Source organism: Candoia aspera, chromosome 2 (assembly GCF_035149785.1).
Source record: "Candoia aspera isolate rCanAsp1 chromosome 2, rCanAsp1.hap2, whole genome shotgun sequence".
Taxonomy (NCBI): Eukaryota; Metazoa; Chordata; class Lepidosauria; order Squamata; family Boidae; genus Candoia; species Candoia aspera.
The window spans coordinates 5,724,093-5,793,931 of NC_086154.1; the positions used below are offsets into that span (position 1 = coordinate 5,724,093).

The 69,839-nt window shown below is 44.8% G+C and overlaps 5 protein-coding genes across 9 annotated transcripts in view; 2 read left to right on the forward strand and 3 right to left on the reverse strand.

Moving 5' to 3' along the window:
* Positions 1 to 489: 489 nt before the first annotated feature.
* LOC134491976 (zinc finger protein with KRAB and SCAN domains 1-like) lies at positions 490 to 5,298 on the reverse strand. Its single transcript, XM_063296082.1, has 5 exons — positions 4,600 to 5,298; positions 4,020 to 4,152; positions 2,779 to 2,861; positions 2,345 to 2,471; positions 490 to 1,079 (listed from the first exon to the last, which is right to left on the reverse strand). Exons 1-5 carry the CDS (start codon positions 5,041 to 5,043, stop codon positions 514 to 516), a joined length of 1,353 nt encoding a protein of 450 aa, XP_063152152.1. The 5' UTR covers positions 5,044 to 5,298; the 3' UTR covers positions 490 to 513.
* A 3,762-nt stretch (positions 5,299 to 9,060) lies between these two features.
* On the reverse strand, positions 9,061 to 13,816 carry LOC134491983 (zinc finger protein 239-like). 2 transcript variants are annotated; one of them, XM_063296094.1, is made up of 3 exons: positions 13,623 to 13,816; positions 12,949 to 13,075; positions 9,061 to 10,222 (listed from the first exon to the last, which is right to left on the reverse strand). In XM_063296094.1, exons 1-3 carry the CDS (start codon positions 13,752 to 13,754, stop codon positions 9,339 to 9,341), a joined length of 1,143 nt encoding a protein of 380 aa, XP_063152164.1. In that variant the 5' UTR covers positions 13,755 to 13,816; the 3' UTR covers positions 9,061 to 9,338. The 2 variants fall into 2 exon arrangements, with proteins under 2 accessions (XP_063152164.1, XP_063152165.1); XM_063296095.1 differs by having other exon boundaries at positions 9,061 to 10,219; positions 13,623 to 13,815.
* Positions 13,817 to 16,554: 2,738 nt separating this feature from the next.
* On the reverse strand, positions 16,555 to 17,050 carry LOC134489765 (zinc finger and SCAN domain-containing protein 31-like). Its single transcript, XM_063292630.1, has one exon. It carries the CDS (start codon positions 16,975 to 16,977, stop codon positions 16,555 to 16,557), a length of 423 nt encoding a protein of 140 aa, XP_063148700.1. The 5' UTR covers positions 16,978 to 17,050.
* Positions 17,051 to 22,884: 5,834 nt separating this feature from the next.
* LOC134492002 (gastrula zinc finger protein XlCGF7.1-like) lies at positions 22,885 to 26,916 on the forward strand. 2 transcript variants are annotated; one of them, XM_063296123.1, is made up of 4 exons: positions 22,885 to 23,007; positions 23,386 to 23,435; positions 24,708 to 24,818; positions 25,709 to 26,916. In XM_063296123.1, the coding sequence occupies exons 3-4, from the start codon at positions 24,785 to 24,787 to the stop codon at positions 26,461 to 26,463; spliced, it is 789 nt and encodes a 262-aa protein (XP_063152193.1). In that variant the 5' UTR covers positions 22,885 to 23,007; positions 23,386 to 23,435; positions 24,708 to 24,784; the 3' UTR covers positions 26,464 to 26,916. The 2 variants fall into 2 exon arrangements, with proteins under 2 accessions (XP_063152193.1, XP_063152195.1); XM_063296125.1 differs by having other exon boundaries at positions 22,886 to 23,007; positions 25,712 to 26,916.
* A 42,217-nt stretch (positions 26,917 to 69,133) lies between these two features.
* The window catches only part of LOC134491943 (zinc finger protein 501-like), a 7,870-nt gene continuing 7,164 nt past the window's right edge, over positions 69,134 to 69,839 (forward strand). For 2 of the 3 annotated variants that reach the window (XM_063296031.1, XM_063296032.1), the window contains exon 1: positions 69,134 to 69,715. In XM_063296031.1, coding sequence (XP_063152101.1) covers positions 69,302 to 69,715 — 414 coding nt within the window. In that variant the 5' untranslated portion in view covers positions 69,134 to 69,301. The remainder of the gene's footprint in view (positions 69,716 to 69,839) is intronic. The other variant, XM_063296033.1, reaches the window with a different exon arrangement.

Here is a 69,839-nt window from a genome sequence, read left to right on the forward strand (position 1 = left end):
CTTTTTCTGAGGCCATTGTACCTTTGAACTGTCATTAAACGAATGGTGGTAAGTTGAGGACTACCTGTACACCAAACTGGTTTTCACCCTAACATATATGAGGGGTTCTAAATGGAAAGTAATTCATTTGCTGGAATTCTAGTAACCCAATCCCTCTTAACTCAATAAGCTAGCTAAAGAGAACTCTGGGAGACTCATGTTGGGAAAAGAATCACTTTTGGTTTTAGACAGCTGCCAAAAAGGCTGAGAGACATTTGTAAGAGTTTGTACCTAAGCGCTGAGGTGGACACCTTCCACAACAGTTTCCCCCTGCATGAATCTTTGCTGTCTGGGAAGATTTGCATTTTGATGTAGGCTCTTTTCAGTCCTGTGTTTATTTATTTATCAATCAAATTTTTATTTAAACTCGGTGTCTCGGAAGATTTGCATTTTGACAGAGGCGCTATCCAGTTCTATTTGTTTATATATTTATTTATAATCAAGCTTCTCTAAAATTTATAATCAAACTTTTATTTAAACTCGGTGGCTCCTTCGATGAGAATGGAGAGTTATGCTGTGACTAAAGCTCTTTCCGCACACAGAGCACTCATAGGGTTTCTCCCCTGTATGGATTCGCATGTGAGAGGTCAGGGTTGCCATCTGACTGAAGCTTATGCCACATTCAGAGCATTTAAAGGGTTTCTCCCTGGCATGGATTTTTCCGTGTTCATTCAGCAGAGATTTATAAGTGAAGCTTTTCCCACAGACGTGACACGTATTCCTTCTCGGTTCATCACCTGGTTTCCCATGGGAGGGTATTTTAGGAGAATCCACATTTTTAGAAACAAAGGATGCATTTCTTGTGCGCATATTTTCCCGGACTGTTGTTTTACAGAAGTCCCCACTTGCAGAAGCAAAAGATGTATTCCCAGTACATTCTACTTTGCAGAAACGATGACTTTCAGAAAGAGACGATTCTTCCCATCTCCTGTGCTTTGCTTGATTCTCCGTACTCCCGCTTTGCAGCCCCTCCTGAGCACATCTGTCTCTCTTTAAGGACATTCTGCGTGATTCATCCTCATTCTGCCAGGCATTCCCGCCTAGAACGACATAAAAGATGTAAAACCAAGGGAAAACTTGACCAGAATTTGATCGGATGAGGAAGGGCTTCCGGTGAGAGACATTAACAGGAAGTTGAAAGTCTTAGATCGAACATGGCAACTTCACGATGTGTGGGCTTCAGCTTCCAGAATTCCCCAGCCAGCCTTAGATTACAGAAAAGCGATTGCAGAAAACTGTAATGGTGAAGGTAGAGCACTGCTTATTGGAAAACTACATGATTTGCATTCAGTCATAGCCAGTGTTGGGTAGTAGGAAAGGGGTCAGACTGGGAGGGGGGAGGCCCAGGTGCTGTGGCAAACTGGTAGACTCTGCAGTAGCTGATCTCCACCATCACAACAGTTCCTTTTGTACCTGCAGCCTCGTCTTTGAGTCTTGCAGAGTTAAGCTCCTGTGGGTTTGCATTCTGATATGAAATGCGTATTTGTATTCTCTATGTAAGATTGTCATTCTTTATTCTATGCACTAAAGGGTCTCCTCTTACTAGCTGACCAAAACAGGGTAGCAAAGGAAAGAATGAGTTAGAGAGCAGAAGAATCCACCGTAAAGCATCAACTGGCATCATTTAGAGCTGACAAATGAAAACAAATAAAAAGAAAGATCTTTCTATCACAATTGCACGGCCAGTACTAGTAAAAAAGTCATGATTTCCTTGAGCAAGGAACTGAACATATCAGAGCAAGAGGGAAACACAGGAGGCCAGGAAAAAATTGTGAAAACTAGTTGTGAGAACCAGCAGATACCACGACTGATAAGAATATAAAAGATCAAAGCCTTGAGAGAGCTGAGATTCTCCCACCAAGGACTCCTTGGAATCTCCTAAATCCCTTTCATCCCCTTGGCCAGTGGAAGAGAAAGGTATTTTTCATCCTTTTTGATAGGTATGCTGTCTGCATGTAAGTGAGCATGTACTTGTGGAATAAGTTTGAATATAGTAGTTAGAAAGTGACTGATTGGGTTCCTGGTGTGCTTGGAGCAGTGTTACTCAACCTGGCTGGCTGGGGAATTCTGGGAGTTGAAGTCCACACGTCTTAAAGTCCCCAAGGTTGAGAAACACTGGCCTGGAGCAACCTTCACTATCTATGTTCTCACACTGCATATCAAATCTAATACAGTTTGTAACAGTTCCTGAACAGAGATTTAGCGCTGGCCCCACAATGAAGCTTTAATACGGTAAATACTAGGAGGGGAAAATGCTGCTAAAGAGGATGATTTCAGCCTGCTGGAACACAACATGGAGACTCACCTAAAGAGGTCAGAGTTTTGTAGTTCTCCACCATGACCTCACGGTGCAAGGCTCTCTGGCTTCCATCCAATAAAGCCCACTCTTCCTCTGAGAAATACACAGCCACTTCTTCAAAAGACAGCGGACCCTGAAAAAAAAAAAAGAAAGAAAGAAAGAAAGGGGGGGGGGAGAGAAAGAGACGGTTCCTGGAGCAGTGTTTCTCAACCTTGGCAACTTTAAGATGGCTGGGGAATTCTGGGAGTTGAAGTCCACACATCTTAAAGTTGCCAAGGTTGAGAAACACTGTCCTGGAGAGTTAATTTCCTTCTGGCATTGATGTCCAAAACATAACAAGAGGACAGCTTTGACAGACGCAAAGGACGGGGTCAGATCCACTCAGACCCCAGAAAACGTGCAGTGGCTGACCCATCCTAGTCCCAAACCTTTCTTCTTACCAGAGCTGGCTGGGCAGAAGCAGATGCCTCTTTAACAACAAGAGTAGACGAATTTGGAGGCATCACCAGGGGCTTCTCATTGCCTGTTAAGGGACAAAAACATGGTGGGAAGTTGTTGCTTCATTTGCACATGTGAAGGCCAATCAGGACAAGAGCCAAATGGGAGAGACCATGAAGCCATTGTTTCGTTTATTCATACCGCTCAGAGATGTTCCAACAAACCACGGTTTGTTTTCAATATTGGTTTCTTCTCCCACTGTCCTCAGAGAAGAGCTGACTGCAACCCCAAAATCCTTTGTGGTCTGCAAAGACTGCAGTGACAGAAATGAATGTTCTTTTTCTTAACTCTTCTGTGACCCTTTTGTCGTATTGTGACACTTATACACTGCAGTCTCTGGAGATGCTGAGCAAGCTTTCTTAAGGTTCTCTGGAATGGGTCTCCCACTCCTAATCCTCCTGTTTATCTGTTTCTAGCTCTATTTATGTTTCTCCCCCCCCCCAATGAAGCTGTAGTGTTAATAGTCTCAGTGTTCAAAAGCATTCAGCTCTGCTATCTGTGTTCAATTTATCTTTTATTCCATTTTGTGTTACCTTTTTATTTTACTTCCACGTTTTATGGTATGCAAAGCTGGTCAGTGACTGAAATAAAGTACCCCGAGTCTCTCATCCCCACACATTTTAAGCAATTTGCAAATATGATGTATTTGGGCTGAAGAGGGATTTTCAATTTTACCACCAGACTCAGCTCACTAGTTATATCTACCAGAAGAACTTACCGTTTCCAGACACCTGTTTTCCATTTATTTCTAACCTTTTATTGATGAGCGAGCAGAATAGGTGTGCATTTTTTAAAAAATTAATTGTAACGCTTGTTAAGATGATATGTCTTTTATCATATAGCTGTGATTAGCAGGGGCTTCTGCGAAGGGAGGTGTCAAAAAACACAAGATGGTGTCCACAACCACTGTGCTTTTTATATTGCACACATAAAAAAGGGCAGGGTTTGAATGTGTGGTTGTGGCCACCATGCCATCTTGAGTTTTTTGACTCCCTCCCCTTGCTGACATCCCCGAACATTATTGATGAGTTAAAAATGCTCTGGAGCTCTTTAAACTTTTTACCAAACAAGATCTTCTGAAATTCTCCAGGCCCATCCCAGCTTGATAATTCAGAAATATCTCCCTGCATCTCTTCCCGGAGAGATGAAGATCATGACAGTATATACCCCTCTTGATTCTTACCCTGCAAGACAGCATCTTCACCCTCAAAGATCTGCCTGAAGAACTGCTTCCATCTGGTGTCTGATGGAGCCGCCTCCTCCTCCTCCTCCTTCTTAATTTTGGGGAAATCATTAGAAGCATCCACAAACAGACTCTGCAAAGAAGTACCAAATATCCATACAGGGTGGGAACAGGAGGACCAGAGAAAGGGAGGAGATGAAGACCTCTCTTTTAAGGATGTCCCCCCACAACCGTGCAGCTGGGAGTGATTTGGGGATAACCATGTATTCAAAGCCCCTTAGAACTAGCAGGAAGAACAGTTGTTACTGAGGGGTAGTCTGTATTCCTCCCCAGCTTAGCTCTTTGGCAGCAGCATCTGGAGGCTCTGATCAGATCCCAGTGGAAGGTGATGGCCCAGAGCAATGCCACCACCCCCTTTGCAGCACGATCACCTCAGGACCTCCCCCAATGTAATGCTGCTGGCTGAGGCAGCAAGATCCTCCAAGAGCCACAGACCTTAGATGTAATGTGGAGCCTTCCTGAGTTGGAATGTGAATCAACCACCTCGTGGTCCTTGAAGGTACCACCAACCTGTCCTCACCTGGACTTTCTGCTTCTTGTCCTCTGCTTGGCTCAAGAGGAAGCCTTCGGCCAGGGCCACTGCCTGGGAACAGGTCTCTGCTCCACATTCTCGGACCCAGTTCTTCATCTCCGGAGGGAGGATAGTCAAGAACTGCTCCAGGATCACCAGATCCAGCATCTCAGCTTTCGTGCGCTGTCCTGGCTTCAGCCACTGGCAACAAAGATCATGAAGTTGGCTGCAAATCTCTCGGGGCCCAACGGCATTCCGGTAGCGGAACTGTCTAAAGCGTTGGCGCTGGATGCTGGAACTGCCTTTCTCTTCAGCCAGGGTCCTTTTTACAATTTTTTGCCAGTGTTCACCAGGGCTGCCAGCCCGAACCTCCTCCTCAAGGCCCCCCACCGAATCTGTGGCTTCCTCCTTCAATCCATGCGCCAGCTCTCTCTCTAAAAGGTTTCGAAGCATCTCCTGTCACGGTCCTTTTCTTCCAGCAAAACGACCAAAATTGAACCGGGAGTAAGTCGGAAAAGATGCCAAGGCTTTTGGGGGTGTGGTGGCACCGCTCACGAAGCCGAACGTTAAATTACAAGGCAGCCACAAATGATGTTAGCATCTCTCTGTAGGCAAAGGAGGCAACGGAGAACGAGACGGAAATCAGAGGCAGAAGATAGGGCAGGCAGCTGTCTCTTACAGAAGCACAGATCAAATGCTTTGCTTGGATGATGATCACATGTGACTGAATGAGTGAATGAATGACTATTACAGGTCACAGACCCCACCCCCCCAAATAAAAACAATCAAATAACCTATAGGAAAGTGGGAGAAGAACAATGCCATGCTCTAATACTCTCCACAATTTAAACAGTAATCAGTCCCCAATCGCTTTGCCATTACCAAGGCACACATTCTACAAGCTTCATATGCAAGCTTTTTAGAATCTTGGTCTGCTCGGAGAAGCTTCATATAAAATTCATCTACTCATCATAAGCACATGTGACAACCAGGTGCTGTAGTTTAAGTGTTGGACTAGGGCTGGAAAGTCCCAGACCCAAGTCCCCATTTGACCATGGAGCTCATTGGCTGACTTTGGAGCAGCTACTCTCCCATTCTCTCTCTCTGACCTACCTTACTGGGTTGTCGTGTGGCACTGGGTTGGCACTGGGTTGTCCTGAGGACTCCCACATAAGCCACTTTGAGCTCTCAGAGATAAGGTGGGGTAGAAGTACCATAACTAAGCAAGTAAAATATTCAAGTCATCTACGACAACCTCTGCTCCTTGAATCTCCTCCTCAGTAGTGGTGTTTGCTCCTACTGCAACACACCTATTTCCACCAAGACCTGTTTTTCCTTCTTGCCTCCGCCCTATTTGAGCTGTTCCAGGAAACACATGCTTGTTTGAAACACTGCATTGTAAACAAGCTCAAAGCAAAACCAGATTCCCAAGGGAAATGCTCTGAAGCTTTCTGGCTTAGCTTAAGGCTAATCCATGCGTGGGTATCTCCAGGGAATCCTGGACTGATCGGTGGAACACTCCACCTCCTACCGCCCTCCCTTGAAGCTGTTTTTTTTTTTTTAAATCGTATGGCATAGCATTTTGGTATTCATGCTGCTTTTTTTTTCTTGCTGGGAAATCCTTCTGAGGTCCAGCAGCCAGACGTGTAGACTATTTAGCCGTGACAAGCCACGTTGCCCGGGGTGCACCATGCGGAGGCTAGTCTACATTGCACCGAGTTGGGCTGAGAGAAAGTGATTATTTTTATAAATAATTCAAGGCGCGGCGAACATACCTCATACTCCTTCCTCCTCCTATTTCCCCCACAACAACAACCCTGTGAGGTGAGTTGGGCTGAGAGGGAGGGACTGGCCCAAGGTCACCCAGCCGGCTTTCATGCCTCAGGCGGGACTAGAACTCACAGGCTCCTGGTTTCTAGCCAGCAGAAAAGATCTTCTCTTTCCTCCAAACTCCTGATCTGCAGCTTCCTTCTTACGGGGCTTAACCACGGGGGAGCTGGGGTTGCCGAACACCGGGAAAATGGACCGGTTCTATAGCCACTAGCTAATGCTACCCCGCTCGGATTCGCGGGGGTTCCTGTTCCCCGGCCGGCTGGCTTGCCTCCATCTTGCCGGCACCCTCAGCGCGTCGCCTCTGACCTGAGCCTCCCCCCGCTTCTCGCTTCGCCCACCTACCATAAGGAGCCCCGAAGGCGCAGAAACGGCGGCAGGGGCGCGCGGGCTGCTGTAGCACGTGCCAAAAGCGAAGGGTCTCCTTCCTCTCGCAAAGTGGAGGCGGCAGGAAGTGGCTGAGCCGACTCGCCTCGCCTTCCTATCGGGGCCTCTCTAGGAAGCGAAACTCCGTCGCGTTAACCCTTAGCATGACGCTCCCCAACGAGGAAATAGAGGAGAGTTTGAGTGACATCTTCACCTTCTGCTTCGGTGCCAGCGTGGTCCATCAAGAAGTGAACCTCGATTTGGGACAGACCGTAAGGGGAGACGCAGACTTGTGTGAGATGATGGGGGACCCCCAAAGTGAGAGATCTCAGGTGCTGGGAGCCCCCCCTCCCCGGCCTGGCTGCAGCAACTGAGGGCAGAGAGGAGAGGGAAGAGGAGGGTCCCCTAGGCACCGCTTCTGCAATAGCAAAGCCCCCGGAGCACCGTTGCTCAACCTCAGCAACTTTAAGATGTGTGGACTTCAACTCCCAGAATTCCCCAGCCAACCATCTTGATTTCTCAGCAGCAGCATTTGGGACATTTCTTTGCCAGCTGCTGAGGACAGAGCCCAACAGTGATCGCCAGCACTTAAATACACATATATTTCATTTTCATTAGAAACATTTGCACTTGTATTATGGCTCTGAAACCATGTTGTATTTCCTAAAAGAGTTTTGTTGGCTCTCTTACTCCTACAGGCCTTGATAGGTAACTGTGCCCATAGAAACAAGGTAAGTGTACATTCCAAGGATAGCTTCTCCATGTTGGAGGTCCCAGCAAATTAGCATGCCTCATTAGCATGTGGATGAGTTCATTCCATGCAATTCTCTATGTGCTTCTGGAGGTAGCTGTTTGTTGCCCCTCCCACATTCCTCACTTCCTCCTTCTTCCACCATCAGAGAAGCATGCGGCTCCTTCCATCTTGGGGCCATGCAGGGGCCTAGTCAGGAGGTTCCTCTTTTCTGCATGCAGCCTTTAGCAGCAATGAGGATTAAGGGTCAACTCAATTTAAGGAAAGAAGAAGAATCTTTTTTTCCTGAATGGGTGCAACTGGAATAAATAAATAAGACTTTTTGCACACTTTTGAACCTACTTTGTCTAATACTTTATGCTTGGGTGGGCTAAGTGTGTAAGATCAATAACCTATATTTCTGTAACGTGCTCCTTCATTCTATTTTAGATAATATTCTCTTCTGTGTGCATCTTTTTTGCTGTATTAAGCTCTGCTCCATTCAGTAGTCCTAGCTGTCCACTAACGGCTTCACTCCAGAGGAAAGGCATTGTTTAATAACGGTTAAGGGGCCCTAGCAAGGATGGAAGGAAGCCCCTTATACAGAATGAGGTTAAGATAAGGTGAAGGAAGGAAGTTCCTAGTATGGAATGATGCAAAGGTGGAGTCTGGGTAACTGAGCAAGGGGTGGTATGCTAAAGGAGGAGCTGAAGGGAAGGTACATAATGGGCTGTAAGGAGGGGGTTCTGCACGGCCGCCCACCCAACAGCTTTTGCTCTTGGGTAAAAAATAAAGAACTTAATTTCATGCAACTGCCTGTTTCTTTGGTCCCGGCTCAGAAGCGAACCTGGCAAGGAAATAAAAAAATTCCAACACAGGGAAGCTGCCAAGACCCCTGTGGGTCTCCTTGCAGACCATGCTGCAGCTGCTGCACCTGAGACAATAGCTGACTCAGGAGTGCCAGGCAGCAGAGTTGCAGCTCTTCCCTTCCTTCAATTCTTCTCCTTCGTTTTTGAAGCTATTTGCAGCCCAGATGTTAGCATTATTCTATATATAACCAGGTTTGCTGAAGACGTAGTGCAAGGATGGGCAGCAGGAGGTGTTGAGAGGGAGGCCCAGGTCAGCTGCCTCCCAGACCTTCCTATATTTGCTTCACTGCCAACTTCTGGTTCTTTGATCCTTTCACTCCACATGCCTCACTTTTAAGTACTTTGAATATTCTGTGTTTCAGAATCTCTTAAATTCACTTCTGATTTTGGCTAACCTTGAAGCAGCACGGTTCTACCTGGTTTATATTTGGATGGGAGACTACCACAAAATCCCAGGGAGGTAAAAAGAAAAAAAAATCCAGACAAAGGCAACAGCAAATGATTTTCATATTATTGCTAAGAAAACTACCAGGAGTTATGCTCAGCTCAGGGGAACTTTATTCTTTCATTCTACAAATTTGTGTACTTCTGTGTAGCCAAGGGACTCCTTATGGCCCATCATGCGAAGATGTCCTTTCACTCTGAAACTGATAGCCAAGTCAACATAGCAACATTTGGAAAACTTCTATTTTATGCTGGTGATTACTGAGTGTCCAGAATTTTAAAACACTCCTACTTATTTGTAATCTCTTGCACCTTTTGGAACATAATTTGTATGTTGATGGAGATTTCTGCCACATTTTGAGCATATCTACACTCTTTCTCCTCTGTGGACTCCCTATTTAGTACAGTTTTGTTTGAAAAGTATTATTCTACATACTGTATATGCTTTCTCCTGGGAGCAAATCTCCTGAGAGGAAGATCTGTGACCTACTGCAAGTTCCTTCTACAATTCAGGAGTTTCTGGGGTCTACTGCATTCTCGCCTGTGTGAATCTTTTTATGTTCATTGAAGTTTGTGCTCCATCTGAAGTTTTTCCCACACACAGTGCACATATAAGGTTTCTCCCCTGTGTGGATTCTTTGATGCGATTTAAGGTAGGAACTTCCTATGAAGCTTTTCCCACACTCCAAACATGTGTATGGTTTTTCTCCTGTGTGCACTTTCAAGTGGATGGCATGACTTTTGCTGTGACTGAAACTCTTCCCACACAAGGAACACGTGTAAGGTTTCTCCCCTGTGTGGATTCGCTGGTGCAGCGTCAGGCCGGTATTCCGCGTGAAGCTTTTCCCGCACACTGAACATTTAAATGGTTGCTCCCCTGTGTGGATTCTCTGGTGAGAATTAAAGCTGATGCTGTGGCTGAAGCTCTTCCCACACAAGGAACACGTATAAGGTTTCTCTCCAGTATGGATTCGCTTGTGCGAACGCAGGTCTGAGCTCCCTCGAAAGCTCTTCCCGCACTCAGAGCATTTAAATGGCTGATCTGCGTGGGTTCGATGATGGGACGTCAGATCGGTACTGCGTCTGAAACTTTTTCCACACTTAGAGCACTGGTATGGTTTTTCCCCAGTGTGGATTCTGTTGTGTTCGTTAAGATGGGATTTGCGACTGAACTTTTTTCCACATATGGGACATTGGCTCCCATTTGTCTTGGTGTCTACTTTTTCATGGATTATTTTGTGACCATCTGCCCTTTCTGAAGGGAAAGATGTACTCCCTTTCTCCGGTTTCATCCCTGTTTCTCTTCTCTGTTTGCCCACTACCAGAAATTTGCCTCTTTCCAAGGACTCACTACATGGATCTTCCAGAGTCCTGCTTTTCCACTCATCATCTACTGGAATAAAGAGAGAAGAAATGGTAAGATCCAGAGGAAGTAATGGAAAGTAAAATTTGTGGGGAACACATAGTTTTCTTTGGCAACAATACAGAACTGTGGTTTGGTGTTTTTTTTTAATGTCTCAGTGCAGCCTTAAACCTTGGGGTGTCCTGGAGGCCTCCCATCCAGATAGTTGGCATGTCTTAGTTTTTTCATCAGCCAGGATCAGGTAAGTGCTACCACCTCTCAGATCAGGCAACAAATCGCACTCACTGTTGCTGAGAGCTAAATAAGGCCAAAACTTTTTATAGACGGTAGAACTAACTGTTCAGAGTGCTGGAAAGCGTTTGGCCTGAGAGATCAGAAAAAACACACACCAGGCATTTCTATAAAAATAAGTGTATTTACGGAAAGCATAAAACAAACAGTTTCATATCCAGAATCCTGGATAGGCACAAACGCTTTACAAGCTCATACACACGCACACATGCTGAGCTGGACAAGCTGCTGCTGGGCTAAAACAGAAACTAAAAACTTTCTGGTGGCAAGCTTCCCCCCAGGCAATGAGCAGCTTTAGCTTATTTGGTAATCCTTTTCACACCCCAACCTGAGGACAATTAAGTCTGACCTACTCACCTTGCCAGAGTGATTTGTTACCATGGTAATCTTAATTCCTCTAGCAGAAAGCAATATACCAACACTAACTACCCATCATCTGTTTGTTAAAGTGCTAGCAGATGCATGTATACGACAAACCAAATTTGAATAGGCTTGCTTTTGGTCCTTTTTCAGCAGTGCAGCATCTTCTTGGAACACATCCCATTTGCTTAAATTTATAACTCAGGGTATTGTATGTATCCTGAAAACGGCTTAATTCAGTAACTGAGTCAAATCTCTCTGTGAACTGTGAGATTAGGCTGAAGCTGCCATAACTAAAGATGAAGCAGGCACATCAGCAGAGAGGACAAAAAGCCAGGAGTTTTGTCTAAAAGATCCCTTCAGGGAAGTAGATAAGAAGGAAACAAGTCATCAAGGAAACAAAGGAAAAAAATGTCATCTGAACCAAAGCAAATGGGGGAAAAAACCCCAATCCCAGCTAATCAACAAAGCAAGAACTTTCCCCGTGATAAAAAGGGGTCCTGAAGCCCACCCACTCTTTTGACTCCTCTTTGGATCCAGACTTGGTGGTTTCTTGCCCTCTAGCTAGTGGCTGGCAGCCTAGTTGAGAAAGACATGGGTAAGTGTGGATGAATGTGTGTGTGAGAGAGAAAGAGCAAATGCACATTGCAACCAGTAAAGTGTTGCTGTTATTTTAAATTCACCGGGTCTCTGTGTATTTCAAAGAACCTGTTGTGCTTCAGTGTTCAGTTGGAAGTGATTTGTGCCTAATTGTTTCCTGGCCGTTGACCAGGGCTGTGTGTCTTGTCTGCTCAAGCCGCACCAATCTGGAAAACCCAGGTAGAAAGCAAAGGGGGCTGACAAGATCGGTGTGCCTCAACAGGCTGTGAGTGTGTGAGTGAGTGACCACAAGCCGACCCTGGAAGTGCGTGTAACAGAACCCAGTGCTTCCTCATTGTTAGGAGATCCCCTCTACTTAGGCAGGGATCTGTATGAAATAATCCCATTTCACCCCTGGAACCAGGCCTTGCCTTCTCCTTATAGTTATGACCGTCTCTAAGGAGCACTCGTGAAAATAACTTTATTGGGTGCATTTCGGCACCAAAAAGAATGCTTCTAGCTCGTAAGTCTCATTCCAACAAATGAATGAAATGTGCACTTGAGAGGCTGGGCTATTTCATGCAGCCCTCTGTAATATTCATGCAACACATTCCAGATTTTACATGATCCAGAGAGGTTTGGGTTCAGTCAGATTCCAGCAAGGATCATCCCTACCACAGTGAGGGGAGTGATGTTGAGAGACAGCAACGAGGCATTGAAGGATAAAGCTCCACTGCATAAAATCTAACTTGCAATCTCTATCTTAGGCTACGGGTTGCCGCCCCATCACCAATGTTAAAGCAAGGTACAAGGTCCTACCCAAGCAGGGGGTTGGACTAGATGACCTCTAAGGCAGGGTTCCTCAACCTTGGCAACTCTAAGCTGTGCGGACTTCAACTCCCAGAATTCCCCAGCCAGCAAAGCTGGCTGGGGAATTCTGGGAGTTGAAGTCCGCACAGCTTAGAGTTGCCAAGGTTGAGGAACCCTGCTCTAAGGCACCTTCCGGTTCTATGATTCTATGTCAGGTAAGCTGCTTTTTATGGCTGCGTCTGGGGGTGCCATATCCAGCCTAAGCTCCTCAGAGAGGGGCCCTGGCAAATAGAATTGCTCTGAACTAAGAAACCAGTGGAATGAACACATAATAAATGAGAAAACAGCAGATTGGGAGATGCCTAGGTAATTGTTGGGTAGAGCATTGTGGAATGTAGAAGTCTTCAGATTTTATTAAGAGTCACTAAATAAGGATTCCATCAGCCTGTGATCTTGGCCTGTTTGGCAAAGTCACTCCTGAGTGGAGTCAACTCCCATACTGGAGATTTCCCTCTTCCAGGATGCCTTTTAGCTCTCCAATCTGGTCTCTAGACTAGAGGCTTCCTGGTGGTCTCCCGTCCATCTAGCCTTGCTTTGCTTTTTCAAAATCAGCCGAGTTCAGCTACTGAATAACCTTATCCAGGGGGCTGAAAACAGAAGTTTTGCTTTGGTTAAGCCAAGGGGTTTTCTCAGCAACGGGAATGTAGGAGCCTTACCGAGAGAGACCACATTCCCGTAATTCTCTACCATGACCTCCCAATGCAGGGCTTGTTGGGCAGGACCCAGCAACGCCCACTCTTCCTCCGAGAAACGCACAGCCACCTCCTCAAAAGACACTGGAACCTGGGGAAAAATCGGGGGGGGGGATCAGTTTCTCCTCCAAAACAGCATTCGAGTTCTTGACCATAACAGCATCATCCCTCAAACAGAAGCATGAGGAAGGGGCTTACAAACTCAGGCCTTTTGCATGTAAACCCCTAACATCGGGGGTAAAATTCCCACAAGCACACTGAAACGTGACACCAAATTGGCACTTCTAATGGAATGGAAATTATCATCTGTGTTGGGATTGTCCTATTCTCTGTATTCAAGGAACCGAGTTTAAATGAGAGCAAATCCTATTTAATTTTTCCTGCTTTGTCTTGGCCCCACTTTTGGTTGTTGTTGTTCGTTACTATTATTTATAATATGGACCCTAATAAATTCACTCCAGGGCCTCCTGCAGCTCTGTGACTGAAAACAGTTGCTTTTTCCCAGGGAAGGACAAGAATCGAGCCATTTCTAGTGATATTTCGAGTCATCCAAATGAGCAACTTTTCAAGAGATGTGCAAGGACTTCAGGAGCCCCAGTGATTCCCCCTGCTTCTTCCCAATGGTCTCTTTCTCCTACCTGATCCAGCTGCACCAAAGCAGCTTGTCCTTGGCCGCTGAGAAGAGATGCCATGGAAGGTTGTGCCAGAAAATTCTCAGCAGCTGTAAATGCCAAAGACATGTGAGAAGGAAACTGCATTTTTATGCACATTTTGATATTTCAATTTTTCATACACTAGAGGGGAGGCAAAGTGGAAGCGGAGCACCAGGGAAAGGGAAGGAAAACTTCCCTCCTCATGTTCGCAAAATTCAAGATACTTATTTGAAGAGATTATACAGAAACATTCGTCCCTCCTGTTAAAAGCAGGGTAGATGCTAAGGCTGTGCAAAGCTTTCAACAGTTTTACAGCATTCAGCTTAGCGCCCTTCCCACTGGATTGGAATTTTTATAGCCACTTGGATTCCATATTTATTTATATCGTATTTTTATATTTGTGACTTGTTTTTACTTTTTAGGGGATTTTAATGTTTATTGTTATAGTATTAATTTTATTGTCAACCACCCAGAGTCCCTCTTTTGGGGGAGATGGGTGGTAACAAAATTTGAATAATAAATAAACAAACTTTGATAGTGAGACGGGTAGCATATAAATTTAATAAATAAAAACAATTGAAAAAAAGTACTTTTCAGAGCACACCAGAATAAACAAGGTGCCTCTCTTCTGAATGTTAAAACAGCCTTGTCTTTTGCAAGTGTTAAAACAAGCCCCATCTTTTGCAAGGCAATCCCCGTGTGTGATGTGTGTGCGCACAGCCACTGCACTGTGACCCCCGCAGGAATGTCTCTGCAGGATGGCCCTGTCACCTTTTTGGAGGGCCAACCCTAACATGCCACTTCAAGGCCACGTGCAGGCCTGGGTCCAAAAACGTTATGCAACATTTACAGTAGAGAAAGATGGCAGAGTATACTATATGGAGTCCGTGGTGCTCTCTGAGCTTGGTTGTTGGCTTGCAGACGTTTCGTTATCCGAATTGGTAACGTCATCAGTGGGTAATGAAACGTCTGCAAACCAACAACCAAGCTCAGAGAGCACCACGGACTCCATAGTCCAACCCTGAGCTACGGATGTTCTCTTCTAGAGCGTAGTATTGTTGGGAGATTGCTGGGAAAGCCTTTGGCCCAGGAGAGATCAGAAAAGTCGCACACCAGGCATTTCTATAAAAATAATTTCATTTACAGAAAGCAAAACATATTTAAAAGCTGCATTCTTGCAGGCTCTCAGAGCTGCTACATGCCTACACAGAAGGAAAACAGAAACTAAAATAAGTCCAGGCAAGTTCTTCTCCCTTAGGCAATGCAACCATTGACACATGAAAAGGAGACAATTAAATTCAACCTCTTCACCCGGCCAAAATGATTAGTTACCATAGTAACCTTAATCTGTAGTAGAAAACACTAACAAGTATCAGTGAAGCTAGGTTGTTTTAGGGACATTACCTGAAGAACAAAACAGCATTGATCTAACTTGGCTCAATTCCTTGAAGCCTGCTTTTCTGCAATGTGTGTGTTACCAATTGAAGAGAATATTTGTAGCTCAGGGTTGAACACACGTGTGTATGTGTGTGTGTGTTTTTAATTCACTACCACCTATTCTCCATCTTCCCTAATATTTTTTATTTTTTAAATGAATAATTCAGCTCCAGTGTTAGCCTCCGGCCAAATAGAAATGTTCATAAAAACACTGGTAATTTATAACCCAAGCTGACACAACACACTGAGTAAAAATACTTCGCTTGCCTATGGTTTAGCCCTCTGTAGGAACCTCACCTGGGCAGTCTGCAGTCATGATTTATAGGGTAGTGTATTGTACAAACTCACCCAGTGTTGCTTTCTCCAGTAAACCATGGGAAGGCAACCCCAAGCAGTATCTGCTGGGGTGGGGGGTTAGAACGAGGCCAGGAGCATTTCAGTGTCACGGTGCAAGCCCCATCCCCTTTCTACCTGCATCGTGATGTCACAAGTATGCCCCAAAGGGGCAGAGATTCTGGGGCTATTCTGCTTCTGTCATTTTGATTAATACAGTGAGCGCTGGCAGGAGCTGCCAAGCCCCAACCTCAAAGGGAACATAAAAGCAGCCTCAGATTCCAGGAAAGTCAAGAGGAATTTAAATATTTCCTCCCTTCCTTACCTGATCCGCTCACATTTTTTCCAGCCTCCTGCCCAATTCCAAAGAAAAGCAACTTCTCCCTCTGATTGGATGGAATCAGCGCCACTTCTGAATCACCAGTGTTTGAACTTGCTGGCAGTTCCTGTTCCCAGGGCAGCTGGACGATCATTAGAAACACAATGGGAGACAATAAGGTTTTGTTGTTCTGACCCTCAGCCACAGCACTGTTTATTTTAACAAACCAAGAAATATTTTCTAGGCACTGCTAAAAAATACACATCCTGCCCCCCTGGTCAGAGAAACGGTTGCCTGAAAAATAAAGCAAAAGGAGGACAAATGAAAATGGCACAAACTGGAAAAGTGAACGAACAATGAAATGAATAGGTAGAAATCAAATAAGATATCGAAAAAGAAAGGCAAGAGAGAAAAGATGAAGCTTTAGCCAGTTAGATAAAGAAGAGATCCAAGTTCTCATTTAAAGAAAGAAAGAGTCCAGGTTTAAAAACTAAGAAGCAGTCAGATCTCTAGTGAACAGGTAGAGCTGATCAGTTGGGAAAGAGCAAAGCAGGGGATGCACCGATACGTTCCTGATTGCTTTACTGCTCCCACAGTCAGCAAAGGAGCTGGCTTATCTAATGTTGGCAGCCCACTTAAACCCTGTTATTGGGAAGAAGGTGTGCCTGGCTTCATATTGAAAAAAGATTCTCTTCCTTCCAAGAACTTCACAACTCCCTTATCCTCTTTCTAGGACAGAGAAAAGCTACACCTGCAATCTTGAGCAAGTCAGTATATCCTGGGGGGATCCGAGGAACAGCAAACATATGCTGGGGCTTTTTATAAGCATTAGTCCCTCATACAGAAGAAATCCTCCCTCACCTGCTGCGTTCCCAGCGCGTCGCCCGCCGCCTGGCTCAGCAGGAAGCCCTCGGCCAGGGCCACCGCCTGCGAGCAGCTCTCCGCTCCGCACTCGCCCACCCAGCGCGCCATCTCCGCGGGCAGCAGGGCCAGGAACTGCTCCAGCACCACCCGGTCCAGCATCTCCGCCTTGCTGCTCCGCTCCGGCCGCAGCCACTGGCGGCACAGCTGGTGCAGGCGGCTGCACAGCTCCCGGGGACCTTCAGCCTCCCCGTAGCGGTATTGCCTGAAAAGCTGGCACTGACTATGCGACTGGGGGGTATCCTCACCCCATTGCATCTGCCCTGTTAGTTCCCCAAACACGTCCCTCTTCTCAGCCTCTGTGGGCTGAAGGTTTCTGGCCTCCTGCATCTTGTCTGTTCCCTGCTCAGGGCTGGAGGGTGTCTTGCTCTGCTGCCAACAAGAAAAGCAGCCCCTGAATTTAGGTGGCAGTTGCTCCAGTTGTCGATGACGCCCACCCAGTGAAAGGATGCCTCTCTCACACGCACACAGGAACAGATGACAGCTGTTACTGATGAGAGCCTTCTGCTGTAAACAAGGGAGATAAATGTGAAAAATAGTGAAATTAGGCATCAGGCCCGCAAAGCAGGTGAGGACTTCCTCCACCAAAGCCACACAGATCTCTATTTGGTCAGTTATCACGTGCAGTGAGCTTCTCTCAAACAGGTGCCATCAGTCCACAACCATAGCTGTGTTTGCACAACCCATTTAACCTGGTTATTGGATTAGCCCACAACCTAGGTTTGGATAGGACAATGGATCCCAAACTAGCTAAAACAGGCTGGGTTCATGCTACAGTACACAGAAAACCACTAAAGTACTAACCAACCTTCCCAGGTTGTTTGAATGCATCAACTCAGGTTTGAACTAACCCAGTTCAGGTGTTGCATGAAAACAGCTGCTTTCTCCTCTCCTTCTTGTCCCTCTCCTCATAGCCCTCTCTCCTTCCTTCCTTCCCTCCCCCCCTGCCTCCCCATCAGGCAGGACTGCTTTCCCAATCTAGCCATGGCAACTGGCTTGAAGCCACTTTCAGGGAGGCCAGTGCCCTCTAAATGCCTTTGGACTACAACACCCATCACCTATAGCTGTGGGACTGGAGATGGGACTTGCAAATTGCAATTCAACCCCTTTGGGCAGGGACCTGTCCATCTCATTTCTTCCAAACCCCACGTCTGACACCCCCTGTTCACGCTCGCTCCCCATCTTAAATACAAATGCACTTTACACGCACCCGAAGAGGAAAACCAGGGGATGTTTTGCCTGCTGGGAGGTGGGGCGGGATATAGTGCTTCCCATTCATAAATCTTTCCTGCCCAGCTGCCTCTCTAGGAAGCGGAACTCTTTCACTTTAACCTTTAGATTAACTCCCCATCGCCCAAACAGGATGAGCTTGTTTTACACTTTGGTACCACTCTTATATGCTTTTGTGGAAAGCTGCCACTTAATAAAACTCCCTCAATTCTAGCTCAGCTCCTGGTGATTTAATAGATACAGTAACCATGTTGTTTTCTTGGCAGCAACACAGAACTTATGTATCATGGGCTTCTTCAAGATTGTTTTTTCCTTTAGAGCCCTGAGATTTCTTAGTGGTCTCCCATCCAAGGCTTAACCAGAGTCAACCCTACTTGGGTTTTTGAAAATTATATGGCACTCCAACCATTTACACTGCAGAAGAAAAACAAGTCCTTGGGGCTCCCACCCTTATGGTGTTCAGGAAACAATCAGACCTGGTTGTTCTCCCAGGCCTTGCGGATGGTGATTGTGGACCCCCCTTTTTGTTCTTCTGATTGCTTTGTTTTGATCTGGTTTTGATTACTTTGCTCTTCTGGTCTGTTATCTGGTCTTTTTATATATGACTTTTGGTTCTTAGTTGTAAGCCATCCAGAGTTATAAGGGAGTTGGGTGGCCTATACACCAAATTAAACACATTTGCCCCCTGATTCAGTGATTAACCATGTTTTCCAGGATGTAATAATTTCTTATTTCACTTAAACACAGTTTGGCTATAAAAACTCAAAGAAAAGAGGGGCAGGGGGAAGCAAAATATAATACATGCATCTAAAAAAAATCAAGTGAGTGTATTTTTAAAAAAATGGCAGCCAGTTAAAGAAGATACATATGCAGACAGATGAAAGGATAGTGCACTAGAGGAAAAGAAATATACCAGCAGCATGGCTGTCCAAGACATTTGGGGATCAAAATGTCCCAAAACATCCTGCTCCCCTTGGAAGAGAGACTGTTCTGAGGCGATCATCCAAGTGATCCACTCTTCCAACCAGATGGAAAACCCCAATGCTTTATATTTTACGGGGACTCAGCAAGAATAAAATCTCCCTGAAACCAATTTTCCTCTTTCTTCATCTATTTGGGTAATGTAATTCCTCTTTAAGGGACGGTGGTGCTGTGGGTTAAACCGCTGAGCTGCTGAGCTTGCCGATTGGAAGGTCGGCGGTTCGAATCCGCGTGACGGGGTGAGCTCCCATTGCTAGTCCCAGCTCCTGCCAACCTAGCAGTTCAAAAACATGCAAATGTGAGTAGATCAATAGGTACCGCTTCGGTGGGCAGGTAACGGCGTTCCATGTAGTCATGCTGGCCACATGACCACGGAAGTGTCTACGGACAAACGCCGGCTCTTCGGCTTTGAAACGGAGATGAGCACCGCCCCCTAGTCGGACATGACTGGACTTAATGTCAAGGGAAACCTTTACCTTTACCTAATTCCTCTTTGCTCTTCAGTCTTCAACAACCCTGACCACTTGTCAATTGTTAGGAAGCCATGGAGCCACTAAGACCAGCAAGATCATGGGGAGCCCTTTGACCTGGGGGGGGGGTGACACTCTGACACTTTGAAGTGAAACGTCCAGGAATGCGAATTGTGAAGCCTGCAGGCAATATACCAGGAAACTGCGCTGACCACTTCAGCACCTCGGACAGATCAAAGGGCACTGTAATCAATGCAAAGGATTCAACCTGGGAAGAGAGGCGGGCGCTGAAAGTCCCACTGATTTAAACCCTTGATTGCACAGGCTTTCCTCACTCAAATCTTTAAGTGTACCAGGTTTCTGACTGTAATAAAGATTCCTTCAAAATCCTACGTGACTTGTGTAAGGGATACTGATTTATCAGCTACAGAACTGGGTCATTGCACCACCATTTTGACATCAGAACATAATATTATAGGACAGGGATGTTTCAGCCCCTTAAAAGTTTTCCAGGCCTCTGTGCAGCAGCCAGACCTTGGATTTGATACCTCTTGAATCATAGCTTACAAACCCAAGTTGCTGAGTTCACCGTGCACCCATAACCAGACAAGCCACACCCCGCCTTAAAATGTTCTGTCAAATCCAGCAAACCTTTTAGAATCCACTTGTGCAGAACACTTCTAGCACCTTCCCTGTTGATAAATTTCAAACAACATCATTTCAGAATCCAATCAGGAATTGAGCAATCAAGATGCGTAAGGTAAGCTTTTTACCCCCCCTCCCCCCACAGACCTTTGACGCCCCAGCAGCTTTCAATGCTTAAGGGTGCAAGGCACAGGATCACAGCTCACCTCCAATGCAGCATCATTCATGGAAAAATGCAGGCACAAATTGTCAAAGCCCACAAAACTGGGCAAGAACAAGGAAGCCAGATGTATACAGATGCCAGTGAGGCGTCTTTCATACTAGAATTAGGGGTAAATACAAAATCTTGGAAACTGCAAGAGGCATTTCCAAACTTATTCACAGTGAGTTAATTAAGATGGAATTTCTTTGAATGATTTAAAATGCTTCTGAAATCTTGCCAAGAAAATTGCAAGGACTTGTCCAGGCAGTCACCAGGAGTCAACACTGACTTGCAGGCACTCCCCCCCCGCCCCTGCAAAAAAATGACAGCTGCCTGCTAAGAGGTATGCAAAATGTCTTGAGGCTGGAACATAATTTGTTCTGGCATGCAATTTTGGACAGGTATTCTGAGTCCAGAGCAGGATGTCTTAAAGTCAGGAGGTTCCAATCTTTAAACAGGTTGAACTACCTCCAGTTTCTGTATAGTTCTGCTTTCTGTTATTTAATAAATTACCATGCTTAAGACGCCATCTTCTTTCATCCCATGACTGGTATACTTTCTCAGGAATCCTTGGCAAGGAGAGTTTTCCCAAAACATTTCTTGGAAGTCCAAGAAAGCAGCATTCACTGGATCAGTCCTTTAACATTGTCAAAAACTCTAAAACATTAGCAACACTGGACATACTGTACCTTCATTTTAACTTCTTTACCTTCTCTAAGATGGAGAAAGATGATGATAATACAAACCAATACATTTTTGTAGTTGTGCATCCCGAATATAAGGAAGTTATTAAAAATGTGTTCAAATCATTGAGTTTGAAGGGATCTTAGAGATCATCTAGTCCAACCCCCTCCTCAGCACAGGATCCACTAAAGAATCTCTGACAGATGGCTATCCAGCCTCTGTTTGAAGACCTTGAGCAAAGGAGAACTCCCCACTTCTTGTGACAGCCTGTTCCACTGGCTGACAATTGGTAGAGTCAAGATGTTCCTCCTGTCTAGTCTGAACCTCCTTCTTTGTAATTTTAACCCATGGGTTCTGGTCTATAGGAAAACAAAAGTGCTGCCTTCTTGCACATATCACAGTCAGATGTTAAGTCCCCAAAGAATTGGTGGGCCTGAAATGTTCAGACTTTTGACTTTGTGGGGTGTTGAGACTTTAAGGGTCAAAATGAAAACAAGCTTCAGATATCAATTGTATTTCTTTGAGACCCCCAAGCACCCAAACTGGGCAGATCTTCCTTGTCTTAGTATTTTAAGGGCCAAAATAGCCCAGATGCAAGGGACGCGGAGAATTAAGGGATCTGGAGTCTCTGCCGCTGGAGGGCAAAACGAAGCGGGACGACTGCAGGCCTGGGATGGTTAAATGATACGAGTGCGGATTCCTAGAGAGGCAGGAAATGGGCAAAGTGAGGGAAGAGAAGAGCTAGCGTACCGGCCTTGGGGTTCCTGGAAAGGTGGGCGGAGAGGGGGCGGCGAAAGAGGCCTGGTGGGGCGGAGGGGTAGGTGGCGCAGGGTGAAAAGGTGAGGGGGCAGAAGTGGGGAACGGAGAAAGGAATGAATGGACGGATGAATGAATGAATGAATCATTGGATGAAAGGATCAGTGGATCCTTTCGCGAAGTGGGGTGATGATGGGGCTGGAAAACCGAAATCTGCTCGGGGGGGGCGGATGGTGAATAGAAGGGTCTCCCCCCTCCCCAGCTTCTCCTGCCATTATCATAGGCCGAGGGCAATGCAAGCAGTGCAGTCGCAAAGCGGGGTCTGATCAGAAGATTAATTCTATTGACTGGTCCTTCTCAAAGCCTCCTCTTGAAGCTGTGTGCGCGCGTGCACGTGAATGTACAGTAGTTGCATAGGTATATATGCATGCATGCCCTCCTTCTGCTGCACAGAGTTTATCGCAGAGGCTTGAGCCTTCTGCACAAAAGCTGTGCAAGGAGGGCCACTTCTGACGATCTCTGGGATGCTGGTTTGTATACACATTACCTTCGAGTGAAGAGTTCCAAACTCAGATCCCAGCTACAGAGCTTGAGCCCAGATATGTTCTCAACCCAGCCTACCTCACTGAGGTCTGGTGAGGCTAAACGGAGAAGGAGCATCAGTGGGCCACCTTGAATCTGTCAGAGGAGAAGTGCGATAAAAATAGGCTACAAAAAACAGTAGAAGAAAACATTGGCCAACCGCCTCTGCGTTCTTGCCAAGAAAGTTAGATGGATGTGTCTATTAAGTCATCAGGAGTCAGCAATGTCTTGAAGATTTTACTTTTGTCACTACATATTGTACTTCCTTCTTGTGTGATGTGAAAGGTCCCCTGCGCAAGCACCGAGCCATGTCTGACCCTTTGGGGGGACGCCGCTTTTGCGACGTTTTCTTGGCAGACTATAGTGGGGCGGTTTGCCATTGCCTTCCCCTGTCGTCACCTTCCCCAGCAAGCTGGGTACTCATTTTACCGACCTCGGAAGGACGGAAGGCTGAGTCGACCTGAGCCGGCTACCCCAGAGAGAATCCAGCTTCCGCTGGGACTGAACTCGGGTCGTGGGGACAGTTTTGGTTGCAATACACTTGTTAAATATTAAGTTCTTCATTTAAGCCTTCTCTGAGTGAGTGGATGGAATAGGTTATCTTAGACTTACTCGTGAAAGGTTTTGTGTATTTTTCTCCTCGTTAGTATTTTTAAAATTGTAATGATATTTGTTATGCTTCTGTGTTTTACACATTAACGGTGTTTTTATTTTCTTGAGATGTGCTCAAGATGGGAAATGCTTTCTAAAACCATTCAGAGAAATAACGTCCCAAAGGCTTCAAGATGACTGGAAGGGATATGCCAGATAGTGAAACAATTTGTGGGAGAATTTCTGTAATTCTTTGCAGAAGAGTCAGGAGAACAAGTTCCAGACTAGACAGCTAACATGTGTACAGCACATGGAAGAATCAATCTTTTTTCTTGAGGTTTCACTTAGGGGAAAAACTTAGAGCCATGAAGCCCAGGCTTTCCCCTCCTCTGTTTATTTTGCAATTAGAAGCTGTACAATAAAGCATTGCTTATTAGAAGAATCCCTTTCCTTCCTTTCATACTAGTGGCAGCTTTTATAATATTGTTTCAATTACTCCAATTTCACTTTCCCAGAAAAAGGAGTGGGAGAGTCCTATAAGCGTATTTCAGAATAATTTCTTTTAGAATAACAACGTGATTTTATTTCCTGTAGGAGCGTCATATTTTCCTGACCTTGAAGTACTGAAGAAAAATCTGTACGCAAAGGTAACAACAACAACTTGATCCCTGCAATGTAAAGTTGGGTCCTTGAGGCCTTTTAGTCCCCTGTTTAAGATACAAATCCAGATTAAAGCATCCCCAACAGATAGATGTCCATATTCTGCTTGAAAGTAGCAAGGGGGAGCCTGTCAGCCCCCTCAGATTTTAAAATAATAGAATCAGAGCTAGAAAGGGCCATTTGGGCCTTCAAGTCCAACTCTCTGCTAAATGCAAGAATCCAGATTAAAGCATCCCAGACAAAATGTCTGCCTGGCCTCTGCTTGAACCCATCTGAAGAACTGCTATTACAGTTAGGAAGCTTTTTTTCCCAACCTTCAGTAACATTTAAAATCTCCCTCCCAAAGTGTAACGTAAGTTCTCTGCCACCCAGAGTTGCCTTGTGTGAGATGGGCAGCCATATAAATGTGAGCAATAAATAAATAAAATAAATGAAACAGGCTTCACTTAGCCCTCCAAAACATTCCTGTAGCTCTTGCCTACCCCTCTATAACACGTTATAGGAAAGCAGATTCTGGTAACCATTTAACAGTAAAACCAGTTCAGTGAAAATGCTGAGCCGAACAATTGGTGAATACGGGATGTCTTCAAGAAGAGAGTGAACAGATATTTGTTGGGGATGTTATAATTTGGATTCCTTTACTGGGCAACGAGTTGGCTCAATGGTTTTACTCGGCCATCCAACTCTCTGGTTTCAGGTCATAGGAATCTGGACAAGAACTTTATTGTCTTTTTCCACCAGTCTAGCCAAGGACCTATTGCTAACTTGTCTTATTGCTAAGCAGGGGAATTCTTGGATGGGAAACCATCATTATCGGTTAGACCTGGAGCTGGGAGAAGCATCCTGGAAGATGGCAATAGCAAACCACATCTGTATTGTTGCTATGAAAATTATATGGATGTATCCATGAAGTCACCAGAAGCCATGGAAACAGGTTAAACAGTGTCCATGGATGATGATGTGACTGCAGACTTTTCCCTTGACTCCTATTGTGCTCATGACCTCCTTCAATTTAATTTTTGAACATCCTCTTAATTAAAAAAAAAAGGTTAAATGGAAAGCTGGGAAGATAAATGGGAAGTTGTCAGCCCTTATACTGAAATGCTTGGAATGTCGGGTGGTTGAAGTACAGATTTGCTTGGAAATGTATCCACCTGCCCAGAAAAAGCCAACAATAGGCTGAGTAAGAGGGGCGTCCTAGACCAGTATAATAACATTGGAGAGATACTATCTGATAGGTATTTCCCCCCTTTTTAAAGGCTGGTGATCTTTAAGCAAGTGGCTGAAGAAGTTGGTTCTCCTAAATCAAAGCCAGAGGGCTCAGTGCAAGGAAGTCATGTTGGAGAGCAATGAGAATGTCACTTCTGTGGGTAAGGATGCTTCTTGCATGATTAATGGAGGCTGAAGTGATGAATTCCAATTTTTCTTATTTATCCTTATAAGTGGAAACAGGTGACTGGGGTAAAAATGCCCTGGATCCGTGTTGATGTGAGCTTGGCCTGATTGCCTCCATTTTGGAAAAGGGCAAAACCCATTTTTGGATTACCAACAGGCCAAGAGCTTGTGAACTTCTCAGGATGCTTAACCAAATAGGCCAGCTGGGATCTTGTTATCTTCTGATGAGAAGGAAGCAGGACTCCATATGGAGCTTTCCATGTGTTGAACTGTGCTCAGATTTGAAATAATTTCCTTTGCTTCCACTGTGCCAATGAACTGACCTTAAAGTGCACTCTGTTTGTTTGTAAGTACCTGTTGTCATCTTTCTGTGCTCTTGTCAAGCCCTGCGAGGCTGGCAAACTCAGAAAACAACCATTTGGATTTCTAGAATGAACTCTATTGCTCTATTTCAAGAATATAACAGATTCTTGAAAGCCTGCCAAAGTAATTCTCCAGATCAACTTATACCTGGCGTAATGAAGGTGGAGTTACTCAGAGTCTCTTTCTCATACTTCTTTCCTGTTCTGGGCTAAGGAATTTCTTCTGTAATGTCCAGCTGCCTCTTGTAATGGTCTTGCTCCCAGGGTCTGTTAGACATTCTGTGATAGCCTTCAGTTTTGGGAAGGGATCTTCTAAGAAGCATGGGGCTTAAGTTCCATCAACTTAATATGATTAAGTTGATTACAATCATATGAGAAATGGACTGTAAAAATATTCGAATTAATTTGGGAGATAATCTAGGTTTTCATTGAGAGAGAAAATTGGGGGGAGGGGAATCTTAGTGATAAACTTTTAAGAGGGAGTTTTTCTTTTTTCCTCCAAGCAGGTGATTGGCAGGACACTGAGAGTTACGGAGAATCCTCTATGGAGTCTTCAGAAACAACCAGCCCTGAAGCAGGAAAAGAAACATTTCAAAATCAAAAAGAGCCTCCAAAACCATCAAAGAGCGAGAAGAAATCTTCCAGCTTTCAGGATGCTGACATCCATGAACTCCTGGTCCCACAAGAGGGTCACCAAGGGAAGTGGAGGATCAAATGTCCTGTGTGTGGGAAGATATGCAAATATAAATCAGACTTCAACAGGCACCGTTTGACCCACACAGGGGAGAAGCCATATCAATGTACAGAGTGTGGAAAGAGCTTCAGCGACAGTGGGACTCTTACTGCACATCAAAGAACCCACACAGGGGAGAAACCATACAAATGTACAGAGTGTGGGATACGCTTCAATCGTAGCGGAAGCCTTAAGAGGCACAAGAGAACCCACACAGGGGAGAAACCTTATCAGTGCCTGGAATGTGGGAAATACTTCAGCCTGAAATCGATCCTTACCACACATCAGAGAACCCACACGGGGGAGAAACCCTTTAAGTGCATGAACTGCGGAAGAAGCTATAGTCGTAAGGGCAGCCTTGATAGGCATCAGCGGGATCACCCAGGGGAGCAAGCCTACATCTGTGCAGAATGTGGGAAAAGCTTCATTGTCAGCGATAACCTCCCTGCATATCGAAATCACTACACAGGGGAGCAACCTTATAAATGCATTGATTGTGAAAGTCGAGTCATCAACTTAGCCTAGTTTGGGTCAAAGCCTGCTCCCAAAGGGGAAGCCATCTAAAGGAGGAGTAACATCAAAAAACAGACCTTAAAGAACCCACAAAAGGGCAAAACTTTAAATGTTTGGGTTGTGAGAAGAGCTTGGTGTGAATGGCAAATGGTCTTCACTTTAGAAGTCACACAGGGAAGAGGCCAATAATTGAAAGGATTTACTGGACTTGGGTGATTCTGCACAGAGGAGGGGGGAAATTAACTACCCATCCAATGAACTCGCATGAGAGAGAGAGGAAAAAAAGGAGGTATAGAAAAAGGACTGATGATTGCAGAAATTTTAAAGAACAACTCTCTCCACCTGGTTTCTGGATTTTACCTCTGCCTGACTTCTATGAAGTTCCCCTTTCATTCAGAACCCTCCCATCTGGGCACAGAAGGGCCACCCGATCCTTGGCGAAGTGTTCTGGTTGAGGGAAGCAGTGATGGTCTTAAGGGACATGGGGTCAGCTTGGGCCAGCCCCATCACTGAGACTTCACTCCGGACCCAATCCTGGTTTGCTTGTGAGGGGGGAGTGGGAGTGGGAGGTTAATTCTGAAAGGCATAACATAAAGTGAAAATAAAACAGAGTCAGCAAACAGTGTTGGTTAAATCATGCAGCTCTTCCTGGAAGAAGAAAAAACCAATTGTTTGACAGTAAACTGGGTTGAAAGAGGTGCATTCTAAATGTAGCTTATGGTAAGTCAAACTGTATAACTTGTAAGCATTTCTTTGGTCATGAAGTAATTGTGAAATGTAAAATAAAATAGAAACGACTGTCAAAGCAAACCAGGTCATTTTGAAAGCACAGCAAATGCTGATAAGAGACCCAGAGGAGGAGGAAGATTGTCTGCCATTAAGTTCATAATTAAATGAACTGGATTCTTGGCCTCAGAGAGGTAGCAGAGTGCGCTTGTGTGTTTGTATTCATGCTTTGGGGTGGGCAAATAGGTAGTGAAATCACCTACCTTGCTACTTTGGGAAAGAAGATAATTCAGTGGAGGTCTTTGGCCCAGGGAATGAAGCTGATGTGGGGAGAAGATGGAGCAAAGAAATAAAACTGCAACTTTGGAGAACGGGGGTGGAGAAGCAGGTGCTCATTTTCAAGAAGCAGGGTTGGGGAAAAAGAGGATCATCTCTCCTTGCTGGAATTGTAAACCAGGCATTTGTCCAGGGAAGGCAGATGGAATATAGTGGGAGCAGAAACACAACTGTCCAATTTCAAATGCTTGATCCTGTTAACATCAGCTTGGTTTTAGATAGATCCAGTTAAGCTCGACATGAAGGAACTTTGACCAGTGAGTTGTGTCTCCTTGGCTTTGATAACAAACCCACTTCACTTTCTCCAGGTCAGATTCAAAGGGCCCCTGATGTGATGGGACTCAGTACAGCCATATGGAGCCATCAGGTCTGGGCAGACTCCCTCCAAGGGATTCAGTCACTTCTCATCAAAAATACTCTAACTTCTGGAGAAGGTCCCTTCATGCTCTACTATGCTGTGGTCTCCTTGGACACCAGGTTGATCCTCCCCATAGTGCTGGACCCAGGGGAGTGTAACTCCTTCCCCTGCTGTTTGTTAATCTCCTTGGTGTTAGTTCATTTGAGTCCCAGAGAGAAGCAGGTCACAGGTGCTCAAAAGCTGGAGATCCCTCGCTTGGGCCTAGGATAAGCAACTTCCCTGTAGTCGGCAGATGAGCAGAGCATCCGTTTGCAGAGAAGCGGCCAGTTTTAAAAATATCCCCAAAGAAGGCATTGACAAACTGGTTCTGTATTGCTGCCCCAAAACTAACATGGACCCATCCATATATTCACCAAGCTACATCCACTCAGCATGTCCAGGAAATTCACTAGCCTGGCTGCTCGGGTTGTACCTTCCAGTTGTGACCAAATTGTTTATGACAGAGCTATTGTGTAATTGTTGGCCCCCTGGCTAAGCTGCAGGCAGGCTTTACCCACTGCACAGCGTTCATTGGGTGGCTGTGCCTAATGGTATTTGCCTGCTCCTGTGGCAGCCATGGGTCAGCAGGATGGTGTAGTTAGTCCTTGCGTTGGAGGTAGTAGGACTACAAATCAGAGTATAGCATGGGCCGTATACTTATTCCTATAAATACGAAGTCCAATGGTCTTAGCATTCATCAATGATAGTTATGCTCCTAATCCTGCTTACCTCCACTCTTTAGCTTTGGGCAGTCTTCTGAGCACCATAGGCATCAGTGTCCATAAAGGAGGAGAAGTGGCAAAAAGTGTTGCAGTGCAAACTCTACTCCTTACTTACTTAGTGTTGCAAAAGAACTATGAAAGGGCGCAGCTTATACTGTGATGTCACAATGCACATTTCATTATTTAGCATTGCCGCTATTAGGGACAGTTGCCTATGTCCAAACACTGCTAAGGTCCTGACTCACACTCCCTTTTATCCACCTAGGCAGGTGTGGTGGATGGTATCCATTGACTGAAAATACTTAACACAGCCTTTGAGAACTGTCCCGAGAGAGAGGGGCACTGGACGAGGAGGTTTTATATCCCTTCAGCCAAGCTGTTTCGATACTTCCTGTTGGACTCCCACCAGTTGCACTGCTCCCCTGCTTTGGCTTTAATGGCACATAAGCACCAACTTCTTACCACTCATCTTGTCAGGTTTTCATCCAAAAGTGTGAGAACTGCTGCTGCTTTGGGACAAGTGCAGGGTGCAGCTGTCTCCCTGGGGTTTGAAGATCACCTTCATGCTGATTCTGAGCGATGCTCCATTTCACTACCAGAAGCTGCACGGACATGGTTGCAGACAACCTTCAATCCAATTACCTTAGAAATTGCCCCTCTAGTCTAGAGGCAGGATACGATCATGTACTATGCTGTGCCTGTGGAGAAAAAACTGGCTTTGACTCTATAAACTGGCATTCAACATTTCGTATCTGCCTCTGAGCACCATGTTTGGTGTTGGCGAACCTATAGCTTGTGGGATCTTCTGGGCTATGATCCATAGTCTAAATGATTTATATCTGAGGGATGTCATCAAGGTGGGGAATTAGAGTATGGTCATCCAGGGCTTCCAGGAATGGCTTCCCATAGGCAGGGAGTGCACTTGATTCTACATACTACTTTTGCATCCTTGCACCAAAAGACCACATTCCCAAGTTCTGCCACAAGACGTGCTACTACAGCATGTTCCTTCAAGCTGTGGTAGATGCTAAAGGGTACTTTATGAGCGTGTGTGTGAGGGAACTTGGATGCTCCCATGACACAGCCATATTCTGGAACACCCACTGGCAGAAAAGCTGGGGAGTGAGACTTCCTTCAGTAGTCTTGCTGTGCTAGTGAATGGGGTTCCAGTCCACCCAGTCATCCTGGCCCACCAAGGATTGCATCTGCAGCCATGGCTGATGACACCCTATCACTGCCCCCAGACACCAGAAGAATGAAACTTCAGCTATTACCACATCAGGGCACATATGACAGTGGAGAGGGCCTTTAGGAAGCTGAAGGCTCAGCGGAGGCCCCTGTAAATCCTGCTTGATCCTGATGTCATCATGGTGTGCTGCATCCTTCATAATATCTCTGAGAGCAGGGATTATATTTTGTTGGAGGACAGCCCTGGTCTTCCCTCCAAGGTTTCTGTAAATGATGCTATCCTGATCGATGGTGCAGATGAAGGGCACCACCCTTTCCTGCAGAACCCCCAGACTGAAACAGACTTCCACCAAGAAGCTCATGCTATCTGCTCATTGCTCATAGAGTTCATTTGGGCCCACCATACAGGTAGTCCTCACTTAACGACGGTAATTGGGACTGGTAACTCCATCACTGATGCGGTTGTACAGCAAGATGTCATGTGACTACACTGACTTAACAATGGCAATTTTTGCAGTTCCAGCTGCTGTTGTTAAGCAAATCCTGTGTGGTTGTTAGGCGTGATGTCATGTGATCGTGATTTGCAATGACTTCTGCTGGCTTCCCCGTTGACTTTGCTTATCGGAAGCTGGCAGTGAAGATTGTAAATGGAGATCATGTGACTGCAGGACGCTGCAACTGTTGTGAGTGCTATATCATGTGACCACAGGGACGCTGAGACGCCGCAACTATGAGGACCAGTCGTAAGTTGTCTCATTCAGCGCGGTCATAACTTCAAACAGTCGCTGAATGAATGGTTGTTAAATCAGGACTAACTGTACATGTGTTCAGTAAGGGATAGGAAACAGACCCCAGAAATGTGCTTGACCATTTATTGGGTCTGCTGATGCACTTGTAATTTCAGATACATACCTTGGATCGTTTCCATAAAATTCCCCAACTTCCCCTCCCAATTGTCCCCCTTAGTTCCTTCTCCCCCATAAAAATTGTTACAGGTGGAAATGGCTGTTTCCCTTCTCCCTTTCTCTTTTTTTAATCGCTAAAGTTCTGTGATCGTTGACAACATGACTATGTCCTTTCTAATTTTTTTCCCATTTTTTATTTTACAGGCATGGTTATTGGGGAATGAGATGGTAGTCCAAGCCAGGGATAAACAGGGGTGGATTGGCTCCACTTACTGCAACAGAAAGTGGGAAGCGGGAGAACAAAGACGAATGGAAGAACAGCTGGGGGATGAAAGAGAGATTAGTGTATGGAGGGAGTGAACAGAAGGATGGAAGAAGTTAAGGGTTAGAGCAGAATAAATGGTCATATGTTTTGTTTTCTCAGAGTGCTTGGCATACTACTTCTGGTGTGTGTGTGGGGTTCCCCTTCTGTGGCTTCTATCACACTCTGGACAGTGGAGTAGTGATATGGTGAATCCTTGCCACTATTCCAGGTCCTCAACAATGCCTGTGATACTGGAAGGAGAGAGGTAGAGAACTAAACCAGAGAGGGAAGTTTAACTTAAAAGAGTCCCCCTTTTGGAGGGAGATGGGCGGTAATGAATGAATGAATGAATGAATGAATGAATGAATGAATGAATGGCTAGCCATGATTCCAGGGTTCTCTTCTAGCTTTTTCATGGAGAGCATTCAGACAAAGCCCAAAGCTGTTCAGGGTAAATAGAACAGATGGCCACACATCTGAGTCAGTACAAATGCCTCTTAAATTTTCTAGATACAGATCAGGACTCTGCAAAGCTCTAGGCCAAATCTAGCACACAGCAGTGCGCTCTAGGTTTAGCCCTATGCCTGAACTTGTTCAAATTGTCATGGAGCTTTGCCAAAGTAGCTGGAGCACATAGTGGGCAAGCCATGCTGGACTTGGATTGCCATCCTGCTTGGGAAATCAAAGCTGCTTTCATCAGATGGATAGCCAAGCTGAGAGAGGACCCTCCCATTTTTGAGAACCAGAGACATGGGGCTTGGCACAACAATGGCGGGTGTGCCAGGCTCTTTGGCAGCAGCTTAAAATGAAAAAGTTATTCTTTCCAGATAGGACTGTTAGCAAACTCTCTTGGGGAATTCATCTTGAGCAAGTTTTTTTGAGATGAAAGGGAAGGGGTTACAAGAATTCCAGCAATTGAACTAATCCCGATGTAAAGTCAAGATAGCCTTTAGCACCTTAGGAGAGTTTTTTTTTCTTTCTAAGAGCTTTCCTATGATTCAGAAATTATTTTCGTGGATAACAGGGAAGCTTGCATTTGGATGTTTACGAACAGCCTCCTGAACCTTGATCAGTCTGGGAACGAACTATTACCAAGTGAATGTATGTAGTCACTCTCTCTACAGATTGCTAGAGAGAGAGAGAAAGATGGTGAGCAGGGGAAGGGATTTAAAAAGAGCCATGGCTGCACCGCAGGAGCTGGGCCCCAACCTCTTTCTTGGGAGAGCAGGAAAGAAAAGCATACTCCTAAAGTTGATTAGTTGTCCTTCTTTTAAAAAACAAAGGAAGCTGCTCCTAGGGAAACAAAGCTGTTTTTTTTTTTCAAGTTACACTTCAGAATTGAAACAAGTCAGAACAGATACATGGAGCTGAACTATGGGCAGGTGACTCAGTCCAAAGCAATGCTTAGTCACTTGGTGTGTTCCAAAGCTGGATCGTTTTCATAGCTTGCACAAGGAAGAAATAACTGCTGCTAGATCCAGATGGGTGTAACTTCTGGGCTGTTTTCTGGCAGGAAACACAGGCTTTTTGTTTTGCTGCCACTCCTAAAAATAAAGAAGCAGGCAGTTCCTAATAGTACTAATGAATGAATTCAATATTTCCCACACCACCAGCACTTTCTCAAATTCAGAGCAATGTCAACCTAGGCTCAGTTGGGAAGGGAGGAGAATTGCTATGATTAACAAAAAATCCAATCTTGTTCTTTAGAAAATCTCCCCAAACTATGTAGGCAAACTGTGATACAGCGCATCCTGATTTCACTATGTTGTTTTCTCTTATCGAACAGGTTTATTTCTAGTTTCTGTGCTTTGTGGACATGGATAAAATATTACTGTCATTCTCTTTTGTCCTCTGGTCATTCATTCATTCATTCATTCATTTATGGGTCAAATTTATATACCATCAACTTCACAAGGATTCCCGGTGGTTCACCACAGTGTTTTTATCAGTTGTTCTAACCTATTGGTTTAATTGTAAACACTTCAGGATTTTAAAAAATGAGCAGTGTTATATACTTGTTCAAATAAATAGTCATTGTATTTTAATAATTTTTATTCCTTATTTGTCAGCTGCTTCAACATAGGACCATATGAGCTATGGTTCAGAAATATTTACAATAATTAAATTATTTTGCCTGAAAAGCTATTCATATATCACTTAACTTATTTTACAAAATTAGGAGTGGGTGAGGGAGAATGGCTGATATAACTTCCTTTTGTACATCCTAAATGCCTTCCCCAAACCCCATTCTATAAAATTTAGGTTTATAGTTTTATTTTGGTTGCTAGGTATCTTTTTGTATTCAGATCTGGCCTCACCACAATAATATAACACTTGGGGATAAAGATGCAGCCCAGCAGCCCAGCACAGGAAGCCAACATGGAGAAGATCTGCACAGCCACCATGTATTTCCCTTTGGTGCTCAGATAGGTAGGCAGAAAAGACACCCAAACACTACAAAAGACCAACATGCTGAAGGTGATCAATTTGGCTTCATTGAAGATTCCAGGAAGGTTCCTGGCTAGGAAAGCCACCACAAAGCAGATGGCAGCCAGGAAGCCCATGTAGCCAAGGACACTGTAAAACATAGCAATGGACCCTTCATTGCATTGTAGGATGATCTCTCCATGCTGGGAGTTCATGTCATACTCTGGAAATGGAGGAGAGATTCCCAACCAGGTGGCACAGATAACCATTTGAACACTAGCACAAGAAAGAACAATGGTATTGGTCAAAGTCTTCCCCAGCCAACTGCTTACCCTGTTCCCTGGTTTTGTGGCTAGGAAGGCCAGCACCACTGTGATTGTTTTGGCCAAGACAGAAGAGACAGCAACTGAAAAGATGATGCTGAAGACCATTTGTCGGAGAAGGCAGGTGGCTTTCCTTGGGCGGCCAATGAACAGGAAAGAGGACAAGAAGGAAAGCAGAAGGGAGATGAGGAGAATATAGGAGAGGCCTTGGTTGTTAGCTTTGACTATTGGAGTTTCTAGGAATTTAATGAAGATTCCTAACACAAACCCTGTGGCTAAGGACAACAACAGTGCAAAGGAAGCAAGGATGATCCCCAAATTGTCTTCATAGGATAGGAAGGTTATGATCTTGGGGACACATTGATCTTGACCCTCATTTTGATGTTGACCTTCCTGACATCTGGTGCAATGAGCTGCATCTGAAAAGAACACATCTGCCTTATTTATCATAACAGTCTGTAGTGCGTAACTCATATCTTTGATATAAAAGTTCATATGCATGACCCAGAAGTCCCAACCAAAAAGTATATTTTGTTTGCATGTGTGTGCATGCCAGTGAGTCAATGAAGTTCATTAATATAGAAGAACTGGAAGGTAAAAAAGATCATTAGCCTACAGGAAATCTCGGGTGGGTGGGATATTCTGAACATTCTTCCCTTTAGAGGAACTAGGATAACAAAATTAGGAAGCCCAATTGCTAAAACCACTGGAGAATTTTTGTATTTGAGTAGAGTTGGGTAAATCTGCTGATCTCAGGCTTTTCTCAGTTTCTGCTTTTTCTCAAAATTGAACTTGGCTTATTCCATATCTAAACACATTAAGAGTTTTTAAAAATTGCACTAAATTTCACATCCAATATTGGTATTTTTCCTCTTTCTAAAGTATATTTTTCCTAATATTTAATCAATATATGACTTGTGTGAAGATTCCTCTGCTAGACATCTTTTATGAAAAGAATGTATTTCAAACTGAAATGTAAACTAAACAATTTTCTATCTTTATCCTGTGGGATTATGGATATTGAAACAATTACAATAAAAAGGGCCCAGACACAGAAATATGCTTTCAAACCTATTTGTGAGAATTGTCTCAAACGTTATTTGTTCTCTTTCTCAAAGCTGCCTTTGCCTTAGAGTCACCCACCTTCCTGAGTGGAGATAGTCCCTTCCATGCAAGGAATACAATCATAACAGCAAAGTGGCTCCCCTTCCCGGACCACTTTGACAAATCCACGATGGCAGATTTCCACACACTTGGAATGGGGCAGGCGCTGAGTATGAACAGAAGGATCATCAAGGAAAATGTATGTACTATAAATCTATGTCATATAACATAGAATTCTAAACATGAATGTATTATTTGTCTTCAGCAAAGCATTTAACAAAGGCTACCATGAGATCCTAGTAAAGAAAAATGGTGGACTATGCTATCATTTGATGCATACAGAGTTGGTTGAACAGAATGTACATCAATAATCAAGCTGGACCAAATTGTTGAGTGCCATGTTATAAGCTCCATTTTGGTTTCTATGCTTTTCAACCTATCTGTAAATGATTTAGATGTGGAAATAGAAAATATGACTATAAAATTTGCAGATAAATAAATATGGCAAATAACAAGCACCTTAAAGTACAATATCAAGATTCTTGGGGATCTTGACAAGAACAGTGGGCAGAAACCAACAGACGAATTTCAGGAGGGCTAAATGCAAAGTCCTTCATTTGGGTAGGAAACATCAAAGGAATAAGTGGGGGTGTGGGAGAGAAAGAGAGACTACTGTATATAGAACAGCTGCACATTGAAAAAAGATCTGGATGTCTTGATGGGTAAGAAGCTGAACATGAGTCAACAGTGTGTTGCAGCTGCAAAATAAATAAATACATAATTATGCAACAACAGTTGTATAGTGTCAAGATCAAAAGAAGTTCCTCTTTATTTTGCACTGGTCAGATTGCACCTAGAATATTGCCTCCAGTTTGGCACTACATTTTAAGGACATTAACAAACTGGAGCATTTCCAGAGGACAGCAACCAAGATGATAATGATCTGAAAAGAAAATGTATGAAGAGTGGTTGAAGAGGCACAGTGTATGCATGGAGAAAATTGTAGGGAGACATGGTAGGTGTTTTCAAGTATCCCAAGGGCTTTTATATAGAAGATGGAGTGTCTGTGTTCACTATCATTGCAGAAGATAAGGATTTAAATTACAACAACAAAGAAGATTTCAGTTGGGCATGAAGAAGAATGCCTGAATGGTAAGAGTATTCAGTAGTGGGATGGGCTTCCTCAAGGGTAGTGATGGTCTCATCTGGAAGTAAACAAAACCTGGATGGCCATCTATTTGGGCTGCAGTAGTGATGGACTCCTATAGGGGGCAAAGGTTGTACTAGATGAGCTCTCAGATCACTTCCAACCCTTACATTCTAGGATTCTATGAGTTATTTATTTTGTAATTTCTATTGTGCCTTTTCCTCATAGGAGTTAAAACAAGAGGTATTTTGCCACCTTGTTTATTCTGCCCTCCAGTTCTCTTCCTTTATAATTTCCCTGATGCTCAGGGTCAAATGGTGAGGTGGGACTTCCCTGCTTGTCCTGTGCATTGTACTGTGGATGCTGAATACATTACATGAAAGGGGGCAGAGAGAGAAAGAGAGCTTAAGCTTGAGTTTGAAGACAATTATTCTGAAGAAGTAGAAAGAATATTACACTATCTTAAACAGAGCATAAGAGGCGAAGAAGTTGAAAAATGAAATAAATGATGTCCCCTACCATACTGAGCCTTTTGAGCAACATGATGGCATTATGGTTGATAATGAATTGGGATTCTGCTGCTGCTCCTTGTCTTTCTATACTTGCAAATTTCATCCTGATGACAGACCCATTGGACAGCTTGATCCAGTTCATGATGTCAAGGTCAGCTAGAAGTTCCCCATTTTCATCCAAAAACAATCTTTCCATGGAATTATTGTAAAAGTGGGAGTTTTGCAGGAAAATGTGAAACTAGAATGGCAAAGAACAAGACAGAATTGTGGAAAAGAGAACAATTCTGATATCTATATCATAGTTCTTCAAATTTTACTCTTGAATCTTTCATGGTTCAGGGCTTATTCAACTAGTGGTGTGTAAGGGTGTCAAGATGGAGCACCCGGGCACAATGGTCAATTGCACCTGGATGCAACATCCTGCCAGGGTATAGATGGGGATGGGTAATGGGGGTTGCAGCTTTGTAGTTAGGTGCTAGCACAGTAAGGGGGGAAGGAATGCTTTGTAGGAGAACCCATAGCAATAACAGCAGAGCCGTTAGAGATTGTTTAGGCAAATTCTTCACACCAAAGTCAGACAAGGTGGCGCTATCAGAGAACTCATGAAGGATTTGTGGCAGGAAAGGAAGGGGGGTGAGAGAATGAAAGGAAGAGTCACCAAGCAGTTGCCCTCACTGGAGGGAAGGGGATGGTACGGAGGGGGAATGATTTAATTGCTGGTTTGCGCTGGAACCTCCATTTGAGGCTTTAACCTGTCACTTGTTTTAAGAAAGAGCTTTTTCATATCCTTGATGGCTTGTGGCAAGAGTCTCTGGTTTTAAAGCTAAAGGGCTACGATCCTCACAAAGGGACCTGATTTCATTTCCTGATGTAACTTCCTTGGATGGTCAGTTCTGTTGGAAGAAATTAAGATCTCTCTCTGCCCGCCATGTTGTCTCCCCCCAGAACACTGTCTTCCTGCAATATTGCCTTCCTCTTGAGCAAGGTAAAAGGTTAAAAGTTACAAAACAGAATGGTTTCATACAAAGAGGATGCCAGAAAATTAAAATATGACAGGAAACCCCAACTGTTTAGACAAAAGATTCCCTTCAGACTTAATGAGAGACCTTGTAAGACAAAAGGTCGCTCATTCACAGAATTTAGCAGAGCCCATTCAGGTGAACAGCCAAACAGATCTCCATAATCCAATCACAAAAGATACCTTCCAAGGTGAACAGTCCAGGCCAATAGACAGAGCCACAGCCCTGCAGGGACCTGGACTGTCAGAACACAAACACAAAGAGCAGGGGGCCTGGCTACAGAGTGCCTCCTCTCTGAAATCGGGTAAACTGCACTTTTCTGAGAAGTTCCTAGATGGCAGGAACACCTTTGCATAACAACAGCCAAGCTTTCCTATATAAAGGGCTTGTGGGGGAAAATACAGGTGTGGCCACCTCCAACCAGCATATTCTGTACATGCTCTTGGAAAATAAAATCACCTCTGTTCAAGTAACTGCCTGCATATCTTCATTCCCGGCTTGGAACCGACCCTGGTAAGATTTCCTTCCAACAGCTCAAGAGCCTAATATTATTAGATGTAAAACCATAATCTGTGAGATCTAAGAAGAATCCTACAAGGCGAGTCCAATTACACTACAGGCAATTGTAGAAATTCGAAGAGAATAAATGGACAACTATGTAATTAACTATTGTGTTGTGTTATGTTGTTGTGCTGTTGTATTGAGTGGTGTGAGCTTGTCTTACATTGTTGTATTATGTTAGAATGTGTTGGATTGTGCGTGGGGTTGTATTGTGTGGTATAGCGTGTTGTGTTGGGAAAGAAATCTGTCCTAACAGCCAGGAACCATGCTGAGACAAGGAATAGGTCTCTAGTGTTTTATTACTGCTACATAACAGAAAATCCTAACAAACTGAAGAAGCGTGGGAAAAACCCAGACATATAAACCCCAAAGGCTAAGGCGGGCCCGATCTGTGTCTCTTTGAATGGATACCTAATTCCTCAGTACTACGCATGCGCTTTACAGCCTGGATGGGAGCCCCCTGCTCGCCATCCTTACTCATGACAAAATCAGAATTTTCTGTCTCACTCATCAAAGAGAGTAAGTTGATTAAAAAAGTCCCTCACTAGGAAACAATTATGTGATATCAAGACAATTACAAGCAAAGCTAAAAAGAACACAAAGCCAATTGTAGCACAATATTAAAAGACATGAGAACAATAACAGTGTACATATCAAACCTGATATGACCCATTTAGACATCTGGTAGAGGATCCAATAACACATTGAACAGTTGTACTGCTTTGTGTGTGTGTGTGCAAGAGCACCAAGTAGACATGGAAACTGCATCACATAATAGTAGATGGATGAAAGGGGACCAAAATGCCCAATTTAACCAAAAAGTATGAGTCATAAAATTTCTCATCATGACATCCAACATTTTCTCGGAGATTAGTACAAAGTGAAGACTGGAATTATACAACTAATTTTATATATTGGAGAGATGACTACAGGAAAACACAATACCTGCCATGGCTGCAGCCGTTGGTTTTCTAATCTATGTCCACCCTCCCTCATCATCTTCTTGGAGTTGGATAAATATGCAGCATTTAAGGCTCGTGCCACAGCCCAGACGGTATTGTAAATCCGATAGCTGTCTAGGGATAGGATGCTTTTAATCTCTCTTGGGTACAGAGTCTCCATTTTTTCTTTTTCAGTGCATCTTGTCCAGCCTTTCACAGACAAGGCATGCTTTGTATATAAACAGTTAAAATTTTCATTTACAAAATGCTTGATGTAAGAGTAAATAACCCTAAAATGACCATATACTGTCGTTTTATTGATCTGGATAAGGAAGGAAAATATACTATGGGTATACTTGAAAGGCAGATTAGCGTACATCATCAGCAAGGTGAGATCCCACAATGCTGTTGCAATCCAGACTTTCCCTGTTATGGTTGTGTTCAGTAAATGAAGTATCAGTTGTATAGTTTTGATTCCAGCTACAAAGTCTATAGTCTCTCCATGATAAAGATATACATTGACTTGGCTCCACTTGCGAAAAAGACTAGGGATGTGGGCCAGTTCCATTGTTTTCCTTGAGATTGTTTCTGAGAAAACTACACAGATCCCTTTCTTGACAAGCACAGGTGTGAAGGTCCTCATGAATCGTTCTCCATTGTCAGTATCTGAATCAACAAGAAGAGCAACCATTGTCCACCTGAAATGCTGCAGCAGTTTGACAATTGCTGGGTACTGGATTCCTTCTTGGGGAACTGTCTTGTAGAAAAAGGGAAAATGAGTTTTATCATTCAGAACTGGGGAAACAAAAGTGTAGCTCACCTGAAAAAAGAAAGGAAGAGTTAATGTTTTATTCTGTGCCAGATCCAAGCCAAAATGCTTGTTACTCAAAGGTTACAGTAAAGATATCAGTCCTTAAGATGAAAGGAGTTCCACCTCATGTAAGAAGATGCTTTCATGGGGCAGAGTTTACTGCTTTACTTTACAGTATCCAAATATTGTATCTCTTCCCACGAGGCTCTTGAGAGCAAGTTTTGTCTTTCCCGGTTAGCTAGAGTGACTGCTCCATCTCAAGTTTGAGAATGGTGTGAATAGATAAATATGGTTTAACTTTTTCTTCCTCCTGTTGACCTTAGCACTAGCCATGGAGTAAAGCACTCCTTGAAGCTCTCTGGTCAGAACTCTGAGTAGGATTAGCAATCAAAGCTGACAGATACACACACACACCTGTGGGATTTTATATATGCCCAATATGGTTGAAATCTGGATTGACGTGTCGGAGTCAGACCCTTCAACTACTACCAGTGTGTTTTTCCACTTTCCACAATGGTAGTTTGGAATGTTTGCTTGTCCAATGGAGAGTAGGTCCAACACTGAATCCAAGGTCATTCTTGAATTATAATAGTTGTCATGTAAATTATAGCCCAGGGTGACATTAGGTAAAAGCCTTGGATCTTGGTTGATCTCCTGAATGGCAAAGTAGAAGGACAGCATTTTCCAGTAATCTGTGGATCCCCGCCTGCAAATTTATATTGTTAGATCTTCCTTCAGTCAAAATAACATTTAAGTTGTGCTGACATCTTTTGGGTTATATCAGTGAAAAAGCCTTCTGTCCTTCTTACATCCATTCCTACCAAGAGTATCTCACATCCGCATCTCCCCTAAAATTTCAGTGGTATTGCCTGTTGGTACCTGTTGACTGGCAGCAGAGAACTCTTAAAATGTCCCCTTGAGCATTCAATTACTTTTCACTGTATGTGGTCTCTGCTTATTTTGGGGTATTTGTCTCTAAGGGGTGATAGCTTACACTTTCATCTCCTAAGAGATACCATTTAAGTTTTTTGTTGAATTTACTCTCCATCACTTCCACGGGCTTCTCAGCTATTAATTGGGTCCTACAGTGGCTCCACTGCTGTTCACTCAATCTTTGGAAGTTTAGAAGTGTACCATTAAATGTGAGAACACATGTGTATATGTGTGATGGAAACAGAACATGTTGAAAAGGGTAAACATATGACTGGAAGATCACCAGGGAATAGCAGAATTTTAGGGTAGGTTGGGAAGCTAATTTCACAGCAAGATATTAATTCTTAGCATTTATATTGTGCAAGATATTGTGATATTGATATTTAAATTATATTTTAATTAAACTTATTTTAATGAATGTATATGAATAACCTGCAAGGTATATTGGGCTGAAAGAGAAGAACTGGTCCAGGGTCTTTCAAGAACATCCATAGCTGAGGAGGGGGGAGTAGAACCTGGGTCTCACCACTCCCATTCCAGCATCTTTACCACTACCGCACCCTGGTTCTCTCTAATTTATAGGGAGCAGGATGCTAGAGGGATATGTGCTCTGCCACTTTAACCACAGTGTGTTTTTTCAAGTAATATAGAGAAAAGTAGAGTTTATACAGCATTTCTGAATGGGCAGCAAGAGTGCATGCAACAGCCCATTCTATTCCATAAGTGATGCCCTGGCACTGATGCTTTCCTCCAAGGCAAAATAGGGCTATAATTTCCCAAAGCTATCAGAAACAGGGAACAGATCCCCAGCAGTCAGTCAGTGTTTGGAGAGTCTGAAATCAGTAACAATCTGTGTGGCTGTAACTTCATCAAGTCAGATACAGATTAACTTACGATAAAATGTTTGTAGAGGGAGTCATGTTGAAACTGTGTGGTAGAAATGGAGCAGTTGTTGCAGAGATGATTCCACTAATGAGATGATCCCCTGGCCTGTAATAATTCAAGGGATCTACTCCATCCCGCACTAGAGTCAAGAGGCATTTGGTGTCCAGCATCCCACAAGCTCTGTGGAGTAGCAGCAGCATTAAAAGTAGAATCAGCAACATTGTTCCTTGTGTGTGTGATAAGGTTTTGCACCTACCCTATATTGTGTAAGAAAGAGAAATCAAAGGATTGTGGATACAGGACTGAAATGGGTCTCAACCAAGGCTTCACATCTAATGAGTTTGAATATGTTCACCAGCACAACCTGCGCTCTGCCTTCAAATGCATTTCAATTCTCAGTGGCACAGGAGGCATTTATGCAGTCAATGCCTCTGATGCAAAGATATGTTGCTCTTGAGACTGATGATGTAAAAAACAATTTCTGGATGAAATCCCACTGAGATTTGCTATAAAGACAACAAATAAATCACTATACTTTGGATAATTCTAAGGAACAGGCTCACCTCTGAGACATCCTGAACTCCTATGTGATTCCACAAGACAGTAAAAAGCTGGAGAGATTACCAATGCAATACTTACCTTGGGGCAATAATAGGTACAGATGAGTTGGCCCACCCATTTCAGGTGAACATTTTCATAAAAGACAGCCAAGAGAGTTTTTTAGAGTGCACATGAACAAGCAGATTGGATGGATTATTTCTGAGGGGACTTCTCTTGTGAAGGTCACTAATGAATCTAGTTCAGTATTCCTAGGTAAAGGGTAAAGGTTTCCCTTGACATTAAGTCCAGTCGTGTCCGACTCTAGGGGGCGGTGCTCATCTCTGTTTCAAAGCCGAAGAGCCGGCGTTTGTCCGTAGACACTTCCGTGGTCATGTGGCTGGCATGACTGAACGGAACGCCATTACCTGCCCACCGAAGTGGTACCTATTAATCTACTCACATTTGCATGTTTTCGAACTGCTAGGTTGGCAGGAGCTGGGAATGGCAACGGGAGCTCACCCCGTTATGCAGATTCGAACCGCCAACCTTCTGATCAGCAAGCTCAGCGGTTTAACCTTCAGCGCCACCGTGTCCCTTATATCAGTATTCCTACTCTGATATAAAAAGCCTTTTAGAATTATTTCAAGAGTCAACAGGCACATGGATGGAGGTGCCCTGATACCACTAGACCTTGGTTTCTCAAAAAGCCCTTGAAAAAGTTCTTCTTCATAAAATCTTGAGTAGTTTAGCATAATAATTTGCACCATTTCACCAACAGGCTACAGTGTACCTTGACTGAATATGTGCCATCTAGCCGTTGTCTTAGGTAGCTTCACTCAAAGTATAAAGGAATTAAATATGGAGCGTGGCAGTTGGCCTAACCGGTTATGAAAATTGACCTTTTTATTCTAAACAGATTGGTTGCCAGCATCTCTGAAGGAGAATTAGCCTTCTGAGGTGGTCAAGGTGTCAATACTATCAATTACATTGTAATGATTGCCTACTCTAATAGACTCAGACTCACAAGCAGGGACTTAATGATATCTGATTTATTAAAGAATAGTATGCAAATACAGAGAAAGCTGAGAATGAGTAAAAGCGCGCCAATACAAACTAAAAACCCTCGGCTCAAACGTAATCCCTCCCCTCGCCCTGCCGTTGCAAACTCCCCCCCCCCCCCAGGTGCTGGTAACCGTTTCTGCTGATATCCTGGGAAAGGAACCTTGAACACATGAGATAACCCAAACACATTCCAATCCAGCTGCTAACATATAACAATCCCACGAGATGGAATCCTCCTCCCCTCCCAGACGAAACACGCATCAGCCAAATGACATGCAAAACGTTACGATGTAACAGTAACATTGGACCGGTGAACATGACATATATGCTCACAGCCCCAAAGTTTTTGTTATTTTGTAATTCAATCACTTCTCTTTCTTATCTCATGCTTGTGTCATCAAGTGATTGTATCTTGCCATCTTATCTTATGTTAACGTCTTTTCCAATTGTCTTTAATTTTTCCAAATATCAGGATTATTTATTTTAGTAAATTTGCATTTGTGTGTCCAAAACATCTAAGCTTTAGTTTCATTGTTAGTGCTTCCAACAAACAGTTTGGTTTTACTTCATCTATTATTTGTTCTTCTTCCTGTCCAAAGTACTTTGCAATAATTTTCTCTGACACTACAATTCAAATGCAAAGATTTTCTTTCCTTTAGTCTTTCTGATGGTCTAGCTTTCAGAATCACTACTGGGAAAACCATGTCCTTTGTTCTCAGTGTGATATTTTTGCTCTTTGGTATTTTGTCTAGATTTACTACAGTCTTTCCCCCAAGTAGTAGGTATCTCTTTATCTCATGAGTACAGTCACTACTCTAGTGAAGTTTTGAGCTTGGGAAGATAAAGTCTGTTACTGTTCTGTAGACATCTCAGTTTATTGCAGGATCTGGGTCGCATGTTGGCCTCACTGTCACGTTGTTTCTCTTTTTTTGTGAAAATCTGCTTCAGGTTGGGTGGTTGTCTATACACAAGTATGGACTTGCCATCCAGTGTCTGAAAAAGTGCAGTGTCATTGTCCAGTATAGGCTGTAGCTTATTAATATTAGATACAAGTTTGACATCAAGACTCAAAATTAGGACAAAGCAATATCAGAGTAGGAAACTCCATGGCAGATCTTCAATGAGTGTGGGATTTTAACACCACCATTGGGCGAGAAATTGTTGAACTCACATACATCAAAAAGTTTCCAGCAGTCTCAGGTCTCAAACACAATGTTTTTTTTTAAACACATTACAACTGTTAATTGATAAAGTACTTGTAATCTGTCTCATGTATAACCTGCATCTGCATAACCAACCTGTCCTTCCCACCTGTCCTCCCACCACCTGTCATGAGTACTGATGGCAAGCAGGAGGGGGCCTCTATCCAGGGTGGAAAATGCATGCGTAGTACTGAGGAATTAAGCAGCCATTCAAAGAGACACAGATCAGACCGGCCTTAACTTTTGGGGTTTATCTGTCTGAGTTTTTCCCATGCTTCTTCAGTTTGTTAGGATTCTGTTTTATGTAGCAGTAATAAACACTAGAGACCTACTCCTCGTCTCAGCGTGATTTCTGACTGTTAGGACATCAATCCTAACAAACTCCTACTCCCATCGAAACAGGGAGGAACAAAGAAAAATAAAGGAGAGACATTTGGAAAATGTTTTCGGAAAACCAGGAAATTCGGCAAGCCATCCAACAATTGGCAGCAGCCCTGCAACAACACCAACAACAAGTAGATCTCCAGATCAACACATTACAAGCTGCCATGCTACAGCAGTTACAACAACCAGCTCCAATTAACCCACAACCGGTGCCAGCAGCAGCAGCAGCAGCAGCAGCTCCACCAATAGTCTTGAGATCCCAGGGCAGTCTACCAGAGAAGTTTGGAGGAGAAGCAGGACAGTTGAGAACCTTTCTCACACAGTGCACAATGTTTTTCGACAGCAGACCAGCAGAGTTTCCCACAGACAGAACCAGAGTCACCTTCATTCTAAGTCTGCTAAAGGGACCAGCAGCCAAATGGGCTATTCCCATGGTGGAGAACAACAACCCAATTCTCAACGACTACCAGAATTTTCTGGCAGGGTTCCAAGCAACTTTGACAACCCGATCAGAGAGGTCACTGCCAGCCGGGAAATTCGGAAGCTCAAGCAAGGCAACAAGAGAGTGGAAATCTACATTGCTGATTCCAAGCTGTTAGCAGGAGATCTGGACTGGAATGAGAGTGCCTTGAAAGACCAATTCAAACAGGGGCTGGATGAAGAAATTAAGAATGAATTAGTGCGCCAGGAAACACCAGCTACCCTAGAAGCCTTATATCAGTTGTCTGTGGTCATAGATGCCAGGCTAGAAGAGCTCAGACAGATGCAGCTGGGGAGAGGCAGGGGCATCAGGATGCTTCCAGGATTTCCAGCTCTCTCCACAGCACTTCCTTACTCAGGACCAGAGGAGCCGATGCAGATCGGGGCGAGCAGGAGGCTTACTTCCGAGGCTGAGAGACAGAGAAGGAGGGAGAGAGCCCTCTGTTTGTACTGCGGAGTCCAGGGGCACATGGTGAGAGCTTGTCCAGCGAGAAGCCAAGCAAATTCCGTAAGAGCCCCAGGGCAAGCAGCTGAAACAAGAGCCACCTCCGCCTCTACTTCCAACCAGGGAAACTCCGTCGGTCTCCCTCCACAGAGCTCAGCAGGGAGACCATCAATCAATTAAGAAGGGCTCATTCCGAGGATTCCAGGCAATCCTTTTACTACTTACCAGTAATAATGCGCGTAAACCCAGAGCACCAGGTCAAGCTAGAGGCCCGCGTGGATTCCGGAGCTTCAACCAATTTTATTGATGTACAGACCGTACAAGACTTCAACATCCCGACCATAGAATTGCCACGTCCCATAGAAGTGGAGACCATTGATGGCCGGCCCCTCAAGGCAGGGCCGATTAGAAGGTTCACAGAACCTGTGCAACTAACAACGGGAGACCACACTGAGTGGATCCAACTTTATGTTACTGCATCACTTAATGTGCCTGTAGTCCTGGGCACACCTTGGCTGAAGATCCACAACCCACTGTTGAACTGGACTACGGGAGCAATCTCCTTCCCAGCTAAGGAATGCCAGCACCACAAGATTCAAGCCGCTCTCCTCTCTCCAGCAACCAACGCAGTCACGGAGCAGGGGGGGTCCAGTTGCCAGCCAAGTATGCAGATTTCGCAGACGCTTTCAGCGAACAAGAGGCCACAGCACTACCCCATCATAGGGACTGTGATTGCACCATTGAGTTGATACCAGGAGCCAAGATTCCAGCAAGGAAACAATATCCCATGTCCCTCAAATAACTAGCCACCTTAAAGGATTACTTGGATTCTAATCCCCAAAAGGGGTTCATCCGACCATCTACTTCCCCAGCGTTTGCTCCTACCTTCTTCGTACCAAAGAAGCCTGACCTGTTGGCACCGGCAAACCAGGAGGCACCCATGAGAGTGGTACACGATTTCAGTTTTTTAAATAAACTCACAAAAAAAGAAACTTATCCCCTCCCGCTAATATCTGATCTGCTGAATCGCTTACAGAAAGCATGCATTTTTACTAGGTTGGACCTCAGGAATGTGTACAATCTGATCCGGATGAAAGAGGGGCATGAATATCTGACTGCCTTCGATACCAGGTTTGGTAAATTTGAGTACCTTGTTTTGCCCTTTGGCTTGTCTAATGCAGGAGCCATATTTTCCCGATTTATGAATCAAATTTTCTCTGATTTACTAGATAAGTATCTGGTCATTTATCTAGATGACATACTAATTTTCTCTGAGGATGTTACAACTCATGTAACCCATGTACGTAATGTCTTACAAAGACTGAGAGAGAACAAGCTGTTCGCCAAGCTAGAGAAGCGTGCCTTCGATTTAACTGAATTACATTTCTTGGGCTATAGGGTATCAACAGAAGGCATATCCATGGATCCTTCTAAGGTCCAGGAAATTCTCTCTTGGCACCCCCCCCCCGAAATGTCAAAGATGTACAAAGATTTCTAGGGTTCTGCAATTTTTACAGGCGGTTCATAAAAAACTTTAGTGACAGGGCTAGACCCCTCACACAGCTTTTGAAGAAAGGATCAAAATTCATTTGGGGGGAGAGAGCAAGCAGCCTTCCAAGAATTCAAGCAACTCTTTGCATCCCAGCCGCTGTTAAAACACCCTGATCCCACAAAGCAATTCATAATGCATTCAGATGCTTCCGATATTGCCATTGGTGCTGTTTTATTGCAATATACAAACAAAACCAAGAATACATTGTTCCCTTGTGCATTTTTCTCCCGCATGCTCTCACCAGCAGAGAGAAACTATGATGTTTTTAACAAGGAGTTGCTAGCAATTAAAGCAGCATTCCAAGAGTGGAGGCACTGGCTAGAAGGTGCAACCTTTCCTGTGAAAGTTTGCACCGATCACAAGAATTTACAGCTTCTACAAAACACCAGATCCCTCACCCCACACCAAATCAGATGGAGCCAGTTTTTCTCCCGTTTCAATTTTGTTATTTCTTATGTTCCTGGGGCGCAAAACCGTTTGGCAGATGCCCTCTCTTGATCCATTCAGACAACCCCCGCCACTCACCAGGAGGTACAGGCAACTATATTACAACCTCACAACTTTGATCAGTCTATGAGGGGGAACCAAACAGAGATTTTAGCAGCAGGCACACAAGCAGAGGACCTATTTACAAGAGTCAGAGCGCAGCAGCAACAAGACCTGTATGCCAGGGCCAGGATGGATGACCTCCAGAGGGTCCCGCAAGATACTGCCTCACCATTCAATGTGGAGGCAGGAATCCCCTGGCATAGTGGGCGATTATACATTCCCCCCTCATTGAGGGAAGAAGTACTGAGACTTTGCCATGACCATCAAACGGCAGGCCACAGAGGTGTTTTCAAAACTCTCCATAGAGCTCTGAGAGACTACTGGTGGCCTAAGATGACTGCAAACATAAAGGGCTACGTGGCTTCTTGTCATACCTGTAGACGAGCCAAGCCTCTCCCAGGGAAGCCCACAGGACTCTTGCAACCCCTACCCACCCCAAGTCAGCCTTGGGATACAATCTCCATGGATTTCATCACTGATTTATCCCTGGTCCAGGGGCTGACTTCCATACTAGTGGTGGTGGACCTTTTCACAAAAATGGCGCATTTTATTCCGTGCAAGGGCCTCCCATCTGCACAAGCCACAGCGCAGTTGTTCATGGACCATGTTTTTAGGTATAGAGGCATGGTAAATCACTTGGTGAGTGACAGAGGCCCTCAGTTCACTTCCAGGTTCTGGAGGGCCCTTTTCCAGTCATTAGGGGTCCAGATCCACCTATCATCATTGCATCATCCAGCTAGCAACGGGCAAGCTGAGAAAATTAACCAATGGTTACAGCAGCATCTCAGGTATTACACCACTTATCAGCAAAACAATTGGCCAGCCCTACTCCCCATGGCAGAATTTACATATAATAATTCTGTACAGTCCTCTACCAAGATGTCTCCTTTTCAAGCACTCTACGGGGTTAACCCTCGGGTGTTGTCCACCTCCTCCCAGCAGGGAGCTGTTCCAGCCGCGGCTGATTTTCTTAAAGAGCAACAAGCTGCACAGGAGTTGTTAAAGGAGCAGCTGAACAGGGCAAAGAGTGCTTACAAGAGAGCTGCAGATGCTCACAGTCAAGAGGGGCCAGCGATTGTGGTAGGAGACAATGTGTGGCTCTCAACCAAGTTTTTGACCTCTACCAGGCCTTCCAAGAAGTTGGACTCTAAGTTTGTGGGCCCTTTCACTGTGGTACAGCAGATAAATCCAGTGGCTTATCGCTTAAAGCTGCCAGCATCCATGAAAATCCATCCAGTCTTTCACAGAGCTTTGCTAGCCAAGGACCCTCCCCCAAGTGCCTTACGATCGCAGCTCCCCCCCCCCGAGTAATTGTGGAGGGGGAGGAGGAATACGAAGTCGAGGAAATTCTGGACTCTAGGAGGAGGGGAAGGGGCATCCAATATTTCATACACTGGAAAGAGTACCCTGAGGAAGAGTGCACGTCGGAGAATGCCAGAGATGTGCATGCACCAATGCTGGTTCATCGATTCCATCAGCTTTTCCCTCACAAACCCAAGCCTCACACTCTAGCAGAGATTCCTCACTTGGCTGAGCAAGCAGAGGAATCCCAAGCAGAGGAGTTTGTAAGTTTGCAGTTTCCACCCCCCGCCTGAAGCCTTGACACCAGTAACAGAGAGGGGGGGGGGGAACCACAGCCCTCCACCTTGGGCTTGCATTTCCCAGGGGGGAGGGGGGATGACTCTTCTAATTATCTAGCTATTTTGCAGCAGCCACCTGGGCCAGAAACGTTATCAGACCTGGAGAGCAGCACTGATTCGTCCTTGGAGGAGTTTTCCTTTGAAGACTTTCCATCGTTACCCAGTTCCCATGGGAGCTTAGAAGGAGACATAGACTCTTATCAAGCCTCTGGAAGGGAGGGGGCTGAAATGGAATGTGAATCTGGAGGGGAGGGTGATGTCATGAGTACTGATGGCGAGTAGGAGGGGGCCTCTATCCAGGGAGGAAAACGCATGCGTAGTACTGAGGAATTAAGCAGCCATTCAAAGAGACACAGATCAGACCCACCTTAACTTTTGGGGTTTATCTGTCTGGGTTTTTCCCACGCTTCTTCAGTTTGTTAGGATTCTGTTTTATGTAGCAGTAATAAACACTAGAGACCTACTCCTCGTCTCAGCGTGATTTCTGACTGTTAGGACACCACCTCACCCCAATTTAAATCTTCCAGCTACTCTCTGCTTCCACAAAGGTGAACTGCATCTCTCTTCTTGTCTTGACCAACTAGACTAGACACAGAAGAGGTGCAATAAAGTTCTTTATTTACAATTTGTTAAACACATTAACTCAAAGGCAATAAGGGATAGGCTATTTCCCAAGTCAGTAAGGTGGCAGGCAAGGCGAAGCAGGGCTGGACTGGGAGGCTGGAAAGAGCAGCAAGGCAAGGTGAAAACAGGCTGGACTGGAAGGCAAGAATCACCGAGTAGCAAGGCAAGACTTTGAGGCAAGGTTGAGCTCGATAGCAAGGCAGGGCTCTGAGGCAAGGCTGGACCCAGTGGCAAGGCAAGGCTGAGCTCAGTAACAAGGCAGGGCTCTGAGGCAATAATTTACCCGGTAGCAAGGTAAGGATCTGAGGCAGGGCTGGACTCGGAAGCAAGGCAAGACTCTGAAGCAAACAGTGGTGTGGCAGCAGGGCAGGCAGCAGAGGCAGGAGGCTCAGAGTTGGCGGACAAGGTAAGGAGGTTGGCTGAGGCGGCGCATTCCAAGAACAAGGCAGGGAGAAGAGAAAGTTGTCTCTGACAACTGGCTCTGGCTTCTGGCACTCTTTATATCTTCAGCTTTCCTGCCTTTTTCATGCAGGAGCCAATCGCTTCTCTCGCTGGTCAGCCCGCCTTTCCAGCCTTTCTTGCACACCGATAGGTGGCAGTGCATCTGCCTCCTCTGTCTTCAATTGGTGGCTCTGGATCTTGCTGCTCAAGGCTTTCTCTTGCTTTTTCTGCGATCGGCTGATCCTCCTCCTCCTCCTCAGCCTCCATTCTGACACTTCTCTATCAAGACCTTCTCTTCCTCACTGTTATTCTAGAAGTTACCTTGTGCAATCAATTGGGTGGCTTGGAAACAGTGAAGTACACAAGATGTATGTACCGTATTCACTGACTTCCAAGAATATTCAATGTCCAGGTAGCTCTTCTAATGAATCAGATACTCAAACCATCCCTCTGTCAGCACAGATAAGTGTGCATTCTACCTCAAATACCATTTCCCCTTCTACTGAGATGGAAGGCATGGTAGCAATTAGATGTTTAAAGGGCCGGGAGAGTGTTCTTAAACCAATGTGGTCAGAAGCTGCAATTGGAAGGCCACAGTGTTGACTTGTGCTATCATGAGGAATGGCGCAACAAACTCAGCATCCAGCTCCTTAGATCAGATTCATAGATTCCTAGTTTGGAACAGACCTTGGTGGTCTTCTAATCTAACTCTCTACCCAAGGCAGGATTCCTCATGCCATTTCAAATAAATGGTTATTGAATCTTTGCTTGAAAACCTCTAGTAATGGAGCCCACATGCCAGGAGGCAAGATATTCTACTACTTGTAACTTTCACCATTAGGACATTCCTCCTCGAGTTTGGATCTCTCCTATCTTATCCTCAGAAGCTATGGAGAATAAATCCACACCCTCTTTCCCATGACAGCTCTTCAAGTAGTGGAAGATGCTCTCAGGTCGCCCCTTAGCGTTCTTGTATAGAATGCTAGGCTAAATATACCAAGTTCCTTTAACTGTTTTTCATAGGATTTAGCCACCAAGCCCTTCACCATCTTTGTCGCTCTTCCTAGTTTCTCAGCATCCTTCTTGAATTGTGGCAACATCATAGATAAAAGTCACATCTTCCAAGATTTCCTGGACATGTTTTTGGTAATTTAATTAGATGACTTGCTGGTATGCTTTGAGGATCCTGCCTTCCATAATGAGTAAGCTCAAGCAATTCTTTGGGCTTTTGTGACAAAAGCCTTTAAGTTGAACTAGTGAAATAAACTTTTAACATGCCTATATTTGACTGTTTGAGCTAACCTGAATTCTGTAACGAAGTCCTCTGCTTCTTTCCCCTGGACTACCACTGACCTCTTCTAAGCATGGCTAATGCTAACTATGGCTTAGCAGAACACATGAACTCAGGCTAAGAGAGGTTCATACAGAGTGGCTGCTATTTTTCCCTTCCATAGTGAACGAGGAAGCTGAGAGGTTTGCTTCTGACTGTAGAGGAGATGGAGAAAGCATTACTGTAGTCTCATTTTTAACTTAGGATCAAGCAAACTGAAAGAGAAATGAAAGAGAAATTCAGAAAGGGCTTATCAGTGGTTCTTCGGGCAACTGGAGTGAGGTTTTGTGTGAATGCTATTAGGGCCCTCAACACGTTTTCAGTGTTTTGATAAGCAGCTTAGAGGAAATGCTTATGAAATCTGTAGATAACACAAAACTAGAAAACAGAAATAAAATTCAAAATGGTCTTGACAGTTTAGAGAAATGATTGAAACAGAATCTGGGAAAAATGGAATGTACTTCATTTCAGAAGCAGAAATTAAATGCGAGCCATAGATTATCTGCTGCAGAACAACCATGGGAGAGGGGTATATTCTCTTCTTTCATAACCTCCACCCAATGGGCTTTTGATTCATCCAGCAGAACTACTCTTATATTCAGATAGAAAAAACTCCTGAAACTAGAAAAGGTTGGGTGAAAGGATACAAAGGCTGCAGTGAACTGTGGTTTTGTCACCAATGTGAAAAAAATCTTCCAGTTCTGGGATCTCTCGGTGGTCTCCTATCCAACTCTTCTGAAGTTTTTTCTGAACCTTTTTTCTGAAGCCAGTCAAAGTCCACTAGATGCTGTTATCTGAGCTGGATGCACAAGACTAACATTATGTTTTTCCCAAAATATGTATTAGTTAAAAGTTCCCAATCTGGTAATGGGCCATTGTCTGCAAAAGACAGAATTGTTATTTCGTGGTATAACTGAGGGTGTCAGTTACACTGTATATACCTCCCTATTGGTGGGATGCTGTTTGCTTTTGAAGGAATGAATGAAAATTCAGTTTTCATTCCCAAACCTTTTCTCTGTTGTACTAAACAGCATTATATGAAAACCATGATTGGCTGAAGTTGTGATGGCTGGCAAAGGTCAACAGAATTGTTAGCTCTTACAGAGACATTGATGCACTGTAAGCGGGTTTATACCAAAGGCAAATTTTATTTATAAAGTTATTTATAAAAAATAATAAAGGCAGGATAGAAAACAAACAAACAAACAAACAAATTTCTACTTAGAATTGTTAGGAGGAATATGGCCAGTAGTAATGATATGGCTGCAAAAAAGAAGAGTGAAATTTTAGGCTGCATCAACATAAGTGCCATTTCCAAATCATGGGAAATCATTCTACTTCATTATTTAGTCAGACCCCTTTGTGTGCTGGTAAATGTTTAGTAACTACTCAGGCACCACCTTGAGTTCTATGCCCAGTTCTGGGCATTATATATCTAAGAGGTTTCAGAACAGGTTCAGAGAAGGGCAATCAAGATCACTAGGGACAAGAAACTAAGTCCTTTGAAGAGAGATTGGAGGAGCTGGGGGTGTTTAGCTTCGAGAAATGATGAACCCCTGGAATCACAACAGCATCCACTTGCTGATTCCTCCGGCAAATGCTTCTTAGGTTTCAAACGGAAGGAAGCGTGCGCCACAGATGTTTGTAGGCAGTTGCTGCCTTGAAGAACCAAGAGGCTTTAGTCACGAGTCTCCGAGTTTTTCGGAACGTGAGTTGGGCAGTGCGGGGGAACCCACGGAGCTGACGGGCGTTGCAAAGCAGTCCAGCTGCAAAGTCTCTGCAGACTTGCAGAGATTGCACGGGAACTGTGATCTATGAGAGGGAAGGGGCACCTTGCCCAGAAGGCCTCGCCCTGCTCAGGCAGGGGCTTCGTGCCAGAGAAGAGCCAAGCAGTGCACTGTCAGGCAAGAAAACGGAGCTTGGTACTTCCCTAAACGGTGCCTACTTTGCTGCCTGGAGGAGGAGGAGCTGCGCAAGATTGTTGCTTTTTGCAGCCCCGCCCTAACCCCTCAGAGGCACTTTCTCTCTATTCCCATCTTCCCCACCCTCCTGTCCTCAGATCCTTGCAGGATCCCCTGGAATAGCAGCAGCGTCCACGTGCTGGCTCTCTGCAGCCCCTGAAGTCCCGGCAGCTCGCAGCTTCTGAATGGAACGCAGCATGCACCGGAGGGAAGGGGCCAGGGTTGCTGCCCGAAGAGAAGACGCGGTGAGTTGGAGCAGGGCATATTTTTCAGGAAAGGACAGGAAGTCAGGGTAGCCTGCACTGTCTGGTCCCTCTAGGAAGAAGCGCTCTGGTCTGAGGTCTGGCGGGGTCGGAGTTGCAGCTGCTCTTCTCACAAGCAGAATTAGTGAGGAGGCAAATCCCCTCAAGGGTGGATTAAGGGTTACACTTTTTTATAATTTGATTACACTTATAATTACACTTAATTATAATTTGAAAGAAAATTTTTATAAAATGTTTAGGTGGTATATAACCCCAGATAAATTATCCAAAATGTTCAAAAATATATCAAATATTTGCTGGAAATGCAAAAGGGAAATAGGAACTCTATATCACATGTGGTAGACTTGTGTAAATGCCAAGAAATTCTGGATATCTATACATAATATTATTTGCAAAATGTTGGCAGTAGATATTGTCAAAACACCGGAGTTATATTTATTGGTCTTTATGGACAAAGAATTAGGGGAAAAAAAACATGGAAAACTCTTATTATATTTGATCACTGCAGCCCAAATCATCTATGCTTCAAAATGGAAAGAAGAATAACTTCCGTCTGTCGAAGAATGGACAATCAAATCTTTGGACATAGCATAGATGGCAAGACTTACCGATCAACTAAATGACAAAAACATAGACGATTTAAAAAATGATTGGAAACCCTTTTTCAAATATATCGAATCGACACAAAAGGTATTAATGGATATATAAAATATAAATATTAATTATATTATATAGTTTAAATAGAAATAGAGATGTTATATTATGAATTAAGAAAAGAAGTTAATATGTTAAGAGATAAAGATCCACCATTTAGATAGTTAGAAATCCTGTTTTTTTTACCTTTGGGGTTTTTTTTTCTTCCTTTCTCTTTTCCTTCTTTCCTTTCTTCTCTCTATAAGTTTGTTGTTCTTTATTTGTTTAGTCGCTTCCGACTCTTTGTGACTTCATGGACCAGCCCACGCCAGAGCTTCCTGTCGGTCGTCAACACCCCCAGCTCCCCCAGGGACGAATCCATCACCTCTATCATCTATCCATCTTGCCCTTGGTCGGCCCCTCTTCCTTTTGCCTTCCACTCTCCACTGAAGTATTTCATCAGCATCTTCTCCAGGGTGTCCTGTCTTCTCATTTGTGGCCAAAGTATTTCAGTTTTGCCTTTAATATCATTCCCTCAAGTGAAGTCTGGCTTTATTTCCTGCAGTATGGACTGGTTTGATCTTCTTGCAGTCCAAGGCACTCTCAGAATTTTCCTCCAACACCACAGTTCAAAAGCATCTATCTTCCTTCTCTCAGCCTTCCTTATGGTCCAGCTCTCGCAGCCATATGTTACTACAGGGAACACCATTGCTTTAACTATGTGGACCTTTGTTATCAGTGTGATGTCTCTGCTCTAAACTATTTTAGCAAGATTTGTCATTGCTCTTCTCCCAAGGATTAAACGTCTTCTGATTTCCTGACTGCAGTCAGCATCGGCAGTAATCTTTGCACCTAGAAATACAGAGTCTTTCACTGCTTCTACATTTTCTCCCTCTATTTGCCAGTTATCGATCAAGCTGGTTGCCATAATCTTGGTTTTTTTGAGGTTTAGCTGCAAGCCAGCTTTTGCACTTTCTTCTTTCACCTTCATCATAAGGCTCCTCAGTTCCTCTTCGCTTTCAGCCATCAAAGTGGTATCATCTGCATATCTGAGATTGTTAATGTTTCTTTCAGCGATTTTAACTCCAGCCTTGGATTCCTCAAGCCCAGCACGTCGCATGATGTGTTCTGCGTACAAGTTGAATAGGTAGGGTGAGAGGATACAGCCCTGCCGTACTCCTTTCCCAATCTTAAACCAGTTCCGTGGTCTGTTCTTACTGTTGCTACTTGGTCGTTATACAGATTCTTCAGGAGGCAGACAAGATGACTTGGTATTCCCATACCACTAAGAACTTGCCACAATTTGTTATGGTCCACACAGTCAAAGGCTTTAGAATAGTCAATAAAACAGAAATCGATGTTTTTCTGAAACTCCCTGGCTTTTTCCATTATCCAGCGGATATTGGCAATTTGGTCCCTAGTTCCTCTGCCTTTTCTAAACCCAGCTTTTGTACATCTGGCAATTCTCGCTCCATGAATTGCTGAAGTCTACCTTGCAGGATCTTGAGCATTACCTTACTGGCATGTGAAATGAGTGCCACTGTTCAATAGTTTGAACATTCTTTAGTGTTTCCCTTTTTTGGTGTGGGGATATAAGTTGATTTTTTCCAATCTGATGGCCATTCTTGTGTTTTCCAAATTTGCTGGCATATAGCATGCATTACCTTGACAGCATCATCTTGCAAGATTTTGAACAGTTAGGGAACACACCCTTTCATTATTTGTTTAATTTTATTAGATAAAAAAAATTAAACATAAACTTACATATAAACACAATCACACAGTACAATACTAGTACTTATAGAGAGCTGACTGTAGTTCAGATCACGAACTTCTTATTGCACAATTTAGGATCAGACTTGAGAGATTAGGGAAGACCCACAGATCAGCTAGATATGAGCTCACTAACCCTAACCCTTTGGCTGGAGTAGGAACATAGAAGGGAGGGGAAACATCAGGTAAGCAGGGAAGGCGCCGCCTGGCCGTTCAGCCCCGCTCTGGACTTGCCTCCAGATCGACGGCTGGCTCTCGGGGCCTGCCGCGATCCGGGAGATTGGAAGTCGCCTTCCCCGCCTGCTTCCTGGGAGGGAGCCTTGGCCGCAGCCCTCAGACACTGCCAAGTGCTCTCGCTTCCTGATCCGTGGGGTTTCCAGCCTGCGCTTCTCCGCTCCAGGGAGCAGGTCTCAAAGGGTTGTGAAAGGACCTGGAAACCTGGAAAGAGACCTGAAGAAACCTGCGTCCAGAGGTTGACTTTGTACTTGTCTCAGGAGAGAGCATGTGCTGAGGACCTTGATTCAGAGGACTGGGAAAACTCCGCTTCCCAAACCTTTCAGAGAGAAAAACAGTGACATCTCTCTGAATAAGCCAGATAAATATCGGGAGAGAGAGAAGCTGCTTGCCCTTGGAAAGGGCGGCTGGTTGCAGCCCCTTTTCCTGGGCATTCGCTCTGGAAGGATTTTTGGAGAAAAAGTTTCCAGACAAGAGCTTTGTTTCTGTGCTTCAGATTGGAGTGTTCTAACAGACTGATTTTTTTTTTCCAACTCAGATTGAGATGGAAATTTCTTTGTTTCTGAAATGTCTGCATGTCTAGAGAGGAAGATAACTCAGAATTTCAAAGAACCTCATTCTATTTGCAAAGTTTGTCCAGTTCCTTTTCATAAAGTTCAGATTCTACAAATGAAGTAGCTTTGTGGAGCTATTATTTGGAAATTCACTGGACCACAAAGGGAAAATGGACATGCAAAAGTCAACAGCAGTGGAAGCAGCAGATGGCCATCTTGACAGCCTGAGAGCAAAGAGTTCTGGGAAAGTACCAGCCAGAAGATCCTCTGGGAGGAAACCCTCAGCTCAGATACTCAGTGCTGGCACTTCAGAAATTTCAGCTACCAGGAATCCAAAGGGCCCAGAGAGGTTTGCAGTGTAGTCCTGATCTTCCTGTGGAGTTGAATTTCTGGTTTGGTATACCTAGTGGGGCTGACATCAATCCTGCAAGTCTCCTTGTGCTTTGGGTCAACTCAAGATGGTGTACATACTTAATGTTTAATACATGGGTGTCTACACTGCATATGCCTCTTAGTTAGGGAGATGCAGACAATAGTCTATTGGCTTCTAGAGAAATCTCCAAATTAGAGGTTCTGTCTTGCAAAGGATACCATGAGAGTATATGAGAGCCAGTTAGGTCTAGTGTTTAAGGCATGAAGCTAGAAATCAGGAGAAAGTGAGTTCTAGTCCTGCTTGAGGCATGAAAGTTGGCTGGGTGACTTTGGGCCAGTCAGTCTCTCTCAGCTCAACTTACCTCACAGGGTTGCTGTTGTAGGGAAAATAGGAGGAGGAAGGAGTATTAAGTATGTTCGCTTGAGTTATTTATAAAAATAATAAAGGCGGGATAGAAAATAAAAATAAATAAATATTTTGGAACTAGACCCTGCAACAAACCCAGATGTCTACTCTGCCCCCACATCTACCCCAACAGCACCATCACGGGCCCCAACAAATATACACCCAAGATTAGAGGCAACTTCACGTGTTCTTCCTCCAATGCGTTATATGCTCTCATCTGCCAGCAATGCCCCTTTGGGTTCTACGTAGGACAAACGGGACAAACTTTGCACAAAATAATTCATGGACACAAGTCTGACATCTGGACTAAAAGCAAGGGCAAAATAATACCAGAGCATTTCAACCTCCCAGGGCACTCTGTAGCAGACCTCAAACTGATTGTTTTGGTAAAAAGAACCTTTAACAGCATGATTGAGAAACTGCTGAACTCAATGTGCATCAAAATGTTTCTGGCTATCTCAGAAGGTCTCAAGAAATACAAGGGGTTTTCGTTAATTGATAAGGTACTTGTAATCAGTCTTACATGTAAGTTGCACCTGCATAACCAACCTGCCTTCCCCTCCTGTCCCCCCACAACACCTCATCCCTATCTAAATCATCAGTTCAGCTACCGATCACCAGCAGCAGCAGCTGATACCAGGAGCTTCTGCCTTTTAATAACCTTTGTTGGAAAAGGTGCTACCAGGCTCCTGACTTTTTTGCCACCATAGGCTAACATACAGTAGCTCTGTTTCTACAATAACTGTCTCTGCCAATTCTCCCTTAGAAAAACAGGAAGGCATTTCATAAATCCTCCTCTGCTGCTTTCTCAAAAGTTGGCCAAAGTATTTTGAGAATTTTTCCAACTTAAAAGGAATAAATTATTTGGGAAGGTTTTTTTTTCTTTTTTAACAGCACGCTTCTTGGGTTTTATCCTTTGCTGCTCCCTCTGTAAATAAATTTGCCTTTTTTCCCCCTTAACACGCAGTTCCAAATAAAACTTACAAGCTGGATGAATGAAGTGAGGGATGCCAGGGGAAAATCCCTCGAAGAGCTACAGATCTATCTCAAGCCAACATGGAGGATCCATGTTTATTCATAAACACCAGGATGGAGACAGGAATTATGGTACCTCACCGACTTTCTTCTCTGCCCCTTCCGAGGGTTGCTCCGAATGCCCATCTTTTCTCCTCAGGGCAATTCTTCGGCTCCGTTAGGATCCAGGGCATTCAGGCTGGCCTTTGTGCCCGATTAGTTTAGCTTCCTCTTCGCCCACTTCACGTAACGTGGGGAGCCTCTGACTCGTGCCCGAGAGCGATGCTCTTTTCAACCCCCTTCCCCGATTAAATCAGCTTTATTCAGCTGCCCTCTCTCCTTCCTCCTGCTCCTTTTCAAAGGCGCCCATTTCCCTCCCTCAGGAGAGCCTCGTCCACCCTCCGCTTCTCCGCCCTCGAGCACTTTCTGAGGCGGCTTTTCCCGAGGCGGCTTTTCCCCCCTCCATTTCTCCTCCCTCGGGCACTTTCTGAGGCGGCTTTTTCTAAGGCGGCTTTTCCCCCCTCCGCTTCTCCGCCCTCGGGCACTTTCTGAGGCGGCTTTTCCCGAGGCGGCTTTTCCCCCCTCCATTTCTCCGCCCTCGGGCACTTTCTGAGGCGGCTTTTCCCCCCTCCGCTTCTCCGCCCTCGGGCACTTTCTGAGGCGGCTTTTCCCCCCTCCATTTCTCCGCCCTCGGGCACTTTCTGAGGCGGCTTTTCCCCCCTCCGCTTCTCCGCCCTCGGGCACTTTCTGAGGCGGCTTTTCCCGAGGCGGCTTTTCCCCCCTCCATTTCTCCGCCCTCGGGCACTTTCTGAGGCGGCTTTTCCCGAGGCGGCTTTTCCCCCCTCCACTTCTCCGCCCTCGGGCACTTTCTGAGGCGGGTTTTTCCCCCTCCGCTTCTCCGCCCTCGGGCACTTTCTGAGGCGGCTTTTCCCGAGGCGGCTTTTCCCCCCCTCCACTTCTCCGCCCTCGGGCACTTTCTGAGGCGGGTTTTCCCCCCTCCGCTTCTCCTCCCTCGGGCACTTTCTGAGGCGGCTTTTTCTAAGGCGGCTTTTTCCCTCTCCGCTTCTCCTCCCTCGGGCACTTTCTGAGGCGGCTTTTCCCGAGGCGGCTTTCCCCCCCCTCCACTTCTCCGCCCTCGGGCACTTTCTGAGGCGGGTTTTTCCCCCTCAGCCGGCCGCTTTTCCGCCCACAGACTTGCTTCCTGCCGGGAACTGAGTTTCTGTCTCCTCGGGAGGGTCGTTCTGGCTTCCCTCCGGGGGTCCCAGCGCCCTTCGGGCCCCAGCGGGGGGCTGACTTTCCTCAGGCCGCCTCCAGGGCTTCGCTGCTCTCAGACTTGGCAGGTTGGATCTTGAAGCTGTTAATTTCCCCCCCTTTTGATCTGACTCCCATAACAGAGAGATTTTCTTCATGTCTTCTGGCAGCCACAGATCCCCCCGAGATTCCACCAGAGATATTTAAAAACTTTGTACCCAAATATGAAGGTATCAAAAGATCAAGTCAGGTTTTTCTGACTTTGGCTCTTCCAGATTGTTACAGTCAGAGTTCTCAAAAAAATGTTGGATTGAGACTGAGAAGGACCAGGTTCCTCAGCTACAGAAACTCATGGAGTCCTTGGGTCCAGGTACAATTATTCAGACTGGCCTACATCACAGGATTGTTGTTGGGAAGAACAAGTTTTATATCTCAAATTTTGTCACCGCCCATCTCGCATGAAGCAACTCTAATGCACGAAATTGGTGCATTAGACAGGCTGCCTTAAGCTTTTTGAACAAAGTGGGATGCAAAACCTAATAAATAGGCTCCTAAACCTGTGTCTTTCTGCTACCCAGCGCCAGGCAGGACTATGCCTGCTTAGCTTGGATGCTGCTCTACCACAGGGATCCTCTGGCCCTGTGATTTGGTTGACCCTTTGCATTAAGCAGGGCTGGGCAAAGTGGTGCCCTTAAAATGTATCCTACTTCAGCTTTAGCCAACCTGGTCAGCAGCAAGGAACCTTGGGAATTGTAGTCCCCCAAGTTGCTTACCTCACAGTAAATTGCAGTATGATTGGTTTGGTTCTGGGAACCCAGCTGCTGTGGTCTGTAAAGTGTTTTGTGTGTGTGTGGCTTAACATGCATGCACTGAAGCAATCATGATTTGTTCAGGAAACTGGTTAAACCATGCCTTAAAGGGATGGTTTAATTAGGTCTCTGACTTTCAAAACTCAGGCCATATGTGGAGGGTAAAATGTGAACGAGGCTTTTCCTTAGACCTGGAATAATAAATAGGAATAAGACTAGTAATTGGGACCTAGAGTGGTACATATATGTAAGAAACCTACACATGTTAGACACGTCTCATATAGTGTTAAGAGTTGCTTACTTAGAATACTTTTGAAGACAAACACAAATCTATAGAGAAAAGAATGGCTAAAATGTATAAGGCTTTGCTATGATATTTTTGTTGTTGTTTATTCGTTTAGTCGCTTCCGACTCTTCGTGACTTCATGGACCAGCCCACGCCAGAGCTTCCTGTCGGTCGTCAACATCCCCAGCTCCCCCAGGGACGAGTCCGTCACCTCTAGAATATCATCCATCCATCTTGCCCTTGGTCGGCCCCTCTTCCTTTTGCCTTCCACTCTCCCTAGCATCAGCATCTTCTCCAGGGTGTCCTGTCTTCTCATTATGTGGCCAAAGTATTTCAGTTTTGCCTTTAATATCATTCCCTCAAGTGAGCAGTCTGGCTTTATTTCCTGGAGGATGGACTGGTTTGATCTTCTTGCAGTCCAAGGCACTCTCAGAATTTTCCTCCAACACCACAGTTCAAAAGCATCGATCTTCCTTCGCTCAGCCTTCCTTATGGTCCAGCTCTCGCAGCCATATGTTACTACAGGGAACACCATTGCTTTAACTATGCGGGCCTTTGTTGTCAGTGTGATGTCTCTGCTCTTAACTATTTTATCGAGATTTGTCATTGCTCTTCTCCCAAGGATTAAGCGTCTTCTGATTTCCTGACTGCAGTCAGCATCTGCAGTAATCTTTGCACCTAGGAATACAAAGTCTTTCACTGCTTCTACATTTTCTCCCTCTATTTGCCAGTTATCAATCAAGCTGGTTGCCATAATCTTGGTTTTTTTGAGGTTTAGCTGCAAGCCAGCTTTTGCACTTTCTTCTTTCACCTTCATCATAAGGCTCCTCAGTTCCTCTTCACTTTCAGCCATCAAAGTGGTATCATCTGCATATCTGAGATTGTTAATGTTTCTTCCAGAGATTTTAACTCCAGCCTTGGATTCCTCAAGACCAGCTTGTCGCATGATGTGTTCTGCATACAAGTTGAATAGGTAGGGTGAGAGTATACAGCCCTGCCGTACTCCTTTCCCAATCTTAAACCAGTCCGTTGTTCCGTGGTCTGTTCTTACTGTTGCTACTTGGTCGTTATACAGATTCTTCAGGAGGCATACAAGATGACTTGGTATCCCCATACCACTAAGAACTTGCCACAATTTGTTATGGTCCACACAGTCAAAGGCTTTAGAATAGTCAATAAAACAGAAATAGATGTTTTTCTGAAACTCCCTGGCTTTTTCCATTATCCAGCGGATATTGGCAATTTGGTCTCTAGTTCCTCTGCCTTTTCTAAACCCAGCCTGTACATCTGGCAATTCTCGCTCCATGAACTGCTGAAGTCTACCTTGCAGGATCTTGAGCATTACCTTACTGGCATGTGAAATGAGTGCCACTGTTCGATAGTTTGAACATTCTTTAGTGTTTCCCTTTTTTGGTATGGGGATATAAGTTGATTTTTTCCAATCTGATGGCCATTCTTGTGTTTTCCAAATTTGCTGGCATATAGCATGCATTACCTTGACAGCATCATCTTGCAAGATTTTGAACAGTTCAGCTGGGATGCCGTCTTCTCCTGTTGCCTTGTTATTAGCAATGCTTCTTAAGGCCCACTCAACCTCACTCTTCAGGATGTCTGGCTCTAGCTCACTGACCACACCGTCAAAGCTATCCCCGATATTGTTATCCTTCCTATACAGGTCTTCTGTATATTCTTGCCACCTTTTCTTGATCTCTTCTTCTTCTGTTAGGTCCTTGCCATCTTTGTTTTTGATCATACCCATTTTTGCCTGGAATTTACCTCCAATGTTTCTAATTTTCTGGAAGAGGTCTCTTGTCCTTCCTATTCTATTGTCTTCTTCCACTTCCGCGCATTGCTTGTTTAAAAATAATTCCTTATCTCTTCTGGCTAACCTCTGGAATTTTGCATTTAATTGGGCATATCTCCCCCTATCGCTGTTGCCTTTTGCTTTCCTTCTTTCTTGGGCTACTTCTAGTGTCTCAGCAGACAGCCATTTTGCCTTCTTGGTTTTCTCTTTCTTTGGGATGTATTTTGTTGCCGCCTCCTGAACAATGCTGCCAACTTCTGTCCAGAGTTCTTCCGGGACCCTATCTACTAAGTCCAGTCCCTTAAATCTATTCTTCACCTCCACTGCATATTCCTGAGGAATATTCGTGAGCTCATATCTAGCTGATCTGTGGGTCTTCCCTAATCTCTTTAGTCTGATCCTAAATTGTGCAAGAAGAAGTTCATGGTCTGAACTACAGTCAGCTCCAGGCCTTGTTTTTACCGACTGTACAGATGTCCGCCACCTTTGGCTGCAAAGGATGTAATCAATCTGATTTCGGTGTTGTCCATCTGGTGAAGTCCATGTGTAAAGCCGTCTCTTAGGTTGTTGGAAGAGAGTGTTTGTTATGCAGAGTGAATTGTCTTGGCAAAATTCTATCAGCCTATGTCCTGCTTCGTTTTGTTCTCCCAGGCCATACTTACCTGTAATTCGAGGTGTCATTTGACTGCCCACCTTAGCATTCCAGTCTCCTGTGATGAAAATAACATCTCTTTTAGGCGTGTTGTCCAGTAGGTGCTGCAGATCCTCATAGAACTGCTCTACTTCAGCTTCTTCAGCATTTGTGGTTGGGGCGTATATTTGGATCACTGTGATGTTAGATGGCTTGCCCTGAATTCGAATTGAGATCATTCTGTCGTTTTTGGGGTTGTATCCAAGCACTGCTTTAGCCACTTTACTATTAATTATGAAGGCTACTCCATTTCTTCTGTGGTCCTCTTGTCCACAGTAGTAGATCTGGTGGTCATTTGATGTGAAGCGGCCCATTCCAGTCCATTTCAGTTCACTGACGCCCAGAATGTCTATCTTTAATCTTGACATCTCACCAATAACTACATCCAATTTGCCCTGGCTCATAGATCTTACATTCCAGGTTCCAATGGTGTGTTGATCCTTAGAACATCGGATTCGCCGTTCACCACCAGCACCGTCGGCCGCTAACCGTCCTTTCGGCTTTGAGCTAGCTGCGTCATCACAACTGGGGCTAGTTGAGCTCATCCTCTGTTCCTCCCCAGTAGCATTTTGACCATCTTCCGACCTGGGGGTCTCATCTTCCGATGGTATACCGACATATCTCTGGTTGTACTGATCCATTTAGTTTTCACGGCAAGAATACTGGGGTGGGTTGCCATTACCTTCCCCAGGGATCGCATTTAGTCTGACCTCTCTGTCATGACCTTCCCGTCTTGGGTGGCCCTTCACGGTTTAGCTCATGGCATCATTGAGGTGCTCAAGCTCCAGCACCACAACAAGGTAACGATCCTTTGCGGAGTGCTATGATATACCGGCCTGCAAAACAGTGAGGCTTAAAGCAAGGCTCTGGTAAGGTCTGCCTTATTTCCAAACTGTTTTCTATGTCTTTGTTTCTGAGTAAAATGAGGGGAAAAAAAATAGAAAAGGGATGGTCCTGCTTGTTCAACCAGATCCTGGAACCCATGTACATGTAACCTCAGAGGCAATATATAGCTGTTGTCAAATTGAACAGAGTCAGGCACAGATTAATGTTTAAATGTCTAACTTTTTAAAGCTGCAGAAGAGGCCAACAGTGTCATGTCAACAAACACGAAACATGGATGTGGCTGTCAAGTTCTTTTGGAGGGATGGTACAGGCCAAGACAAGCATTTTTTCTCCTTATGTTATAGGTGGGACTTGTTATACAAAAGTAAAGATTTCCTTTAAAACTAAACTAGGAATTCTGTGCTTACTATCTAATTTCCAGATACCTTACTTCTAGCTTTCTATGTATCTGGGTCATACTTCTATAGGTAAAGGTAAAGGTTTCCCTTGACATAAAGTCCAGTCGTGTCCGACTCTAGGGGGCGGTGCTCATCTCCGTTTCTAAGCCTTGGAGCCGGCGTTGTCATAGACACTTCCGGGTCATGTGGCCAGCATGACGACTCGGAACGCCGTTACCTTCCTGCCGAAGCGGTACCTATTGATCTACTCACATTTGCATGTTTTCGAACTGCTAGGTGAGCAGGAGCTGGGACTAGCAACGGGAGCTCACCCCACCGCGCGGTTTCGAACCGCCGACCTTCCGATCGGCAGTTCAGCGGTTTAACCCGCAGCGCCACCGTGTCCCATCATACTTCTATATTGATAGCTTATTTCTTATTTCTGGAACTATGTCTCTTTTAATAGCCCTTATCCTTTGACATTTCTTTTTCTCTGTATAATGCTTTTTCCTACCCCTTTCTTTCTCTCCCCTTGGAGGCAACTCTGGATTGCCCACTCCTGTTGGCAATCTCCCAGCATCATTCAGGCTTGGCCTCTGAATGCAGCATAATCCAACTTCTTCCCTCCTCACTCCAGTCTCAGCGGTCTCCAGCCATCCCTCTTTCACCTGCCCAGGTTGCTGTGCCTGGCAATTTGGGGGCAGAAGGTTGGGCCAGGGATTCCTTTGGCCTAAGCTGCTGCTTGGACATTGGCATCCCTTAATTTTCTTGCTGGCCACCATGATAGCGTTGGCGTTGCTCTTGGGAAAGCTGGATATTGGGAAAGAGGGAGAATGTAGAAAAGGCACCTTTAAGTTATAGATTTCCCTAAGCCTAAAATTACCATGAGGTGCAAGGAAAACTAATCAATTGGTCCTGGAAGAAATCAGCCTGACTGTTCCTTCAGGTGATGATCACCAAGCCAAAGGGCGCATCCTTGGACATCTGATGAGACTAGAAAATGGGCTCTTGAAAATGACAGGAAGGTGGAGGGAGGTAAAAGGAGGGGAAGGCAACTGAAGGTCAATGGATGGCATCTTCCATGCACTTTTTCTTGCTCAGAATGCCACCTTCTTTTCCCTGCAGACAATTCTGTTTTTTTATGATCCCAGAATGGCTGGCCTTAATACTCAGTTATTGTAGCTTCCTCTTTATCTGTTTCATATTTTGTGAGGAGCATTTGAATCATTGAAAAGATAGATGTTTGTCCTCACTTTCCATTATTAAAATAAATTTATTCCTGGCTCGTCTCTCTTCCTGACTGCTCCTTTTTCAAAGAATCCAGAAAGGTGAACCTGTTCTTAACTTCCGACCATTGTGCCCTTTCTGAGGCAGGATCGGAGACCTGGTGTGAGCTACGGCTGCTCTTAACACCCAAAAGTAGCAAGGAAACCTAACCTCAGATCTCCTAGATATGAAAGCTTTTCAACATTCACTGGCCACTGAATGAATAGCTGGTGGGCATATATAAAGTCCCTCCCTCAGTTGAGCCTGTTCCTCCTTTCCTTTCACCACCATTGTGCACTTCCTGAAGTATAGTTTTTCCTGAAGTTCTTCGCCTATTTCATATTGTGCAAGGAACATTTTAATTGCTGGTAAGATATTGTTCCTCGGTTTCATTTACAAAATCAGCTTTACTCCTGGCTCAGTCTTAGAAGGCAACATATGGTTAGCTTCCTAGTGGCTTCATGTTTGGAAACACAGCCATATGACCGATAGTTTGTGGCTCAGTGCAATAGAGGAATCCCACTGCCTGAGGTAAACACACAAACTACAGTTAAGTAATCCCTGCTTAGCAATGTGGGAACCCTGCCAGCAAGTTCAACGTTGGTGCATCTTATCCTGGAAGTGGATTCAAGAGAGGTTTCTTTGTTGATTTCTGAAATGCCTTTACACTGTAGAAATGGTTTGGATTTAAGAATGTGTTAAAGGCTTACGTTAGTACATACGAATCTTTTAAGTTACCGTTAATCTGTATTACTCTACATATCTATACATGTGCTTGTATTGCTACTGTTGTAGCCTTTCTATTTTTTGCTTATTAATAACAAAGGATATTAAAAATTCCCGATCTCTTCCCTGTTGGAAGAGTTTTCTTTCTTCCAGAAAAGGAAAAAAATGGGAACAACGGTGAGAAGGATAAGGTGAGCCGCAACTCTTTGGATCCCTGGCTTCAGAGCAGCAGCAGCAGCACCAACTCTGGGTTCCGTCCCAGGAACTAAAAACAACCCCCAACATGGAGCGATCCCCCCCGCGTTTGTCCCTGGAGTCCTGGCAACTTTTAGCTTCTGAATGAAGCAGCGCATGCGCCGGAGGACTCCACCCGCCGTTGCAGCCCGGGATATTTTCTTAGGTAAGAGGTAGCGGTAGAAATCGCCTAGAGCGTCTTGCCTCTCTAGGAAGAAGGGCTCGTTCCCCGTTATTCTGAGCCTTTTGGAGGTAAGGAGAGCGCGGGAGTTTCTGGCAGGGTCGGAGACCCGGGTGTGAATTGTAACTGCTCTTCTCACGCACAAGAGCATCGAGGAAACAAAACCCCAAATGCCCTAAAGGGCTTTTCCGGGAAAACTGGGAAGGAGCTGGGGAGCGGTGGGAAGAGGGCTCCGCTCTGCCCTCCAGCAAAATACAGTAATGGGGGGAAGCCTTGCGCGGGAGGGGGAAGAGGCCGCCTGGCTGGTCAGCTCAGCAATGGCCTCGCCTAGGGATCCGCGGCCGAGGCTCAGCCCCTGCAACAATCGGGGGAGTTTGGAAGCGCGTTCCTTCCCCGCCTGCTTCCCCGCGAAGGAGGCTTGACTGGCTGCCCCTCGACCGCCCTGCTCCCCATGTAGCCGGTTTCCGGATCCCGGGAAGGTCTTTGGGGGCCGCTGATGGCCCATAAAATCCCGGGAAGGTCCAGTTGTCGCCTCCCTCCTCACGGGAACAGGTCTCGTGGGTATTTGAAGGCCTTCTCTGCTGGGGATCCTAAAGGAGAGGCTAAGCCTAGTTCTGGGGGTTAACTCTGTAAATATTGCAAGCCCACTGGGCCCATTGCTCCGAACCCCAAGTGTAGCGGTTTTTCGTTTAAGAGGACCTTCTCTTTCGGCTGGGGAAGATCAGCCCCTGCCCAAACCTTCCAAAGAATAAGCAAGAGCCTGCAAGTTGGTGACTCCCCTCTGACTAAGGTATTGTAATGGTACGTGGGAATGACCTTGGAAGACAGGGGGAAGAGCCACAGTCAGGGGAATGGTTAGATAAGAGCCACCTTAGTCCTCAGAAGGAATTTGGGCATGGTGAACATCTCAGAACAGATCCTCCCAAGTTTCTTTGACTGCAAAGGCAGAGAAATGTACTTTCATACTTGCAAGATGTTATTAATGTAGCTTTAGTAAAGGTGAAGGTTTCCCTTGACATTAAGTCCGGTCGTGTCCGACTCTAGGGGGTGGTGCTTATCTCTGTTTCAAAGCCAAAGAGCCGGCATTTGTCCGTAGACACTTCCGTGGTCATGTGGCCGGCATGACTGAACGAAACGCCGTTACCTGCCCACCGAAGCGGTACCTATTAATCTACTCACATTTGCCTGTTTTTGAACTGCTAGGTTGGCAGGAGCAATGTAACTTTACAATGAAGTAAAATTAGTTCATCTGGGCGTGCTTCCTGCCTGGACTACTTCACAAGGCTAACATCAATTTTGCAAGTCTGAAAGTAAATTTTTCCCCTGTCACCTTTACAGCCCATTTCCACATACTATTACAGACATTTGCTTATCAGGAAAGAAAAAAATGTGCAGGCCCTCTTCTCACAGACCTTTGCTGTGCAAGATTATTATATAATCCAATGGGGCAAAAGCTTCTGAACAAGATTGTCATCCTCTGTTCTGATTTTTTTCCCCTTTTTCTTAGAATATCTTCCTTTATGTATCAGATCTTTGCTTTTCTGGAGATAAATGATTCTGTGCTTGTGAGATTCACCTACAGCCTCTTCATGAAGTTCAGCCTCTAAGAGTGAAAGCAGCATTGTAGAAGTGGGAGATTCTTTGCCCTGTTTGAAACTGCGCTGGAGTAGAAAGATAAAATGGATGTTCAAAGGCCAGCAGGGGTGGGAGCAGCAAAAGGCCCTCTTGCCTTTGAGGCTGGGACCAGTAGGGGGTTCTGGAAAAGCACCAGGCAGAAGATCCTACCTGAGGAAGCCATCAGCTCTGATGTTCATCATTTGCTGTTCAGGAATTTCTGCTATCAGGAAGCCAAGGGACCCAGAGAGGTTTGCAGCCAACTCCACCAGCTTTGCCATCAGTGGCTGAAACCAGAAAGCAGCACAAAAGCTCAGATAGTGGACCTGGTGGTCTTGGAGGAGTTTCTGGCTGTCCTGCCCCCAGAGATGGAGAGCTGGGTCAGGGAATGTGGAGCAAAGACTTGTTCCCAGGCGGTAGCCCTGGCTGAAGGCTTTCTCCTGAGTCAGGCAACGGATGAGGGGCTGGGAGTGAAGCAGGTGAGAGAATTTCATCTTGGCAGCTCCATGGAGTAATAATAAAGCATATCCTTGTTTTATGAAAAGTTTCACTGTTTTTCTTATTTCGGGCAAATAATTTAGTTTTCCTTCCCTATCTCAGCAT

Bases quoted from the DNA above. Each gene is read 5' to 3' on its own strand.
- LOC134491976 (XM_063296082.1), bottom strand. From the start codon at position 5,043: ATGCTTCGAAACCTTTTAGAGAGAGAGCTGGCGCATGGATTGAAGGAG. The intron at 4,153-4,599 runs GTGAGGACAGGT...ACTTCTTTGCAG, and splicing joins ACAAGAAGCAGAAAGTCCAG to AGTCTGTTTGTGGATGCTTC. The intron at 1,080-2,344 runs GTGAGTCTCCAT...ATGTCGTTCTAG, and splicing joins CAAAACTCTGACCTCTTTAG to GCGGGAATGCCTGGCAGAAT.
- LOC134491983 (XM_063296094.1), bottom strand. From the start codon at position 13,754: ATGTGCATAAAAATGCAGTTTCCTTCTCACATGTCTTTGGCATTTACA. The intron at 13,076-13,622 runs GTAGGAGAAAGA...ATTTTTCCCCAG, and splicing joins CTTTGGTGCAGCTGGATCAG to GTTCCAGTGTCTTTTGAGGA. The intron at 10,223-12,948 runs GTAAGGCTCCTA...TCTTTATTCCAG, and splicing joins CGGGAATGTGGTCTCTCTCG to TAGATGATGAGTGGAAAAGC.
- LOC134489765 (XM_063292630.1), bottom strand. From the start codon at position 16,977: ATGCAGGAGGCCAGAAACCTTCAGCCCACAGAGGCTGAGAAGAGGGAC.
- LOC134492002 (XM_063296123.1), top strand. From the start codon at position 24,785: ATGTTGGAGAGCAATGAGAATGTCACTTCTGTGG. The intron at 24,819-25,708 runs GTAAGGATGCTT...TTTTCCTCCAAG, and splicing joins TGAGAATGTCACTTCTGTGG to CAGGTGATTGGCAGGACACT.